This window comes from Castor canadensis, chromosome 18, assembly GCF_047511655.1.
Source record: "Castor canadensis chromosome 18, mCasCan1.hap1v2, whole genome shotgun sequence".
NCBI lineage: Eukaryota > Metazoa > Chordata > Mammalia > Rodentia > Castoridae > Castor > Castor canadensis.
The window spans coordinates 1,893,197-1,962,813 of NC_133403.1; the positions used below are offsets into that span (position 1 = coordinate 1,893,197).

General features: G+C 47.4%; 4 protein-coding genes across 22 annotated transcripts in view; 2 read left to right on the forward strand and 2 right to left on the reverse strand.

Moving 5' to 3' along the window:
• Positions 1-3,462, reverse strand: part of Chek2 (checkpoint kinase 2) — a 34,365-nt gene extending 30,903 nt beyond the window's left edge. For all 13 annotated transcript variants that reach the window (XR_012443504.1, XR_012443506.1, XR_012443505.1 and 10 more), the window contains exon 1: positions 3,364-3,462. The gene's annotated coding sequence lies outside the window, so the exon portion shown is untranslated. The remainder of the gene's footprint in view (positions 1-3,363) is intronic.
• A 178-nt stretch (positions 3,463-3,640) lies between these two features.
• On the forward strand, positions 3,641-16,406 carry Hscb (HscB mitochondrial iron-sulfur cluster cochaperone). Of its 6 annotated transcripts, none has more exons than XM_074060916.1 (6): positions 3,642-3,944; positions 5,108-5,204; positions 5,543-5,632; positions 6,595-6,739; positions 9,037-9,084; positions 10,769-11,290. In XM_074060916.1, the coding sequence occupies exons 1-6, from the start codon at positions 3,709-3,711 to the stop codon at positions 10,888-10,890; spliced, it is 738 nt and encodes a 245-aa protein (XP_073917017.1). In that variant the 5' UTR covers positions 3,642-3,708; the 3' UTR covers positions 10,891-11,290. The 6 variants fall into 6 exon arrangements, with proteins under 6 accessions (XP_073917018.1, XP_073917017.1, XP_020025071.1 ...); XM_074060918.1 differs by lacking the exon at positions 10,769-11,290 and adding an exon at positions 16,219-16,406 and having other exon boundaries at positions 3,643-3,944; XM_074060919.1 differs by lacking the exon at positions 10,769-11,290 and adding an exon at positions 14,508-15,559 and having other exon boundaries at positions 3,643-3,944.
• A 4,553-nt stretch (positions 16,407-20,959) lies between these two features.
• Ccdc117 (coiled-coil domain containing 117) lies at positions 20,960-53,330 on the forward strand. 2 transcript variants are annotated; one of them, XM_020169486.2, is made up of 5 exons: positions 20,960-21,279; positions 21,802-21,852; positions 26,168-26,392; positions 26,959-27,096; positions 52,195-53,330. In XM_020169486.2, exons 1-5 carry the CDS (start codon positions 21,101-21,103, stop codon positions 52,292-52,294), a joined length of 693 nt encoding a protein of 230 aa, XP_020025075.1. In that variant the 5' UTR covers positions 20,960-21,100; the 3' UTR covers positions 52,295-53,330. The 2 variants fall into 2 exon arrangements, with proteins under 2 accessions (XP_020025075.1, XP_020025074.1); XM_020169485.2 differs by lacking the exon at positions 52,195-53,330 and adding an exon at positions 28,632-31,386 and having other exon boundaries at positions 20,972-21,279.
• Positions 35,120-39,778, reverse strand: Xbp1 (X-box binding protein 1). Its single transcript, XM_020169484.2, is given in 6 exon segments — positions 35,120-36,224; positions 36,499-36,582; positions 36,585-36,644; positions 38,130-38,264; positions 38,976-39,072; positions 39,498-39,778. Coding segments are annotated over 6 exon segments (1,158 nt in total). The 5' UTR covers positions 39,722-39,778; the 3' UTR covers positions 35,120-35,666.
• Positions 53,331-69,617: the final 16,287 nt, after the last annotated feature.

The following is a 69,617-nucleotide window of genomic DNA, read 5'->3' on the forward strand; positions in this document are numbered from 1 at the left end:
TGGGGGGGGGGGGTGTCGCACGGTGGTAAACCACCTGCCTAGCAGGTCAGAGCCCTTGGGTTAGAACTCCAAAATCACTAATAAAAGGTAGAATGGACATATTGGCCAGGCACCATGACTCATGCCTGTAATCCTAGCTACTTGGTTAGCAGAGGTCAGGAAAATCATGGTTCAAGGCCAGCCTGGACAAATAGCTCGAGAGACTCCATCTCCAAAATAACTAGAGCAAAATGGACTGGAGGAGTGGCTCAAGCAGTAGAACACTTGCTTTGCAAGTGCAAAGCCCGGAGTTCAAACTCCAGTCCTACTAAAAAGAAAAACAAAAGGGGGAGCATATTATGATGGCCAAACAAAAAAAGAAAAATATACAGCAAGCATGCTCTACAAAAATTAAAATCCAGCTGGTGACTCACGCCTGTAATCCCAGTTACTTGGGAGGCACAGATCCGAAGGATCAAGGTTGGATAAACCCTAGGGGAAAATATATAAAATAAATTATTTAAAGCCTACAAATAAGTAAAAAGTAGTGAAAATGAGTTGGAAGAGCTCAGAAGAGCTCCCATGCATTCCATTTTAAAAGTTAGTTAGGAATAAAACAAACTTATTAACATAATAAACACTACATTTAAAGTTCACATATACTGTCAAAAGGGCAAGAAGAAGAGTCAAGTGGATGGGCTAGAGAAGACAGGTCCCTGGTTCTCCTTTTACCCCAGCCAGTCTCCAGAAGGGCTGCAATCACCTTTGTTTGGTTCAGTCTAGGTTCCACAACTGAGGGACAAGCCTCTTTTTTTTTTTTTTTTTTTAATTTTATTATTCATATGTGCATACAAGGCTTGGGTCATTTCTCCCCCCCTGCCCCCACTCCCTCCCTTACCACCCACTCCGCCCCCTCCCTCTCCCCCCCACCCCCTCAATACCCAGCAGAAACCATTTTGCCCTTATCTCTAATTTTGTTGAAGAGAGAGTATAAGCAATAACAGGAAGGAACAAGGGGTTTTGCTGGTTGAGATAAGGATAGCTATACAGGGCATTGACTCACATTGATTTCCTGTGTGTGGGTGTTACCTTCTAGGTTAATTCTTCTTGATCTAACCTTTTCTCTAGTTCCTGGTCCCCTTTTCCTATTGGCCTCAGTTGCTTTTAAGGTATCTGCTTTAGTTTCTCTGCGTTAAGGGCAACAAATGCGAGCTAATTTTTTAGGTGTCTTACCTATCCTCACCCCTCCCATGTGTGCTCTCGCTTTTATTATGTGCTCAAAGTAGGGACAAGCCTCTTAAAGAGGCAGAACACAAACACGGCTCCTTTGTCATGCTGAGTGACTATGGGGCTCAGCCCTGCAGCATCCTAACTGGCCTTGCAGCTTTGACGAAATCTGAAATCTGAAGGAAGCCAATCTTTAGATTACAGGGGACCACAACAGAGGCTCCCACCCTTGAATGACACCAGAATGGCCAGTAGAGTCAAACTTTCAATGTTGACCTAAACAGATAGTTTTCTTTTCTTTTTGGTAGTACTGGGGTTTGAACTCAGGGTGCACTTGTTAGGCAGATGCTCTACCACTTGAGACACACCTCCCGTGCATTTTGCTCTGGTTATTTGGGAGATCGGGTCTGGAGAACTATTTGCCAGGGCTGCCTTTGAACTTCTATCCTCCTGATCTCAATCTCCCAAGTAGCTAGGATTACAGACGTGAGCCACTGGTGCTCAGCTATGCTTTAGGTCTCAGGTTTTACCCAGGACAGGCCTCAGCCCCTCCCTTCCACCCAAGCGCTCCTACCTCCACCGCCTGTTGACTGGGATCACAGGCAGAACACCACGCTGGCTTATTTACTGAAACGAAGCCTCCGATAACTTTTTGCCCAGGCAAACCTCAATCCTCCTATCTCAGCCTCCTCAGAGGAGCTGGGATTACAGGCAGCCCCCAGCACAAATTTATTTTTTGTGAAAAAGCCTGTTTCCCCTGCCTCACACTCCAGGCTGGTAAACATTATTCAAACTGACTTCATTCACATAGCTTTCAAAATATACAGGTCCTGATAAGTTTTCCTTAAAACACACCCGGAAAATGAAGCCACAGCTGGGTCTGCTACTTCAGGACATGTTAGTATTATTACCTCGCCAGGCTGGGTCCTCCTGCAGTTTGTTTTGTTTTCCTTTTCTCTTCTCTGGAGCCAGAGACCAAATTCAGGGCCTCACACCACTGGGCTACATCCCTTACCCTTCTTTGTTTTTTTTTTTTTTTTTTTTTTTTGGTGGCACTGGAGTTTGAACTCAGGTCTTCATACTTCATAGACAGGTGCTCTACCACTTGAGCCACTCCACCAGCCCTTTTTTGTGATGGGTTTTTTTGGGATAGGGTCTCATGAACTATTTGCCTGGGCTGCCTTAGAATTTCCATCCTCCTGATCTCTCTGCCTCCCAATAGCTGGGATTACAGGCTTGAGCGCTCAACTCTCTGTAACTTTTTGAGCAAAACTTCACCCTGACAAGCAGAGAAGTAGCAGTAAGAGGTTACAAGCAAACAGATCCAGATTCAGATACTGGCATGAAACCTCATCACAACTTCTCTGAGCTTGATCACTCAACCAAAAGACAAAAAAAAAAAAAAAGAGTAGATAAATGGACAGAACAAAATGAATTGCTTTTCCTCTGGTATGGCTTGGTAATTAGAAGCCATTGCTATTGCCAGGCAGAGTGGAAAAAAAATCAAAAAGACCACAGGAGAAGTCCAGAACGGAGAACAGAATTCCAGTCCCAAAGACTCCAAGTGACCTTTCCTTCAAATAGAGAAAATGAGGCCCAAAGACTGGGGCCGCTCCTTGCCATTCACTCAACACACACTTTACTACGGACAGGCTCGGGGCCAGAGGTGTGGCTGAAGCGGTGGTACATGGCCTGCCTAGCAAGTGTGAAGCCCTGGGTTCAAACCCCAGGCCTGCCAAAAAAAAGGGAGAAAGAAGAAAGAAATGGACACTCTCAGGACATCCCCCTAAGGGTCAGTGCGCTTCCAGTTCCTGCAGCTACGAGCTGCTAAAATGGTTTCTCAGTAAGTACTTTAGGAACGGAATCTAGAGAGGGGCAATGAACCCTTATAAGCTTCTGGTATTGAAGAGTGCAACTCCGCTCCTTCTCCGGTATGCCCAGGCCTGTTTCAGCTTGCAAATAACAGGAAAGTGAATTACACTTTTGATGATTGGCGATAGAGGAAGAGTCGCCCACGCACTAACCCCCCCCCTCCCCGCGCCCCCAAGCTCAAAAATCCAGACAAAGCGGAAGCTCGGGAAGTCCCACTTGCCTACGACTCTGAGTACGGGATTCGAACCTTGAAACCCCCAAGAGAAGCTTCGCACTATGACTCACCACGGGAGCCCACCTGGAGCCGCAAGTTTTCCGCAGCCACAGCGTGCGGAGTGGCGCTAAATCTGCAGATACAAACTCCACCCTCAGCCAATCAAAACGCCCTCCACCCCCCTGGCCAATGAAAAGCAGCGGATATGACCGTCTCCGCGTAGCCTCCATGCTTGCTGGGAGTTGTAGTTTACAACGCAGAGCAGGACTCAGCGTCCTGGTTTCCCCCAGCTGATCCCGCCCCCTCAGCCTTCCAGCCAATCAGCAACATGAGTTTGGTCCACCACCCTTTCTCCGCTTCTTCCCCCCTGCACACAAACACGGGTGACCGCAGCTAGATAGGCCGCGGCGGGACGGATGTGGGGCGGTAGGGTCGGGGCCTTGCTGCGGGTACGGAGGTTGCAGCCAGCAGGGGTATCCGGAAGGACACTGCTAAGCTGTAATGCTGTCTCGCAGGCAGGAAGCAGTTCGCCGCGGTGTTGGAACTGCGGGGGGTCAGGGGGTGCTGGGCGGGAGGACGGGTTCTTCTGCCCGCGGTGCCGCGCGCTGCAGCCCCCCGACCCTACTCGAGACTACTTCAGCCTTATGGATTGGTACGGGCTGCGGTGGGTGCGGGGGACGGCTGGGGTTGGCGGGGGGGAGGTCAGAGGCTGGCCAGCGTGAGGGGAGGGCAAGACCGGTGGGCATAGCCTTAGAGGGCGGAGCTAGGGGATCGGTCCCCAAAGAGGAAATTGAGAGCGGGGACGGAGGGAAGGGGCCACGCGAAAGGGAGCAGGGAGGGGAGAGGCGGGGAATTAAGGAGCTAGAGGGAGGGGGCGGGGCCTGTTGCTAAGGGAACCTGGCGAGGAGCGGAGCTTGGGAAAGGACTGAAAAATTGAACTTCGTCTGGTGGCTCCAGTCTGTAATCCTAACTATTTGGGAGATTGAGATTGGGAGGATCATGGTTCAATGGCCAGCCCGGGAAAATAGTTCATTAGGCCCCCACCCCCATCTCCAAAATAACCAGAACAAAATGGACTGGAGGAGTGGCTCAAGTGTAGAGCGACTGATTGGCAAGAGCAAAGCCCTGAGTTCCATCCCCAGTCCCCCTAGTAGTAAAAAAGTACTGAAGTAGACAAGATTAGGGAGTAAGGGCTTTCTCCAGGCCCTGGATTTGATCCCTAGCAATACAAAAGTAAATAAAAATCCAAACATGTAGGCCATCTAAAGGAGAGTGGGAATTTTCCTTTCAAAGTTGATTTTGGAGAGGTGAGGAAGTAGGAGCAGAGTTGAACTAGTGAGGAAATGGAGCGAGCTCTGGAAATAGAACAGAAAAAGAAGTTGGGAAGGGGGGCAGGGACCTGCTGGTTGGAAAGACAAGGGAGATACAAAAATACCTCTTCCCCTTAATCCTGGAATATTCTTCCACCAGTCCCCTGAGCACTTACAGTGGGCGGCAATAACTTTTAAGTTGTCAAGCTTGCAGTCTTGCTCATACCTCAGGGCCTTTGTACCTGCTAATCCTTCTGCCTCCATGACTCTTTCACTGATGTCTGATTACTTACATCATCACTCAGGTCTCACCTCAAATGTCATCTGTGTAGCATCTTCCACCTTCTCTAACCCTAATCTGTTTTCCTGTGTGCCACCTACCACTTTTTGAAATGATCTTTGTTTATATGTTTATTACATTTTCCCTAAGAGCAGGAAACAGGCTATAGTAAAGAAATCTCTACATCAATTTATTGATGAATTTCATCTCCCGATTTGCTTCCAGCAACCGATCCTTCAGGGTTGACACCACGAAGCTCCAGCACAGGTTCCAGCAGCTACAGCGTCTTGTCCACCCAGATTTCTTCAGCCAGCGGTCTAAGGTAGTTTATTGGCCCACCCCAGTACCCCCCAAACATTGGCAGGCGGGTGGGTGCCAGTAGCCTGTGGTTTCATGATTAACCACAACACAGTTGGACAACCATCTTCATCCTGTGATGTCCTGACCCCAGCCAGCCAGGCCCCAGAGATGTCATTTCCTCACAGCTTTTAGCTGACCTCCTAGAAAACTAAGAATCCACCATCTGAAAATAAAGACACCTCATGCAGCACTAGTTCCACTTTGGCCATGTGTCCTTCTGGACCTGCTCATCAGTATGTTATAAAAGTCTATGAGTGTAAGGAAGCTCTTTTATGAGACTCTCTTCTTCTCTGCTAACAGACCGAAAAGGACTTCTCAGAGGAGCATTCAACCCTAGTGAATGATGCCTATAAGACTCTTCTGGCCCCCCTGAACAGAGGACTATACCTTGTAAGGTGATTTCCCAACCCGCCTTTCTTCCCCCGCCTTTTTTTTAATCCTGGGGTTTGTACTCAGGGTGGCATGCACTCTACCACTTGTGCCACACCCTCAACCCTTTTCTACTTCATTTATTTTTCAAGTAGAGTCTCACTTTTTGTCCCGGGCCAGCCTCAGACCTTGAGCCTCCTGGGTAGTTAGGTGCATGCTGGGCCCAGCTTAGTGGCTGAGATGGGGTCTCATCTCACTAAGCTTTTCCCCAGTCTGACCTCAATACATTATCCTCCCAATCTCTGCCTCTGGTAGCTGGCATTACAGGCATAAGCCACCAACTCCCAACCCTTCTATGTGTGATTTACCCTGTATTCACACATTGGCTTTGAGATCTGAGCTAGGACCCTATCTCAGAAACCACCACAAAAAAGGGCTGGTGCCAGGCACTGATGGCTCACGCCTATAATCCTAGCTACTCCAGAGGATCTCAGTTCAAAGCCAGCCCAAGGAAGTAGTTCCATGAGACCCTATTTCGAAAAAATCCATCACAGAAAAGGGCTCACAGAGTGGCTCAAGGTGTAGGCCCTGAGTTCAAACCCCAGTACTACCAAAATCAAATAAATACATATGTAAATAAATAATCTCTCTCAACTTCCAAGTGAAAGGAATGACTACCCCAGAGCCACGAGTTCCAGGTGGCACAAAGTAGGATCTTGTACCAACACTCTTGTCCCAGTCCAAACTTTTGGCACACTACCCTCATCACACTTTGAATACTAGGACAGCTCGAGTTTTCTAGGCTGGACGTGTAGCTCAGTGGTAGAGGTCTTGCCTAACTCGCTCAAACCCCTGGGTTCCATGCCAGCACTACAGAATTTATGCGGTGCTGGGGGCATGGCTCAAATGGTGCAACACCTGCTTAGCATCTACATGGCACAGGCCCTATTTTCTTGACCCAAACTTATTTTCTGCCCCAATAGCTAAAGCTCCACGGGATAGAGATTCCTGAAGGAACAGATCATGAAATAGACCGTCAGTTCCTCACCGAAATCATGGAATTCAATGAGAGACTCGCAGAGGCTCAAAGCAAAGATGCTGTGGAAGAGATTGAATCCACTGTCAGAGGTAAAAGATAAAATACCACCGAATGCCTTTTGTTGCCAGGGTTAAATGAGAAATGAACCTAAAGAGGACATACCAGTCATCATGATGATTCAGGAACTATTTTTTTTCCTGACCATACCAAAATCAGTTTTGTATGGAAGTTAACTTTACGATTTATGTAACCTTATAGAAGGCAGCCTTAAGCCAAGAATGTAATCATCACCAGGCACTGTGGCTCTCTCCTGTAATCCCAGTGACTTGGGAGGCAGAGATCAGGAAGATCGAGGTTCAAAACCAGCCTGGACAAATAGTTTGCAAGACCCTATACAAAAAAAAAAAAATCACAAGAGGGCTGGTGGGGTGGCTCAAGGTGGAGGCGCTGAGTTCAAACCTTACTACCACAAAACACAGAATGTAATCCTATGTTACAGACTTCAGTGATCTTTTCTACTCAGGATATTGTTCAGGTATTACTATTTTCTCTAGCAAGGAAATGGAGCTCAGAAGTTAGCACATGTGCTCCAGGTCACACAGCATGTCTGTGACTCCCTGACCTCTGATTCCATATTGCTTTCTTTCCCACTTCGTTCCATAGTGAATCAATCAGGGTTCTCCAGGAAACCAATAGGATGTAGATAGACTTATCTGAAAGAATTGGTTCACACGACTCGGGACTGGCACAGCTTTATAGGGCAGGCCTGCAGGCCTGATAATTGTGCTAATTCCATATTTGTATACAGGGTACCTTGAGCAAGTTCATCTCCTCCATTGTATTCCCATTCCTCTCTTCCTTATTCCCTTCTTTCAAACGGTGTTCGGTGGGTTTCATTATTCTGTCTTTATCAGGTCAGATTTCCACATCACAGTCTTTTATGAGGATTTTTGTTGTTGTTTTGTGGTGCTGAGGATCAAACCCAAGGCATTACACATATGAGGCAAGTGCTCTAAACCTATGTTACAGTCTGTTTTGTTTCTTTTATTTGGTGGGTCTGAACTCAAGGCTTCACACTTGCTCTGATTATTTTCAAGATAAGTCTTGGGAACTATTTGCCCATGCTGGCCTCGAACTGGCTCTTCCCCGTCTTAGCCACCCAAGTAGCTAGGATTACAGGTGTCAGCCACTGCCCACAGCTGTGTTACAGCCTTGAAACAGAATTCCTTCCCCCCTGTTTTTACATTTAATGTCTTGATTGAATGAGGGCATCCTATATTATTTATTAAAGTCAACTGATTGTAAATGTTAATCCCATCTACAAAATACCTTCATGGCATCATCTAGAACTGTGTTTGATCAACAACTGGGTGCTCTAGCCTGGCCAACTTGATCTGTAAATTCACCATTTCATGTAGAAAAAGCACCAGGTTCTCAGAAAGGCTGTAGGTACTTGTGTACTTTGACAAACATTTATGTTGTGCCCACTGTGTACCAGGTACTGTGCACAACACTGAAGATGCATCAGGGAACAGAAAGACTTGAGCCATACTTCCATGGAGTTTACATATTCTAACCTAGTGGGATTCATGAGAGATTCCCTCTCTGCTCCGCCCCCAGAGGACCTGTCTCGCCCCATATCCTTGTCAAGAGTATGTCCCCAATAATCTAACTTCCTTTCGCTAAGCTCCACCTCCTAAAGGTTCCACCAGCTCCTAATAGCATCACAGGCTGGCCACCAAGCTTTTACTCTATGGGCCTTTGGAACACGTATCCAAACTGTAGCACCCCACTTTTTTTTCTTATAAATGATTCTGTAGCCATCCTATAATCCTTGATGATTGCCCCTCAGATCTTTCATGAGTGAAAAACAGAGTTTGGCTAGGGTCTGTGAGTACTGCATTCAATTGATACTGCTAGCTGGGTGTGGTAGATCACATGTATAATCCCAGCCCTTGGGAGACAGAGGCAGAAAGACTACAAGCTCCAGTCCAGCCTGAGCTATGCAGTGAGATACTGTTTTAAAAAACCAAGGACTGAGGGCTAGCCAAGTGTCTCAAGTTGTAAAGTGCTGCCTAGCATGGGTAAGGCCTTGAGTTCAAATCCCAGTACTGCCAAAAAAAAAACCCAAGGGCTGACACTGTAGCTTGGTGATAGAGTACTTGAGTACTTGGATAGCATTTGCTTGGCTCTGGGTTTGATCCCCAGCACTGTCAAAAAAAAAAATCTGTTGTCATGGTATACATAGAGACAAAGGTTATGAACCCTGAAGTTGAATCCAAGCTCCCTGCCTTGTTGTATTTAAAGAAGCATGATCGCAAAACATTGTCTACTTTTCTGAGTCTGTTTAAATAGAAAAATTCAGATCACGGTTTTTCTCTTTCAGCCAGACAGAAAGAATTGATTGACAGTGCAAGCCAAGCTTTTGAACAAGGTACTTCATTTCTTGACTTTGTGCATATGAAAAGAAATTGAAAACACTGGCGTACTCCACTCACCCGATAAGTAGCATTATGTACTTCTCCTGTGGTGGGAACGTGGGGAGACACAAAACCTACGTCAGGATGTATTTCTGCCTTCATGGCGTCTTATCACTGCAGGATGAACACAACTGTGCGACAAAAACTGGTCTGCCAGTTCACCATTAGATAGCAGAAAATGCTGCCCTTCTCCCTTAGCAAGAAGATATAGTCAAGTATAGAGTGAGACATTCAGTGTTGAGAAAAAAAGCCTGCGAAGCTAGAATTCCATACCCTGAAAAATCATCCAAAACAGAAGGAGAAATAAAGACTTCCTCTAACAAAAATTGAAAAAAATATATTGCCAGCAGACCTTCCTTGTAAGAAGTACTGTAAAAAATTCTTTAGAAGTCTGTGAGACCCCATCCCAACCAACAGTGCTGGGTGCAGTGGCACACAACTGTCATCCCAGCCAGGAATAGGAGGACTGTGACCCAGGCTGGCCAAGGGATAAGAGCAAGATCATTTGAAAAATAACCGAAGAACAAAGGGGCTGGGGGCGTGGGTCCAGTGGTACAGCACCTGCCTAGCAAGTGCAAGGCTTGAATTCAACCCCAGAACAAAAAAGTTCTTTAGGGAGAATGAAACTGGTATGGATCAGAAACTCAACACAGAGAAATGAGGCGCATTGGAGAAGGATGAATGTTCTCTGGAGCTATGACAACAGGTTGTTCAAAAGAGTGATGGCAACAATGTATCCGGTTTTCAGGTATAGCCCAGTGATAGGACAGCTGAGCAGAATGCAATCCCCAGCACTCCAGCAAACAGACCTAATTATATATTGTCTACAAGAAAACCACTTTGAATACAAAGAAATAAAAGGAGAACCAGGGATGTATCTCAGTGGTAGAGTAACTTGCTGGCATGCCTGAGACCCTGGGTTCAACCCCAGCACTCCCAAAAAGAGGTTAACCTGATCAATTTTATGTTATGCATATTATTTTAAAATAAAAACCAAATTAAAGACATGAAACCAAGGGCTGGGGGTACAGCTTAAGTGGTAGACCACTCAGCTAGCACCACCAGAAAAAGAAAAGGAAGGAAACAGGACCATGACTTTCCAAACTCCCAGTTAGCCTTTTGCCAATACATCTCCCTTGCACGGTAACCATCCTCCTGAATTCCGTGTCAATCTTTGTGTAAATAATTTCATACCTTATGTGTTCTTCTCTGACTTACTTTTTTTGATTAATATTTTGCTTTTGATTTGGGTGGATATAACATTTTCATTTTAGCATGCATTATTACCTTGTGCTGCTTGGGCATGGTACTGCACTCCTGTAACCCCAGCACTTGGGAGGCTAAACGAAGAAGTGCCTGAATTGGAGGCCAGCTTGGGTTACATAGGAAGACCCTGTCTCAAAAAGCACACTGGAGGAGTCAGTCAGTAAGTAGTAGGGAGCTTACCTAGGCCTGGATTGGATCCCCAGCAGGACAAAATCAAATTAAATTAAATTGAAAATAAAACTGTTAGGGCTGGTGGAGTGGCTTAAGTGGTAGAGCCCTGAGTTCAAAACTTAGTACCACCGAAAAAGTAAATAAAACTAGCGAACTTAGCTAAAATCAAAGTTTGCAACTTAAGTATTACTGATATTCAAGTCAGGTCCTTCTTTGCTGTGGCGACAGCAGCACCGTGCCCACCTCCCTGGCGACAACCACGTCTCCACACATTGCCAGACATCCCGTGGGACAAAATCACCTCAGCTGACAGTCACGTCTAAGGGCAGCGTTCCCAGAGACGAGTTCCCCCAAGGGCAGCTGTGCCTTGGCACTGGCAGCGAGGACGCACACAGCACTTCTGCGTCCTTGGCAGGGCCGTGCCACCACATGTGGTCGGGGGAAGCTTTCCAAGCAGAGCCCGGTGATCCCTGGGGACTGTCCTGAAGAGAATCAGCACCTCCGGCTTGTCTGAACCCTGTGAACAGGCATGTCCTCGCCGCCATTTGGTTCGTTTCTTTGTCTGCTACACAATCCAGGTGTCCTCTATCCACTCTGACCAACTTACTGAGTGGTTGACAGGCCCTCCGTAGCCAGGGCTCAGCTTTAAGCTGACTGCCTTGGTCGCCAGCGTTGGATTTATTCTTGCTTGAAAGGAAGCCTGACATCACTGTCTCTTGTTTATTTCAGATGACTTTGAAAAAGCCAAGGAAATTTTAACAAAAATGAGATACTTTTCAAATGTAGAAGCAAAGATCAAGCTAAAGAAAACGCCCCTCTAGTTGCTAACTTAACGTTTACAAATAAATTTCCTATCTCTCTTCTGACTTCTGATTAAGAATAGATAAACTATAGCCATTGATATTTCACTTCCGCCTGTGGCCTTTCAGGACACTGAGCCACACAGTTCCTGTGCTCAGTTCTGCACGTGACATTTGACACAACATGCCACCGCCGAGGCCACTGGACGGGGAGTGGGAATGGAGGGGGCTGAAAACTGTCCGCAATGGTCTCACGGAATATTTTAGGCTTGTGAGCTTGAGGCCATATGTGGCCTCTGTTGTAGCTACTATGGGGACTCTGTCATTGTAGCACAGAGGCAGCCATGGACACTGTTGAACAAAGGGATAATCTGATCTCATTTACAAAAAAAGGGGAGGATACGGTCCAGTGGTACAGCCTTGCCTAGCATGTGCAAGGCCCTCAGTTCGATCTCCATCACCACCCAAAAAGAAAAGAGCAGGACAGAAACAAAGCTGTATTTACAAAACAGACAGTAGGCCGGATGTAGTCAGGTTTGCCTTCCTGCTAATGACCTTCACTAAAATAGTTTGTTACCGTGGCCTTGGGGCAGTTGTTAGGAATGTCTTCCCGCCTGTAGATAACAGTATCAAGAGTTAGGCTGGAATTAAAGACTGATCCTATTTCCCCTCCCTGATGGGGTGGAGCAGTTTTAATGACTCCCTGGACAGTTGACACGCTCTGGTCACTGTTTCACACTTTAATTCAGATCCACCTCCCCTTCTGCATCTTTGGAAGTTCAGCTTAAGTTCTTCATCCATTTCCAGGAAAAGAAAAGGGTTTTGTTTTTTGTTTTTTTTTAAGTCTCTGCATCTGGAAAGATTAAAATATTAAACACAAAATTCTGGTTAAGCAATTCCATGAAACAGCATTCCAGTTCCTCTGGAGAGAATCACTTGGGGTTTTTTTCATGGTTTTGATTTTTTTGAGAGGGTCTCACTCTGTAGCCCAGACTGGCCTCAAACTCAAAATGCTCCTGCCTTGGTCTCCCAAGTGCTGGGATTACGGGTGTGCTCTATAACGCCTAGCAGAGAATCACTTGCTAATTGAAAAAGTCAGAGCCTAGCTACTTGGGAGGCTGAGATCAGAAGGATCTCAATTCAAGGCCACCATGGCAAATAGTTCTCGAGACCCCATCTCCAAATGGTAGGCGCTCAAATGGTAGAGCGCCTGCTTTGAAAATGCAAAGCCCTGAGTTCAAACTCCAGTCCTACCTACACACACACACAAGAAAAAAGGAAAAAAAAAAATCTACAGCTCTTTCGCAGCTCCCTTGTCCTTGTCTCCAAATTTATATTTTGCAAATCCTGATCCAGTTTCACCGTGTTAACATTTTAGGATTTACTAATCTTCAGAAGACAAATTAATTACAGCAGCTGTCTGGCCTAATGATACTTGAGAATATCAGTGCTATCTCCCCCCCCCCAAAAAAAAATTAAAAGGGAATGAATTACTTCTCTGAAAACACACCAGGGATCCTTTAAGTAAATAATTGCAAAGCACACAAAATTGCCCATTAAATTGAGTGCTTCTGCAAAGAAGGAGATCAAAGGAGGGTTGAAAGACACTTTCATTCCTTCTTGGAAACAGTGAGCAAGACCAAAACACTCTGACCACAAAAAGATAACAAGTTGACATTGTTTCAGACACATCTTGAAAGAAACTTCCCCCTTACCTGGTGCCATCAGCTGCCTAAGACTGCTGGGCCTCCCAGCAAAGTATTTTTCTAATTGAAAGATCGATTTTTTTTAAAATGACATTGTTTTTGAATCAAGGCTTCTGAGGTCAGTAGGATTACTTCTTTCTTTTTAATTCCAAACTCCCTTTTGTCTAACCTCCAAGTTAAACAGGACTTCTAAACCCAGGACCTTTTCACCTAATAAGGCCCCGTGCCAGGTATGTTTCTAGATGACTGAGAACCAGGCAGCCCCATTTAGATTTCAGTTTCTGACTAAGTGAAGCCAGCCAAGCATACACACCCTATTCCCACCTCTGTCCTCATACAGTGTCAGAACAAGTTAGAGTTTTTAGTACTTTGTGACTATGTCTTCCCAGGCTCTGGTGTCAGACAGTACTGGTATTAATAGATTGAATCTTTGTGCCCCCAAAAACAAAATTCACTTTTGGCCAGGCACCAGTGGCTCACACCTGTAATCCTAGCTACTCAGGAGGCAGAGATCAGGAGGATTGAGGTTCAAAGCCAGCTCAGGTAAATTGTTCACGAGATCCTATCTTGAAAATACCCAACACAAAACAGGATTAGTGGAGTGGCTCAAGGTGTAGGCCCTGAGTTCAAGCCCCAGTTCAGCCAAAAAAAACTCAGGGCCTCACACTTGCTAGGCAGGTGCTCTACCACTTGAGCCACTTTACCAGTCCCAAGATCCAGTGAGTGTATGTGGATATGGAGCCTCCTGTGGGGAGCAGATTACGAGAAGCCTATGAGAACTTGACATAAGCAGAGCTGTGCTTAATGATCTACAGGCTGAGTTTGGCATGGCCCCAGCTGCAGAAGGGGGGGAAGGCAAAATGCAGCACAGCTGCTTTTCCTAAGTTGTTTACATTCAGAGATGTAAGATGGCAGGTTTCTCTTGTTACAATGTTACACCCTTCCCAGAGAACTGTTGCTCCACCTCCTTGTTTACCACTGTATATAAAAGACTAACTGAAGGATTGATGGAGGATTGTTGATTGATTGGCAGGCTGGTTGTGAGAATGGCACTGCTGCTGCTGGCTGTTATGTGTCTCTGCCAGTGCAGCTTTCTGGACCAAGAACTTTATACATAGGCTTCAGAAAAGATAAGCTAAAAGAGAACGTAGGACAGTGCAAGTCTGAGGGCTGAGATTTTAAGAGAGATTAAAGAAAACATGGGACAGAGTAAGTCTAAGGAAAGAGACTTTAAAGAATAGAAAAGAAGCAAGGTTTTAAAGAAAGACCTTAGAAGTAAGGTCTTAAAGAATAGAGAGAAAAGAAGCAAAGCAAAGAGTAATAGAGAAAAAGAAGCAATGAGGCTGTTGTGCGTCTCCATCCGAAAACCAAGGAGACCTGGCCCCAACTTTCTGCATGTCTATCTTCTTTCGTTTGTCCTTTCTGCGTCTCCAGTCGCCCCCAGTTAGGTCAGGAGAACCAAGAGCTCGAGAAAGCTTGCAACAGCCTCCAAAAAATAAGACTGGAGACCAGCAAAAGAAACTGGAACTGGCTGTGTTGGCACCTTGACCTTGGAGTTTCAGCCTTGGAGACTGTGAGAAAATAAATTTCTGTTTTTTAAACCATTAGGATATGGGTTTTTGTGTGTGCGTTGTTTGTCTATTGTGGGATTTGTTTCCATTCGTTTTGGAGGTGCTGGGGATCAAATCAAGGCTCCTACGTGTGCTAGACAAGCACTCTCACTGAGCAAATCCCCAGGCCAACAGTATTTTATGTAGCAGGCCAGACAAATAGGCCTGGGTTTATTCCATCTCCCCCACTTAATTCCTCGTCTTTAAAAGGGTCATAGGTGGTACTGGAGGTTCAAGCAGTAGAGCACCTGTCTCACAAGTCCTGAGTTCAAACCCCAGTACTGCCAAAAACTAAAAAGGTAAGAGTAGTCAAACCCAGTGGTACATGGTTATAGTCCCAGCTACTTGGGAGGCTTAGATGGAAAGACCACTTGAGCTGAGTTTGAGGCCAACCTGGGCAACAAAGTGAGACCCTGTCTCTAAATAAATAAAGAGTGACAAGGGGTGGGGGTGGAGCAACATGGCAAAGCACACGGTAGCCTGCGTCCCACCCTGGGTTCCATCCCCAGTACAAAAAATAATTCTCCAGGCCTAAGCATCAAGCTTCCATAGGCCAAGGGAGGGATCACTCCCAGGTGTGGTGACCAGAGAAGCCTTTAGAGAAGACAGGGACTAGAATCTAGACAAGCAGAGAGAAGGTGTATCAGGGGTCCCAAAGACCACCCCCCAGGTTTGATGATCTCTTAGGAGGATTCATGGCTATGAGTCATTACACCAAAAGGATGGAAAGGGAAAAGGCTCACAGGCCACCAGGCATTGTGACTCACACCTATAATCCCAGCTACTTGGGAAGCAGAGATCAGGAGGATCAACGCCAGCCCGGGCAAATAGTTCACAAGTCCCTATCTCAAAAAAAAAAAACTCCCAAGTTTGATACGGTGAGGGGTAAGCTTCCATGTTCTCCAGGTGAAGTCACACACCCAAGTCCCCAACTATAGGGTGTGACAGCATGTGTGAGACTGTCTCCAAAGAGGCTCATCAGAGACTCAGGACCCGAGCTCTGAGACCTGGTCACATAAGCACCCTGTCTCTGCCCAGAACGGACCCAAATTCTAGACTCTGGGAGGAAAGCATGTATTCACCACATGCTACGTTGCTTGTACGAAACACTCAGGCCCAGTGAGCCACTCTTACCAGCTCTAGGAATTAAACCCAAAGGCCAAGTTCTCAGATGCCAGCCAAGGGCCAGTCTTGAAAGTCTGAGATGCCATCATCTCAGACCTGCCATGTTAATGTTTTCTGCACGGTCCCATTATATGGAAGGAACTACACAGTAATTCCTGACCAAAGAAGAAAATGCCTCCATTGCTGAGGAGCCTTCTCTTTCCGTCAAAAAGGAAAATGCTGCTTTCTGAGTCACCGGAGAAGTCGTGCTACCTAGTGGGTTCAGTGGCAAGTGACAAATTACCGTGGCAGACTTGGACCTAACCTTGGCTTTGACAGAGGATTCCTTTGGTTCTTCTTGGGGGACGTGGTGTTGGCTGTATCAGATGTGACCAGATGAACAAATAAAGACATCATCTTTTCCTTTCCAGGACTTGCTCTTGGGAGGTGAAGGAGACTCAGAAAGGAACCTTCAGCATACAGAGGGGCACGGGAACCAAGCAGAAGATTGGTGGTGACTGACAGTGCTGGAGGTGGGCGCTAAGGCAGAGGGGCAGAGTCTATAAATAAGTGGAGAGCAAGGACGCCCTCTCCAAACTGGGGATGATGGTGGGAGCTGCCATTCAGCTCTGCTCATTGCTCTGATAGAGAGGTTCGGACATTGTTGACAATCTCTTGATTATTTCAAGAGAAGCTGGAATTGGGATTCTCGCAGGAAATTCCCCCCAGGACTGCCACATGAACCCAACCAACAAACAGCCAGCTTGGCTGAAGTAAAGGAAGGGACAAGAAAGGTTTTGCACCTGAGGTGACAAGTGACTGATGAACTAACAAATGTGAACAGAGTACTTAAGGTGCCCTAAGCAAGAGAAGTGGTTTCAAACTGTATTTACTTAATTCCAGGTTCCATGGAATCAGATATTACTGTTTGGCATAACTGGAGGTCAATAATGTCTTGTATGCACCCAGCCCTCTCCCCAAGGAGGGCTTGTCACCCTCCCAGCACTTCAGTGTGCTGGCTGTTAGGAAGTACCACTGAGCCTCCACGTTTCAAGTTTTTATTGGGACTTTTAACATAAATATTATGAATTCAACCTCCAGGCTCCCTCTCTGACAATAGGGCTAGCTCTCAGCTCCAAGTTGTAACTACATGATTGGTTTTTTTGGTGACCAACTGTGTTAGCTTTCCGCCTTTGTGACAAAAGACCTGAGAAAATCAACTTAAAAGGAGGAAACTTGGACCAGGCACCAGTGGCTCATGCCTGTAATCCAAGCTACTCAGGAGGCAAAGATCAAGGAGGATTGCAGTTCAAACCCAGCCTGGGCAAATAATTCAAGAGACTATCTCAAAAAAAAAACCCATCACAAAAATAGGGCTGGTAGAGTGGCTCAAGGTGTAGGTCCTGAGTTCAAACCCCAGTACTGCAAAAACAAAAAAGGGGGGGAGGGGGAGTTTGGGGTTTTTTTTAGAGACACTGGGGTTTGAACTCAGGGCCTCACTTTGCTAGGCAGGCGCTCTACCACTTGAGTCATGCCTCTAGTCCTGTTTTGTGATGGGTATTTTCAAGATAGGGTCTCATGAACTGTTTACTAATGTCTGGCTCTTGAGTAGCTGGAATTAGAGGCGTGAGCCACTGGCGTCCAGCTGAGGAAAGGATTTATTTTGGGTCACAGTTTTGGAGGTTCTGGTCCACTAGGTCCCATTCCTTTGGGCCTGTAGTGAGAGAGATCATCATTGAGGGGGTGTGGGGTGGAGAAAAGCTATTGACATCATGGTAACTAAAAAGCAAAGTGAGAGAGGAGGTGGCCTGGAAACCAATATCCCTTTCAAAGGTACACCTCTAATAACCCAATTTCCTCCCACTAAACCCACCTTCTATAGGTTCCACTATGTCCCGGAAACGCTAAGCTAAAGACACAGCTGTTAGCATATGGGCCTTTGGAGACATTCAAGAGGAAAACTATGACACCAGCCTCTGCCTGAGTCACCTCTCATTAGCATTAGTGATCATTAGTGATCCAAGGCTGTCATGAGTAAGGGAGACATACCTATTACTGGAGAAAGTATAGGAATTCTTTTTTTATGGTGCTGGGGATCAAACTTAGGGCCTCACACATACGCTCTACCATTGAGCTACATTCCCACCCCGGAATAAGGACTTAGAATCTCCCTCCAAACCAGTGACAAAAACAAGACGAATCAGCTGGGCACTTGTGGCTCACACTTATTTATAAGCCTAGCTATTCAGAAGGCAGAGATCAGAAGGATTACATTTTGAGGCCAGCCCTGGCAAAATGAAAGTGAAACCCTGCCTCAAAAATACCCAAGACAAAAAAGGGCTGGGAAGTGGCTCAAGTGGTAGAGCACCTGCTTAGCAAGCATGAGGGCCTTGAGTTCAAACCCTGGTGCTGCCACACACAAAAAAGTCAGACAAATTCTCTTCTAAATTTTTTTTTAATTTTTATTTTATTTTTATGTAGTACTGGGGATTGAAGGCACTCTACCACTTGAACCACTCTGCCAGTCGTGTGTGTGTGTGTGTGTGTGTGTGTGTGTTGGCATACTGAAATAGAGTCTCAAGAACTATTTGTCCGGGCTGGCTTCAAACCGTGATCCTCCTGGTTGCTTCCTCTTGAGTTGCTGGGACTACAGGCATGAGCCACTGGTGCCTGACTATTCCTTTTTCTTCTCTTTCTCCCTCTCTCATGCATACTAGGTAAGGCTTCTACCACTTAGCTATGTCCCCAGTTCCTCTTTCTAGTTTCGTCTTCTTTTTGGCAGGACTGGAGTTTGAATTCAAGTCTTTCAGGATGATTTTGATCCTTCTGATCTCAGTCTCACAAGTAGCTAGGATTACAAGTGTGAGCTACCAACCCCCAGCTCTAAACAGGTTTTAATGAATGCAAATCTCATGGATTCTGCCTCCTGTAAGGACATTTAACAAATTGATTTGATTAAATCCAAGGCGGCCTTTGACCTACTCCCTTAACCCCAGGAATGGGCAGTGCGGCTAGAGGTTCACACCTGCCGTGTGGACCAGTGCCAGCACAAACTGAAATCTTGTGAGGAAACCTTAGGCCACAGTACAGTGCCTTCAGAGAAAATGTCTCTGTGAAAAACTTCATAACTAAATCTAGATTTTTTTATTATTGTTGGACTGGGGTTTGAACTCAGGCTTAGAGGGCTCCAATAGTGATCCCAGTAATCTCTTCCTCCCAAGTAGCTAGGATTACAGACATGAGCTACTGGCACTCAGCAAACCAACTCTCTCTCTCTCTCTCTCTCTTTTTTTTTTTTTGGTAGTACTGGGGTTTGAACTCAGAGCCTCATGCTTGCTAGGCAGGCGCTGTACCACTTGAGCCACTCCACCAGCCCTAGCAAAGCTACTCTTAATACTTCACCAAGTACTCCAAGAGTTTAAAGTCGGGCAGCCCACTGTTGTCTGAAATCCACAGTTCCTTTTTCTCAGACCCTGGCCGTTGTTAAGTAGAAAGAAGGACACATGCATGAAAAGGTTTGGAGGCGAGAGACAGGAACTGAGAGCATGTCAGTAGAAAGTGGGAGAAAATTCCAGCAGGTGATGTAGGAGTGGGTGGAGTGGGAGGAGGTGAGACCGGGGAGGGAGTCTGAAGCCTACTAAGGAGACTGGACCTTTGGGGACAGGTGGAAGATGGGCAGGAACATCAGAGAGCATGGTGGAACACCTCCCTGGCTGAGTATGGTTGATGGGCTGGATGGACAGGAGTGGAGTCAGGGAGACTGATTAGGAGGCTCCAGCAGGGAAGAGATATCAGGGCTCAGGGGGTCATGGTAAAACCAACTCCTCACTTGGGCCCACGAATTAACTAAAAGCAGGAGAAAAGCTTGGCACCTCCATCTGCATTTTGTACTTCTTGTCCTTTGCTCTGAGCCATTCTCTCCTGCAGCCACCCTGGAATCCAGGAAGGACAGGAATGATCGATGGATCACATCTTATGACAAGGGACTAAAACTCCCCTTAAGGAACAGTGGAGCCTTGCAGGACAGACCACCCCCCCAAAGTGAGGACAATGACCTGCAATGACAAGGCTGCACCCTGGAGCAGGAGCAGTCATCTCAGGGGAGCCAAATTGCTCACTTGGATGGAAGAAGGGCGATTGGGAGGATGAGTCCTGGCCAGTCACGTCCTCAGGGTGGTCGTGGGGTGAGTTGGAATCGGGGTCCCACCAGGATTAGTGAGGAAACCCGCCCTGAGTCATGGCACCAAACATAAGGAAATATAGGCCCCAAAAGTGACCATGTGGAGAGGAGTGATCTGGCCAAGAGATTCTTTATTGCGGAGAGGGAGAGAGCAGAGAGCCAAGAGAGAGAGAGGCAGGAGGGGCAAGGGCTTAAATACCCCTCAGTGGGACTCAGCATGATCTGGTTGGTTAGGATCTTATGGTTCATGCTGATTGGAGGTTGGGGGCAGGAGGAGGATTCAAGCTACACTTGAGACAGGACTGTGACCCTGGGAGGCAGGACCTGACCCTGGAAAACAGAAGCTTAAGGGTGCAGTAAGCACTGAAACCTATTGGCGCCATTATTGCCAACACCTTTCAGATGCAGACTGGCGTTCCTGGGGCGGAGAAGTGTCTGCTTGACCTCCTGTGGTCTGTCCTTCAGTATTTTTGAGATAGGGGCTTGCAAATTATTTGCCCAGGCTGGCTTTGAACCACGATCCTTCTGATCTCTGCCTCCTGAGTAGTTGGGATTACAGTCGTTAGTCATGGCACTCAGCCTGTAAGCACTTTTGTAAATGTTACAATGTACCCCCAGTACAACAATATTATGATAATAAAAATTTAAAATTTTTGTATTAATAAAGAATTAATTTAAATAGACATTCAAGAAATAGAGCAGGAAGGTGGTTTGAGGGGCTCCTAGTGGCTGAGTCCTCCAAACGTTGAAGTCCCCTGTAAAAAAAGAAAAAGAAAAAAATATATATACAATTAGGACTGGACGTGTCGCTCAGTGGTCAGCCCATAGGTTCCATGCTTAGCAGACGCGGAAAGTACACGAATTGAGCGATGGGGATTCCGAGCTAGTGGGGCTGCGGCCATCTTGTTTGTAGTGCGGAAGGACTACAACTCCCGGGATGCCCGCGGCCGCTCCACACACAACAAATCCCGGCGTCCCCTGGGCGGCCCGGGGTGGAGGGTTCTAGAAAGGCGTGACGTGGGGTCGGCGCGGGCTGAGGCGAGCGCCTGTTGGCAGTCGCTGTGGCGGCCGCTGCCGGGCCTGGGAACGCGGGCGGCCGCGGTCGCGGTCACAGCTTTCTCGTCTCGCCAGCGATGGCCGCGCTCGGCCGGCCCTACAGCGGCCTGTCCCTGGGCAGCAGCTCGGACTTCCTGCAGCCGCCGGCGTTCCCGGGCCGGGCCTTCCCGCCGGGAGCCGACGGCACGGAACGGGCCCCGCGGCCGGGACCCCGCGCCGCCCCGAGCAGCCCCGGCGGGAGCGCGGCGCGCGGACGGTGAGGACCGGGCCGGCGGCGGGCGGTTGGGCGGGCGGACGGGCTCCCCAAGCCCTCGACGGCCCCGCCTCCCGGCGCGGAACCGATCCCCGGAGACGTTATTAACTGCAGCGCGCACAGCGCGGGAGCTGGGTTCGAACCCGCGGCGCCCGGAAGGGAGACTGTGCAGTCGGAGTCCGAGCGCTGGTGTCCGGTCCGCTGCGCCGTCGCTGGCGGGGAACTTTGTGTTGTCGCTTGCTTTTGTCCCCGGGTTTTGGGGACACATGCGGGTCCCTTGTGCGGCCGTGGGACGAGTGCGGGGTGCGTGTCGAGTCTGTAGTTCTCGTGGCCGTCTGTCCGCCCTAACCCGGCTCCCGTCACCTTGACCGTGACCACTGTGACACTCCCCCTGGCCGCCTGGGGACCCGTGTCCTCCGCTTCCCGGCGGGTGAGCGGACGATGGCAGCCAGGGACCCAGGGTGCTGGAAGCTCAAGTTCAAGTGCATTGTGCGTTGACTGACTTGCGTTTGCTTCTTCCAACAGTGCTTCGGTTCCCTGCAAGAAGAAACACAAGCGGGAGGCCGAGGACGATGAGTAAGTCCCGGGACCGGGGCCGCCTGGGCCCCGCCCATTTCACACGTGTGCCCTAAGCTGTCCGTGCTACGGGACCAGGTGAAGCACAGCGGGCGAGCAGCTGGCACGAAAACCTAGTCACGTTGACTGACCTTTGGGGACAGTAACTGGCTGGCTGGCAGGGACAGGGAGACTCCTCACCCTGTAACCGGCTGCACCGTGTGTGTTATCGATGGTGTTGTGCGGTCATTACAGACACAAAGTAGAAAAAAATCAAAAGATACAAATTAAGAAATGTACTCTACCTCCCAGTGTTTTTTTTTCCTTGAGATAGGGTTGTATAACCCAGATTGTCTGCTTTGGACTATAATGGAAAAATGTACAAGTTTATAATTGTTTATACCTCTGGTTTATTGGTTTTTTGTTGAGCGTTTTGGTGGGACTGAAGTTTGAACTCAGAGCAGGCGCTCTGCTGCTTGAGCCACACCCCCAGTCCATTTGCTCTGGTTATTTTGGAGCTGGGGGGGGGGGGGTGGTCTCATAAACTATTTGCTTGGGCAGACCTCGAACCTCTATCCTGATCTCAGCCTCCTAAATAGCTAGGATTACAGGTGTGACCACTGCTTATATTTCGAAACTTTTTGGTAACTGCTTAACTGATAGGTGAAATTCTGCATCTCACAGATAGGTAGTCCAATAGAAAAAGGAGTAAAAAATATGGAGTCGTGGTTTAAGTGGTAGGAGTCCCTGCCTAGCAAGTGCAAGGCCATGAATTCAATCACCAGTACTGCCCAAGAAGAAAAAGGAGTAAAAAAAGTTTTCCAAAGAAGCCTGGCTCTGGTGGCTCATGCCTGCAATACTAGCTCCTCAGGAGGCAGAAATCAGGAGGTTCAAGGGGTGAAGCCTGCCTGGAAATACTTCTGGAAAATACCCAACACAAAAACGGGCTGGCAGAGTGGCTCAAGTGGTAGAGCACCTGCCTCGCAAGTGTGAGGCCCTGAGTTCAAACCCCAGTACTGCCCAAAAAAGAGTTTGCCTTCTTCGTTCTGTAGGGAAATTTGTATGAGAACGCAGACCTCTTACCAGGTATTAGAGCAGATGTGGAACACTGGGAGCTCTCTAGTGGTAGTGCACACGCTTTGGAAAACCATCTGCTGTTATCCTTGGCATTATGTGGTAAAGTTGGAAACACACTTCCCCTTTTACTCATCAGGTCCCCTCCTAAGTAGAGCTTCAGGAAATCCATACGCCTGCACGCCAGCAGACAGAAGGAACAAGAAAGTTCACAGTGTCCTTGTCAGTGACAATGCAGAACTGGAAATAGCCCAAATAAGTTACAAATTCATACAGTGGCCTTCTTTGCAGAAAAAAACAAAAGCTGCCCTTACCAACCTCATGTGTCTTTCTTTTCTTTTTTCTTTTTAAAGACACAGTCTCAGTTTGTGGCCCAGGTTGCCTTGAGTTTGCTGCCATTCTCCTGTTCAGCCTTGCAAGGGCTGGGACTGGGCTTGGGAACCACCAGGCCCAACATCATGTGTTTTATGAACGTATCAGAGCCAAAAAAAAAAAAGCTACAAGAATGTATACAGTGTACTTTTCTAAATACAAAGTTCAAAAGTGGACAAAAGTAAACATTGTTGAGGAATACATATATGTGCATGATGTGGAATTTTTAATATATTTTTTTAAATAATTATAAAAGATGGAAGGGAGAGGGTTTACCTCTAGCAAGGAGGGAATAGATTACCATTTTGGGATGCCTGCAGTGTTCTGTAACATTTTCATAGATGTTTAGTTCATAGTAGAATGATAGTAACGTTTATTAGGAAAGGAGACAAAGGGCCATCTCAGTGACACAGTTCATTCATGGTTGATGGACTTTTAGAAGCGCAGGATTTTATAGTTAAATGGTAAATGAGATTGGATCATTGCTTTAACTTGTATTGTTCATTATAATTTGAACATTTTTCCACTTGAGCCATTTGTGCTTAATTTTGTGTGAATTGATCATGTTTCTCTCTTTTTTTTGGTTGGCACTGGGTTTTAAACTCAGGGCCTCACACTTGCTAGGCAAATGTTCTACTACTTGAGCCACTCCACTAGCTTTTTGTGTTGGATTTTTTCGAATAGGGTCTTGTGAACTGCTTTGGAGCCTCTGTACCTTCCTGATCTCTGTATCCTGAAATATGCTGGGATTACAGGCATGAGCCACTGGCACCCAGCTTCTTTTACATCCCCCACCCTCACCCCCAGCAGTATTGGGGTTTGAACTCAGAGCTTTGAACTTTTTAGGCAGGTGCTGTACTACTTGAACCATACCTCCAGCCCTTATTGCTCTGTGTGTTTTGGAGATAGGGTTTTGCTCTTTGCCCATGCCAACCAGGACCTCGATCCTCACTGACCACCCTTCCCACTGTAGCAGAGATGACTGCTGCATGCCATGCTCAGCCTTTGTTCTTTGAGATGGGGTCTGTTAGGTCAAACAGTAACTGTGATTTTCTGGTCTCAGCCTCCCAACTAGCTGGGATTACAGGCGAAAGCCACTGATACTGGGCTTTTTTTTTTTTTAAGACGGTCTTGGTTTGTACCCCAGGCTGGCCTTGAGTTTTTGATCCTTCTGCCTCTGCCTCCCTGGTTCTGGGATAAAGGACCAGTGCCATCACACTTGGCTTATAAGAAGTCTTTATTAAGGAAATTAGCAGTTTAGTATGTGTGTTGGAAAAGTTTACCTCAAACTCATCTTTTTATTTTGGTGTACTGTTTGAATTCAGGCTCTTGCTTGCTAAGCGGATGCTCTGCCACTTTAAACCATACCCCCAATTCTTTTTGCTTAGTGGTTTTTTTTGGATAGGATCGTGTGCTTATGCCCAGGTCAACCTGGACCTCAATCTTCCTATTTATGCTTCTGACATAGCTGGGATGACAGGCTTGGCCACCACATGCAGCTTTGTTTGTGAGATGGAGTCTGTCTTGCTAACTGTTTGCTAGGATTGGTCTCAAACTTTGAACCTCCTGATCTCATCTCCCAAGTATTTAGGATTATGGGCATGAACCTATGCTCTGCTTTTTTTTTTTTTTTTATTTTCAGGTGCCAGGGATCAAACCTAGGCACAGCGTTGCTCTACGGTTGAGGCTACGTCACCAGCCCTGTCCTTTGTTTTTTAACTTGTGTATTAATTTTTTTCCCCTCAGAAACTTTGAAACTTCTCAAATTATTGATACATAAATTCATAAAGCAGTAGAGTTAGTTTACAAATTCATGATTTTTTATCTCTAGATTGCTATGCATAATACAGAAGCCTTTTTGCTTTTATCTTTTGGGGTTCCCTATAATATGTTACTGAATATAGGATGGTGTTAGAAGAAGTTTAAAATGTGGGAACTGTTGTCTTAAAAAGTTAGCCAGCTTTGGTTTATGAATGGAGGTGTTGGGAGGAGGTGGAACTAGACATTTGGATGTCTGATCTCAGATTCATGCCACACATCTGCTACCTCCAGTAGCTCTTCTCCATACCTAGACCTAGAAGTTTCATATCATTTTCTTTTTCATTTTTTTGTCCATACTGGGGTTTGAACTCAGGACCTCCTGCTTGCTAGGTAGGTTCTCTTACCACTTGAGCTACTCTGCAAGATCTTTTTTTGTGGTGAGTACTTTTGAGACGGGGTCTAGCAAACTATTTGCCCAGACTGGCCTCGAGCCAGGATTCTTCTGATCTCTGCCTTCTGAGTAGTTAGGATTACATGCATGAGCCACCAGCACCCAACTCCACTTGATGTTTAGAGCCAAATAAATAGGAATGACTTTAAGTTCCCATGTGGAACGCTTGTAATGTGAAAAGGTAAAATCTTGCATACGCTGCCTGGGTCCGTGAAGCATAGGGAGACTGTGAGACTGACACGCAAAAAACCATGTAATTTTCTATCTTATACTCACACATTGTCAAAACTAAAGTTTTTTCATTTAAGATTTGGTTAGCCAGGAAAGTCAAACAAGTCCTGTCTGGGAGTTGATACCAGTGGGATTCGGGAGGGCATAAAGAAAGGGTGAAGAAGGGCGAGTGTGGTGGAAGTATTGTATTCGTGTATGAAAATGGAGCACAGAGACCTGTTGAAATTGTTCTAACAAGGAGGAGAGAAGAGATAAAGGAGAAAGGTGAAGGGGGTGAATCTAACGTATATTGTAAGCACTTTTGTAAATGTCACAGTGCACCTCTGGTACAACTATAAAATGCCAATAAATCAATAAAAGAAAAAAAAAGAATTTGATTAGAGGGAGAGATGACCTCTTGTCTATGCTAATTGAGGGTTTTAATGAATTTCCTTCTTTTTCTTCCAGTTGTCCAGCAAGAAAGAAACGACTGACTGAAGCAGAACTCTGTGCTGGTCCTAACGCCTGGATCCTCGGTACACATCAGGATGCAGAGGGTCCTGGAGCTGACCCGTGCGCTAGTGGCCTTTCTGAACCTGGCATGCTAGATGCTGTTTGTGAAGAAATGGATCAGACAACGGGGGAGCCACAGTGCGAAGTTGCCCGAAGGAAGCTTCAGGAGATTGAGGACAGGTGAGGGAGCAGTGCATGGAGCTGGCTTGCTGCTGTTCCTCTGTAACAGCTCACCTTTCTTTTTTCTGGGGGAGGGAGGGACACTGTGGTTTGAGCTCAAGGCTTCACGCTTGCTAGGAAAGTGCTCTGCCACAGTCAAGCCTCCAGCCCACATATCCCCTCCTTTAAGCTAGTCTGCTTCATCATTTGGTGACACCTTGATCCTCAGCCTCTCAGAAGGACTAAAAAATCAGGAAATGCAAAGCGTGTACTTCAAGCATTAAAGTGAGTTCTTACAGTACTGTAGGTAGCATTCTCACTTACAGTCTACGAATAGTTTTGGTTTATGATATAGCTCTCTGAGAGACATTGTGCAAATTTGAGTCCATTGTTTGTAAAAGTCTTTTGTAAAGTGACATGTTGAGGCCATCTCCTGCATGTGCTTCTTCACCAAGGCATGGTCTCATTTGGTCTTGCACTATAGCACCTGTTGATTTTATCCTTTTTTATTTTTAAATTTTGTCCATTTACTAGAATAATATATAATAGCTTGACTAAATATTTCTTCTGTACCTTCATTTATTTAGGATAATTGACGAAGACGAAGAAGTTGAAACTGACAGAAATGTTAACCATCTCCCCAGTCTTGTCCTTTCTGATACTATGAAAACAGGTTTGAAGAGGGAATTTGATGAAGTCTTCACAAAGAAGATGATTGAGTCTATGTAAGTTTTGGTACCTGATTTCCACTTAATTATGATCTTGGTAGGAAAGCACAGAAACTGTCCATCCTATTGTCAGCTTATCTTGATCAACAGGTAACTGAGATCACAGTAGATGCTGTATTTAGCTCAGGTTGGAGACAGGCTCTTGCCTAGCTCACTGGGAGTGAGAGGAGTTTGAAGTATGCAGGAGTGGCTGCCTCATCTACTCACCCCTTGGTTGTTTTGAGATCCTGAAGTGTACTCCAGTCTAATACTTAGGAAAGGGAGAACTGGCAAGAGAGAGCTCTTTTAATTTTTTGTGATAGGCCAGGTGCAAGTGGCTTATTCCTGTAATCCTAGCTACTTTGGAGGCTGAGATCAGGAGGATCGAGGTTCGAGGCCAGCCCAGGTAACTAGTTCTTGTTACCCAGTCCCCAAAATAACCAGAGCAAAATGGACTGGAGGTGTGGCTCAAGCGGTAGAGCTCCTGCTTTGCAAGTGCAAAGTCCTGAGTTCAAACCCCAGTCCCATCAAAAAAGCAAAACAGAATACCAAGCAGAAGTGTGTGCTCTTGGTTTTCCAGAAACTAGCCTTTGGAGTGTTTTTATTCTTTTTGTTTTTGTTTTTGCCTTACTTGCTTTTCTGTGCCAAAAAGCTTGACTACCACAGGACTGGGATGAATAAGTGATTGTGTGTGTTGGGAATAATTGTTTTGGTTTAACTGCAAAGCATTCTACTTCATACTTATCCTAAGCAAAAGGCATTTGAGATGCTATAATGTGGTGATCCAGTGCTTCCATTTACAATAATGTAGTGTAAGACAGTCCCCACAGGGCTAGGAGTACAGGTCAGTGGTAGAATGCTTAACCAACATTCACGAAGCCCTGCGTTCAGTTCCCAGCACCACAAAACCACAACAAAAAGAAACCTGTAGTCATGTATATCTGCTAATAAAAAACTTACTACATTAATCAAGTGCTCTCTTTTCACATTGTGCATTTCTTTTTTTTTTTTTTTTTTTTTTTTCCCAGTACTGGGGTTTGAACTCAGGGCCTACACCTTGAGCTACTCCACCGGTCCATTTTTTTGATGTTTTTTTTGAGATAGGGTCTCAAACTATTTGCCTGGGCTGACTTCAAACCATGATCCTCCTGCTCTCTGCTTTCTGAGTGGCTAGGATTATAGGAGTGAGCCACTGGCGCCCAGCCATTTCTATTCTTTACAATCATGGCATCAGTACAACCAGTTGGTTTGATTAAAAATGCATGTAGGGCTGGAAGTACAGCTCAGTGGAGGATCACTTACATGTGGGAGGCCCTGGATTTAATCCTATCACTGCAGAGAAAAGAATCATGCAGAACTGTGAAACTTTTTTGTACTTGAGTGGCCTTCCTAAAGATCGATTTGAACTGCCTCCTAAATCTCCTGTAAAGACCATTATTTCTAACTGTAAGGTATTAGGTATTAAACATTAGCTTTTCAACACACAGCTTTTATTTTCACATCCTGTTTTTTTTTTTTTATTAAAAAAAAAAAATCTGTATTTTGTGTCTTAGGAGCCGTCCTTCCATGGAGCTTGTGCTCTGGAAGCCTCTCCCTGAACTCCTTTCTGATAAGCCAAAGCCACCATCTAGTGCTAAGAACTACACGGGAGAGAGCCAGACTAAGCATGCAGCTCCTGCCACTGCCTTCCCGCAGAGAGCTGAACTGCTGTTGGAACCTCCGCAAACAGGGATGCCTCTTTACGATAGTTTGCAGACAGCTGCTAGCACAGAAGAAGAGATGGAACTCTAGAGACCAGTTCTACACTAAATTTGTCGAGTTTTAGAAGGCTCTTCGTTCATTAATGAGCCTACTTGCATAGTATAGGGTCTTGAAAGTTTTATGAAACGGGTGTAATATCTCCACCTGTGATGTGGGGTGGGACTCTCATTTTGGGTAGCCATTTATTGAATTCAACTTTTTGCCAAGGAAGCTTGTCTCAAAGGAGAAAGTTTTCTAGTGGGCTTATTCAAAGTATGTTAGATTTTATTCTCTTTAAAGGCAAGTGTAGAAGCTGGATGTATAAAGATGACTCAAGTCATTTGTCACATTGTCTAAGCCACTACACTTGGGGAACCCTGTTGAGTTGGAAAAGATGTCTAAGAAAGAAGGGTGCTCCTAATAAATACCACTGTCCTCTGACAGTTGGGTCACAGCCTCGTCTATAGAATTGACCTGTTGATAGTGGTGATTACATGTGACTGAGGAAGCAGAAGGAATGAAAGCAGTAGCTTAAGTCTTGCTAAGAAGTTGAGCAAGCTATGAAACCTCTACTAGTTGTCATTCAGCACAGCTGTATTGATCTGAATGCCCAATGGCACTGTGGCTCTCCTCTTGGGCTTGGAAAATGCCATGAGAATCCAAAGAAAAGGTTTTCCTTTAAGGCCTTGCCTTATGCTACTGTTGCTCCTTGGTCTCCCTTGCATAATTGATAAGCCTGGTTGTTCAGTGATGTTTACAACTTACCTTTGAGTGGTAGTTTAAAATGTGAGGTAAGCCATCTGCAAACTGCATATGGGAGAAGTATCCTTTAAGACTAAGAAAGTGCTGTGTCAGCTAAACCCAGCACTGGTAGTATCTGTAGTTGAAAAAGGGAAAGGTTGCACTGGTATTAGCAAGTTGAATTTTTAAATGTTAGTCTTGAATGCATTGAGTGAGTGAGAATATATGGGCAAGCGATGTCAAAGTTTACTGAAATCGCCAATTTGGTGCTTAAACTGTGCAGCAAGCCGAAGAGTGAACAGCTTCTTGCCAGCAGGAAATCTATGTTCTTGAGTACCTAAACCAGGCTCCAGGTTCTTTTGGGAATAATCAGGATTAAGGTAATACTTTCATCACACAGCAGGGAGACTACCCCAGTTCTGTTTTGTTTTTTGGATTTCTTCCCCTTTTGTAGGGAAAAAATGGTTTATGCCAAGTAAAGGTGAATGTTTAGAAAGCAGCTTCCAGGCAGTTTTGAACCCATGCTGAAATCCCTCCCCTTGTTACAGATGGTGTAGAAGTCACAAGTCTGTTAATTGGGCTGTTTCTTCTCTTGCCTGTTGTTCCTGCTCCCTCTATTTCTGTCTGAATAGTCAGGAAGAGATTTATTGTTTAATATTTAAACAAAATATTTAATGTCTACACAGTAAAATTATTCAGACTTCAAACCAGTATTGAAACCAGTTGGAAACCAGCTAATAGTTTCTTAATCTCAGACTTAGAGATGAATGTAAACTGTATTCTGTTGAAATGTGCAAGTGTTTGATTTACGCATTTGAAAACTCCTGCCTTGAGGTTATTGTTTAATGGGACCAACTCGTGAAGTTTGTAGCCTTAAATCTCCGTGCTAAAAAGTTTTAGTACAGTTCAAAAACATGAAGGGAATGTGTGGAGTTCTAGCATAAAGGTAGAAAGAGAGATGGTGGCTTTCCAAAGAAAGAAACACCAAGACTGTCTTTTGTAGGAATTGTTGGATAGGCCTCTGATCAAAGGTGTATACCATAGGAAGGAGAGCCCCACAACATAGCTTTGATAGAACTGATGAACAGAGGAGAGAGTCTGGATTCTGCTAATCAAAATCCAAGCAGAATTTTTTCAGGAGTCATTATCTGACATCATTTCTGCAGGAAAGTGGGTGTTTAATGAATGTCCTTTTGGGCTTTATTTTCTTGCACACATTTGTACAAAATTGTCTTCATCCTTGTGGTGCTTATTCATCTGAGCCGTCTACAGCCCCAAGGCCTCTGCATTTTGTTTTTCTTTTGTAGCATAAGTTTTTTGCTTTCGCCTTAAGGTTTCCCTAGGAAATTAGCAGGTCTTTTCATTTTGTACAGTTTTTGCAGCATGTATCAAACATTGGCTTAGTATGCTAATGTGCGAAGAGAAAAAATTACCTAAAACAGGTGAGCTTTAATGAACAAATGAATATTTTCTCTGAGTTTGAGTAGGATATGTGTGGGGGTTTTTTTTGTTAATTAGTATGAAGAAACTGGGCTTATATCCAGTTCTCACAGATGTTAATCAGCTAAAAAACTGCTATACATTCTTGGAAAGGTATAAATGTGAAATTTAGAAAAATAATTAGGGTAGGTCTTAGAACCATGGGAAAAATGTTTACCAGCAAGTTCATTTGTTATTTTGGATCTGAAACTTGGCTTTGTTTAATAGTGACAAGGATGGTGCAGTACCAGGAAAGTTCTGGAAGAAACTGTCAATTTTACTTTAAAATGAAAAATATGGTGTTTATGTATTTTACCATTTTCAATTAAACTTCTTAAATGTTTTGAACTTTTTGAGGTATTTGTATTACTGCACTTCAGTAAATGAAATGTTTCCTTTAAATTGCAATTAAAGCAGCATTCATAAAATGAAGAGCTTACTTTAAATTTATCCTGGAAGGATAATTATGTTGTATTAAAGGTAAGTTTTAATTGTCACTTTCTTTTTGATGGGACTGGGGTTTGAACTCCAGGCATCAAGCTTGCAAAGCAGGAGCTTTGCTTGAGTCACACCTCCAGTCCATTTTGCTCTGATTGTTTTGGAGATGGGGTCTTGCAAACTGTTCCTCCCCTGCACCCCTCCCAGCTGGCCTCAAACCTTTATCCTCCCAATCTTAGCCTCCCAAGTAGCTAGGATTACAAGTATGAACCACCGGTGCCTGACTAGGTTTCAGTTTTCTATTTCTGAAAAAGGCAGACTATGCTTTGCCACTCTAAAACCCACAGCATGCTTTCCACTTAGCAGATCATTGCTGTGGACTCAGTAGTGAGATGTTGTCATGACTGAGTCCTTACAAATGTTCAAATGCACAACTGGAAATGGTTTAGGGCGGGCGTGGTGATGCATGCTTGAAATTCCAGCTACGCAGGAGGTGGAGACTGGAAGATCCTGAGCTCCAGTAAAGTTAGCAAGGCCATATCTCAGAAACAAAACAAAACAAAACAAAAAAAGGCAGAGGTGTGGGGCCCTGGGTTAAAACTCCAGTACAGAAAAAAAGAAAAAAAAAAAATTCTGCATGTTCAGTTATGTGGCTGTTCCTTTCTTACGAGTTGACCTGGGGGCTCATGTGTGGCTCAGGTGGTAAAGCACCTGCCTAGCAAGTATGAGGCCCTGAGTTCAAACCCCAGTACTGCCAAAAAAATGTTGACTGGTTACCAGGTGGCATAGTCATTCTGATAACTGTGATCCCTGAGTTGCAAGGCCGGAGTTACCTTAGGCTTGCAGTTGTAAAAGCAAAGGATTTTGTTTTGTTTTGAACCAAAACTTGAAAATCACATCTAAAAGTTATCTAATACACTGGTTTGGAAACGAAAGCATTAGTAGATGGTGATGCTAACATGTATTGTAATCCAGGTGACCCAGGTCCAGCATTCTTTGACTTGGCCGGTTGGTTTTACAGAATCTCTGTAGCAGTACCTAAGATGTTGCCATTTAGGTTTCATTGAAGTAACAGTGTGGTTCAGAGAGTGTAACATTAAACTCTTAAAGAACTACTCTTGGGTGTATCAGTTTGGTTGGAATATTATAGCTCTGCTTATCTAGGTCCATTAGAGGGCTTTGAAGCATGGCTCAGGTGGTAGGGCGGTTGCCTAGTAAGTACATGGTCCTGAGTTCAAACCCCAGTACCATCAAAAAAAAAAGGAAAGAAAAGAACATCTAGTCCCTCAGACTACAGCTGGCAATTGGAGATGAAGTAGATGCTGTTAGAATACAGTGTTAAATTCCATCTCCAGGAGGACAGTGATGTGGACTTTCGACATCTATCTGGTGGGTAAGCGGTTCTTCTTGTCTGCTCGTGAAGTTTAGAAGTCACAGGGAAAGATTAAGTTCTTAGGAGACTAGAATTCAGTTGACAATTTAAAATACTCGTGGGATGGAGTCTTTACTCCCATTTTTGGTGGGGAGCAGCTTCAAAACTTCAAGAACTAAAATGCTCCTGGAGTAAGCAGCATGACCTTCTGATCATCCTGGTTCCATTCTACCGTCTCTGCACCAATAGCACAACCAAGAGGAAGGCCAGAGGCAGATGCCCAGATGGTGTGAGGCAGGCAGCTTGTCATTGCATCTTTGATCTCAGTCACAGGACAGCCCTGTGCATTTAATGGAGGCCTTTTGGTTTTGTTGGGATCTTTAGTTCTAGCCATTCAATTTGGTGTTTAAATATGAAAAATGTCCTTCTATACCAGAAGTTTTCTTAATGCTGAGCACAGCGTTTAGTAAGTTACGTGTGTCCTGCCCTGTTAGGACAGCTGCTTCCTTCGTGGGATGTTACTGACGACTCACCTCAACCTCCAGGTGCTTTTGCTGTCATAACCAAGGCAAAAATGTTTCTGTAGCTACATCTGCCCTTATAAATCCTAAATAGTCTTGGCCCTAAAGTTTTCAGAGTGAAGCAGGCAAGATCATTTTCAGTCCTGGGCACAACTGGAGGTGGTCCTTAACATCTATAACACAAGGGCCTGGAATTTCAAATCCCAGTACTTGGAGGAGAAAGAAACCTCAGAAACCTCAAGTTCAGCCTAAGTAAGCTGTATTGCTAAACCCTAGGACTGGACTTTGCTTTTAGCCACTGGCTCAGCCTGCCTTACTTCTAAGTGCACATGTGCACACCTCTAGTCAGCAGAACCAGCGCACCTCGTACATGTCTGCGATTACAGCCTGCTGGGGATTCTCTGAATCCTTCTGCGTGCATGTGCTTTGGTGGTAACTGGAGTTTTTGCTCAGGGTCTCACACTTGCTAGGCAGGTGCTCTGCCACTTGAGCCACTCCACCAGTCCTGGAGACAGGGTCTTGCTATGTAGCCCAGGCTAGCCTTCAAACTTGAGATCCTTCTGCCTCAGCCTTTCCAGTGGAGATTACGGGCATGTACCACCATTACTGGTTTAGGAGAAATTTTGTTTTGGTGGTATTGGGGTTTTGAATTCAGGGCCTTGCACTTAATAAGCAAGCACTTTGCCACTTGACCCACATGGTTCAGCCCTTTATGGTTTATTTTCCAGATAGTATCTCAGGCTTTTTGCTAGGGGTCCAGCAATCCTCCTACCTATGCTACCAACATAGCTGGGATTACAGTGCAAACCACCATGCTTGCCTTGTTTGTTGAGATGAGGTCTTACTACCTCTTATGCCCAGGCTGGCCTCAAACTATGCTCCTCCCAGTTTCTACTTCCTCAGTAGGTGAGAGCAGTTACACCCAGTCTCAATAAATAAGGAACATAGCCAAATGGGTATAGAAGGATTTTATCTGCTAGTATAGCAGATAATTTATAAATGAGCAAAGTAATTTATAAATGAGCACAGTCCCTTTCTATTTTGTAAAAATCCTAAGTAAAAACACACCACGAAAGATGATATCAAGTATATGTAGTTTGGGAGTTGTATTGTCTTTAGAAATTTTTCCTAAACAAATGTATTTATTATTGTTTGGGTGCTAGGATCAAATCCAGGGCCTGTGCACTCCAGGCAAGCAACTCTACCACTGAGCTCAACCCCAGCCTTGATTCTGTTATGAAGTAAGCTTGTGCAAATAAAAACTTTTCCAACGTGGCTTAGGAGCTTAGGGCTAACTTTCAAATGCTTAGGATGGTGCCTGGCAAACATGAAGTGCTTATAACATCTCTTAGAGTCCTCTCTACAACCTCCAGAGAGCCTGTTCTCCCTCTGCAGATGAGGAAGCAAGTGACACTACATCCGCCCAGGGCTACCCAGCTCACCAGTGGAGACACTGAGACAGGGAATTTGAGTATAGAAAACGGTCTTATCTTGACATTCAGTGGCTTTTATGAGATGACAGAGCCAAACGCTGGTTACAGTTCCAGCTGTGCTAGTGGCCAGTTAAGCTGAAGCACCTGTGTCAGAAAGAGGGCAGCCAGGAGTTGAAGCAGCAGTAATCAAGGTGGAAAAGCGTTCAGTCACTGCATGGTAGCTTGCTCTAGTTAGGTACATTACTACCCTAGTGAGCAGTGGAACATCAGTCACAAAGTAAGACTGACGGCCTAAAAGAAGTCACAGAACAAGGACGCTGCATTGCACTTTTTAATTGCGTGGGTGGTTTAAATAAATGGAGAAAGCACCTTCCAGAAGCTACACAAGCAGGGGAAGATTCCATCAAGCGCTTACACAGTAAATTTCTGTAATTTTACAGAAGATTCTTGATCCATCCCTGAACTGCACGAGGGAAAAGGAGCCCCCTCAGGTGTTTCTCTGCTTGCACAAGCAAATTAAAGGACCTAAAACTGGAGGCAAGTCTAGGAGGCCAAGAAGTGGGGAGAGATGGGAAAGGGCCACCCACAAATTGTGTCTACTTCAAGACACAAGTCAAGTGACTCTTACATCAGTATTGCAGGGTAAACTACCACCTTTTTAGTCTGAAAAACTGAAGTTCTGAGTTACAGTCGTATCCTGGGTTGCTGGATGTGGAAACACAACACTTGAGTCTAATACTTGGGAGGTGTTCTCTAGGACTGTACACCTCTACCTTGCTTTCTGAATGAAGCACAGACAGGCTTTGCTGCTGTCCTCCGGGCAGTGTGACAGTCAAGGAAAGGCCAGCAGTACAGGATCGCTCCTTAGACACTAATCAGCTGGGGAAAGAGTTCATTGGCAAAAGTGTCCTCCCAAAAATGGTTTGCACCAAGTGGGGAGGACATGTCGCTGAAGGGGGAAGGGGAACCCTCATATCCACAGTCACTATAAGCATCCAGCAGGCAGGAAGATGGCTTCAGGCAGTGGCTGGATGAAAGCAGATTCGAGATACCCAGCTCTGGAATGAAGTCATCTTCCACAGGTTCTTCCTTCACTGAGACAATGAATTCAGGGTGATCGCCCTCTGAGGGGCTGAGAGGTGCTTCCTCGATCTTCACTACCACATTAGTTTGGTTCTCTGTCTCAGAGGGGATTTCTAAGACAAGAGGCTTTGTATAGATGTGATCAAAACGAATGAGTTCATTAATGGCTTCCAGCTTGGCTGATGACGTCCCCATGGACAGAGAAAGGGAGGCTGGTAAGGAACTAGGTCCTTCTGGGCAGACCTCTGGGAGGTCTTCCAGACTGGCAGACTCTGGAGAAGGGCATTTGAGGAACATGACTGGGTCCAACTTGTCCAGAATGCCCAACAGGATATCAGACTGCAGGAGGCAAAAATGAAACAGCAGAACTGTTAGAATGCACGTGACCTTCTGTGGAGAACACTGGTACTGGGTTCCATGATGTAAATTAGTTGTGATGCTTAAGATGCCCCCACTCCATGTCCTGAGTTACAGGGGATCTAGGAAGGTAGGTAGTGTTCGCCCCTAGCCCCACCAAAACTACTTCCCCGGCTTGTCTGATTAGGGACGTCAGCCATTACACAGGTGGAACAAAGCAGTCAAAGTGTTCAATAAGTGAGAACGATGTGTCTACCTCAGTGTCTGAAGAGTCAATGCCGTCAGAATCCATAGGGAGATGTTCTGGGGAGGTGACAACTGGGCCTGCACCTGCTGCAGAGGTGCACGTAGTCTGAGTGCTGCGGACTCAGCAGACCCGGCCACCAGCCTTGCTCCATTCCCCTGGGGAAAGAACAAAGTGAATTCCCACAGAAATGCTGGCCAGGCAGCTGTGATTCTCAGCTCTCAAGAAAGCTGGAAAGCTCAGTTGGGCTTGGTGGCGCCCCAATCCCTGCACTCAGGCGGCTGAGGCAGGAGGATCATGAGGTAGAGGCCAGGCTGGAGTACATAGTGAGATGTTTCAAAAATTAATTTAAAAAAAAAAAAAAAAAAAAAAAAAAGCTAGAAAAGCCTTTTTTAAAGCTGTAATCTTCCCCTTCCATCGTTACTTTCATTCACTGATCACAAGATGAGAGAAAGAAGAGAGTAAACCTCCACTGTGATCTACTGTGCACTGGGACACTTTCCTCCCTAAGCAAAGCCTCAGGCAGGGACCGGGCGTGTGTGCCAGTGGTCAGTGCTTGCCTGCCGTGTGCAAAGCACTGGATTCTATCCTCAGCACCACACACATATAAAAAAAAGTCTCAGGCTGGACTGAAATAACATGTTGATAATAAGCTCGATAGTTTTTTAAGCAATAAAATCTTAGTGATTTAATCCTAGAATTTTTTTGAACAGTTATTCCTTTTTTGGGGGGGAGAGGGCTGCCATACTGGAGTTTAAACTTAAGGCTTTGTAGGTAGGCACTCCACCACTTGAGCCACACCCCAGTTCTTTTTTTACTTTAGTTATTTTTTCAGACAGAATCTTGCTTTTTACCTGGCTAGCCTGGGACCCACATCTTCCTATCTATGCTTCCCCAGTAGCTGGGACCACAGGCATGCTTCACTATACCCAGCTTGTTTGCTGAGATGGGGGTCTTGCTAACTTTTTGCATCAAACTGATCCTCCCAATCTCCGCCTCCTAAATACCTGGCTCTGAACAGTAATTTTAAAAGTTCTTCCTGAATGATAAGCTTCAAAGAGAATTGTCTACTGCCAATCTTAGACCACTTAAGCACTGAATTTGCTGTTATTCCTAGACAAGACCATGTACTCATCCTTCTCTTGTCAGTCACTATCACAGCGCATCCCTCTACTCATTCAGGTCCATGAGAACAACTTCTAATTGGAGTAGCATCCAAAGTCTGATGTAAGCTCGGCATGGTGGCACATGGTGATGCTAGTCCCAGCACCTGAGTGGCTGAAGCAGGAGTATCTCCAGTTGAAGGCCAGCCTTGGCTACATACAAGTCTCCAGCTCAAAAAAAATTCCAGAAAACCTACCCCCACACAAAGTCTGACTCGACTGGCTCTTCTTCACCATAGCATGGTACAAACTTGTTCTGAGAGAGGTGTGTAACTTATTTTAATGAGTAGGACTTAGTACTGTTGCTACACAGTTGAGACATAAACAGGACTGTTTTTCTTTAATTTCCTGGATGGAAATGTGAAACCAAAGGAAAACCTTAAGAATGCTTTTGATCAGGTGTGGAATGCAAACATCTGGGTCGTGTCACTGTCACTTGGAACCAGTTCTCACAAATGGCACCAGATGAACATGACTTACCTTGGCCTCTGCCTCTGTCTCCTCTTCAGTAACCAGGGCATCCATTCCTAAGCGGTGTCTTAACTCCTGGTTCTCAACCACAAGGCCATGAGTTTTCTCTCGTAAAAGTTGATTCTCTAGCAAGAGTTTCTGGTTCTGGAAGAAAGTTCATAAGAGGCTATTAAAATAGCCAGCTCTTTCACACAGAATCCACCCGGGAAGGTTTCTCTACAGTTGGTTTCCTTCTTGAACTTCTGGGAGATGCTCTGTCGACAGTTGTTCACAGTAGGCATCAGTAGCCCAGGTCATAATTAGGAAAATATAGCTAAGCAGCAGAGTGACTGGTAGCTTTAATCTAGAGAGGATTTTTTTTTTAATGTGTTTTAAAAAAAGGCATGGCGGTACATGTCTGTAATCCCAGCATTCAGAAGGCTGCAGCAGGAGGGGCTCAAGTCGCAGGCCAGCTTCAGCTATTGCAGTGAGATCCTGTCTCGGAAAACAAAACCACAAGTATCTGCCTTGATAGTGAAAAGGGCAGTGGTCGGCCAGCACACCGAAAACTGTTTCTAGTAAGAACCATTAATGATTCATACGCGAAAAAGAACCATCCCATATTAATAATCCCCGTGCAGTCAAAATGCTAACTAGCCGCCGTTCAAGATTAGATAACAGGTGAACTGTAGGAGGGAGAGGGCAACTTTGGTGAACTTTCGGCAGATTCTGAAGTTTAAGCAGATTTCCTATCTCCTTACTAATTTGTTTTCTCTGCGGGGGGGCGGGCGGGCAGGCGCTCCGCCCCCAGCACTGCGTGAGTTGGCACCGATCCCCGCTCCCCGCGGGGCCATCAGCCTGGGCTTGCAGCGTTACCTCCTCCTCCAGGTCCACCACCTGCTGCTCCAGCTCGCTCATCCGAGCCTTCTTTCGGTCTCGGGCGGTCTGTGCTGCCACTCTGTTTTTCAGCTTCCTGAGGAGGGAAGGCACCGGGCTCCCTGAGTCACCCCGACCCCAGAGCTCTGCACAGGCCCAGCAATGGGAAGCACTCCAGGCTCCCCCTCCGCCGGTCCAGCTTTCTGGCGTCGTTCTCTACGTCCCTCCCTCCCGTCCTCCCCCGCTGCACCCGGGTCCCCATCTCGGCAGACCTGCGGAGGCTGCGATGGCGCCGCGCCCTGAGCCCTGAGCCCTGAGCCCGTCCCCTCTCCCCCGGTCGGCGCCGAGACGCCGCTAAAGCGAGCACCCGCGGGAACGCAGCGCGCGGAACCTTAGCTGCGCGCCCCGGCTCCCCCACGACCCCAGGAAGAGGCGCACGCGGCGGATCTGGTCCGTCCAGCCTTGCCGCGCCGGCACACCGCAGTCGAGGGCGCCCGACCCCGGATCCCAGCCCTCGCCCACCTCCTCAGCGCCTTCTCCTCGGGGCTCAGGTGCGTGAGGCGCTGTCGCTTGCGCGCCGGGGGCGTCCCCCCGCTCGCCACCTCGGGACCGGCCCCTCTTTGGCCCGGCACCATGAGCGGCACGGTTCGGCCGGCCGGGGCTCCGGCGGCGGCGGGCTGGCCGGACAGAAGTAGGACTTTTGGAGCCCCGGAGGCCGAACTCGGCGCCGCTGCCACCACCACCATGGCCACAGTGTACGCTAGTGCGTCCCGCCGCCGCCCAGCCGGCGGCCCCGCAGCGCCCAGCCTTTCTAGGGTCGTGGCCGTCCGCGATTGGCCAGCGCCTCGTGACGCAAGGCCGAGATCGGCGCCCATTGGTCCGGTGGACCCAGCGGGGGCGGGGCCAGAGCGCCCTCTTGGCCAGGGCTGTGGTGTCCAGCGTGGCAGGCGCTGCCGGGGCCGTGGGAGTTGCCGGTTTTTCCACTGGGGGCATTTCCGGGGGGAGTGGCCGGCAGGAGCCCGCCTGGGGCCGGTGGGGGACCCAGGGGACTTCCAAGGGGTCCTCCACAAATGGTGACCCCCTCGCCACCGCTGACGCATTTTTGTACCCGAGTGCCAGACTTCAACTGCAAACCGCTCGGTTTGCAGACTCGGGAGTCGCCAAGGACGATCGCTCAGCCTGGCCGGGGCGGCGGAAAACCCGGTGATCCCACATCCGGCCTGGGGAGGAATTGTGAGAAACGTCTTCGGGACGGATCGCGTATTTCAGAAGGAGGCTAGCACACAGCGACGGCACAGCGGTGCCCTTGCATTTCTAAACTTTCTGTTAGGAGCGCTCATCGCTATTGTTTTTGTCCTCTGCGGTACCTTCTAGACGAGCGCTCCTTATGGTTCATTTTACTTAGCTTTTGTTCTTTGTGGCACTGGGGTTTGAACTCAGGGCCTCACCCTGGCTAGGCAGGCGCTCTACCACCTGAGTCACTCGACCAGCCATGTTTTGTGCTGGACATTTTCGAGACAGGCTCTTGCGATCTCTTTGCCCAGGGCCGGCTTTGAACCTTGATCCTCCCGCTCTCTGCCTTCTGAGTAACTGGGATTACAGATGTGATCCAGCAGCGCCCGGCTGCCCTGGTTATTTTGGAGATGGGGGCTCAAACTGTTTCCCCGGGCTGGTCTTGAACTGCAGCCGTCTCAAGGAGCGCCGTGCATCATTATTTTTTAATGAGGAGAAAATAAAATGTTACATGTGAAAACAGAGACCCAAGCCGGCGCCGGTGGCTCAGGCCTGTAATCCTAGCTATTCAGGAGGAAGAGATCAGGAGGATCACAGTTGGAAGCCAGCCTGGGCAAATAGTTTATGAGACCCTATCTCGAACAGAACATCACAAAAAAGGGCTGGTGGAGTGGCTTAAAGTGAAGGCCCTGCGTTCAAACTCCAGTACTGCAAAAAAAAAAAAAAACTCTAAGAGACCCCTGGGTTTACCCTGACCTCCCTGCCTGTGGAGGTCCAGTCAGGCGGAGTGGGCTTGAGGTGCTTATAGAACACGGCCTCAGGCAGCAGAAAGGAGCAGTTTAGACTCAGGAATATTAAAATGGAGAACCACACACAACTCTCTTGTGCAGGTGCACTCTTTGGAAGCAAACTACAAAATGTTAAGTTCCCTAGAATTTCAAAGCAAAACTTTCTTTGGCAAGTAGGTGCTTCATCCTCTATGTTGGGCACTAGTCCAGGTTCTAGGGATGCCAAGATTAGTGAAACTGGGAGCTGGAAATCACGAAAAAAGTGAAAGCTAAGACAGCAGGGTTCCAAGTAATTGTCCGTGCTATTAAGTCAGATTAGCTCAATGACTGTATTTTGCTTGAGAAGAAACAGAAATCCGAGAAGGAACTTAAAAGCAAGGGCGTCTGTTGATATCCAGGCCCTTTAAAGGCAGTTTTGTTCTTCCTGGGACAGGATGATGAGCCTCCTCTAATGTATTCTGTTCCTCTTTGTAGACAAAGGGAAGTCAGGGACTGTTTCTTTAAACTGGGTACAGCCTCTGAGTTAGTAAAGAGGCGAGAGTGACCAGAGTTTATGCAGGACAAGAGGCAAGGGTGATCAGGCTTTATGCAGGACAAAGAAACCTGCCTCCTCCTTCAGCTGTAGTGTCCCAATGTTCCTCCAGACGACCAGAGACTCACTCCTGGCCTCCGAGGTTTTTTGGGACAAGTCTTTGGATCTATCATCTGCTTGAGACCTGTGTAGACCTGGGACGGCTGTAAGAGGCTATGGGGAAAGACAGGCAACTAACTATGCTGTGCACCCTGTTATTTATGAAGTTAAGATGTATGAGATTTGGGGCTGGGAATGTAGCTCGGGGATCGAGTGTTTGCCTAGCATGCACGAGGCCCTGGGTTCAATCCCCATCTACACACTCATGATGTATAGAATTCATAGACTGACTGGCACTGTCAGTGAAAAGAAATCTTAGGGAAACTTAAATTTAAATCATTTAGGCATAATAATATTTTTTTAGAAAGCCTGAGGTCCCTATTAATCCAGCAAGGTTAAAATGACTAACCCTGTGGGTGAGCAAGGCACAAGACAGAGGCGAGGAGAGAACTTCGACAGGTTGCATTTGGTCATGGTTAATGGGATATAAATGGAATGTTGAATTTCACTCCTCCCAGATTTTTTTCTTTTTCATCTTTTTGACAAACCTTTAAAATAATTTTGAAAACAGTAATTTGACCCACTGCAGATTGCTGTCCATGAAATCCGAAAAAAGTCAAGTGCAAAGCCTTTGACAGTTTCACATCCTCTCTGTAAAATTAATCTGACCATTCTTGCACCAGATGCCAGTCATGTTTTAAAACGTTCACTGAGTGCTTGGGTTAAGAGCTATAAAAGATACAAGATCCAAAGTTCTCAGTCTCTGTGACAGCTGAGACGCAGTGAGGAACAAATGAGCCAATGAAATACAAATAAGTCTAAACACATGTCAAAGGAAACAAAAAAACAAAACAATGAGCTGAAGCCACGATCAGGAACTGCTGCCCACCAGCCACTGAGCACTTGAAATATTGCAGCTTGGCTGTGCAACATCGAGTGGACGAATACCACTCGGATTAGCACTCAGGCATGCTTAAGATGTTTGGGCTCAGTGGTAAAGCGCTTGCCTAGCATGCCCAGGGTTCAGTCCTCAACCCTGAGAACAAAAGATGGTAAATTTTATGTTCATTTATGTTATGTCTACCCTACTACTATAAAACCAATACCATGCCAGGCGCTGGTGGCTAACGCCTGTAATCCCAGCTACTCAGGAGGCAGAGATCAGGAGGATTAAAGTTCAAAGTACCACCCCAGTACCACCAAAACAAAAACAAAATACCAAATGAAATGCTGCGATGAGTCAGGTGTGGTGGACATGCTTGTAATTCCAGCAATTGGGAGGCTGAGGCAGGACAAATGTGAATTAGAGGTCAGCCTGGACTACATAGCAAGAGCCCATCTTCAAAAAAAAAAAAAAAGTGTCCTAAGAGTCCTGCCTTGTTCAGGGAAAGGTTAATCCCAGACATTATTAGCAGAAATAGTTGTGTTGATGGTTTTATTTCTCTCTCTCTTTTTTTTTTTTATTCTTCTTCATGATTCAGCCCCACTGCTTAAAGTAGTGATTTCAGAATCAGAATAGGGGTGCAGCCAGGCACTGTGGCACCCACTTACAGTCTCAGCTACTATGGGCACTGAGGCGGAAGGATCGTCTGAGCTCAGGAGTTCCAGACCAGCCCAGCAGCATAGAAAACACTGTTGGGAGAGGGGGTGGGGAGGTGGAGAAGAGGGAAGGAGAAGGGGTGTTTTGTACCCAGTACGTAGACACTCCAAGCCACATGTGACTGAGGATAAACTCTTCCCAAAACCCATGAGCCTGAAAAGGCACTACCCCTAAAGTGACTCACTTCCGTTCCTCTTTTGCGCAATGGCCATTCTAGCACCAGGGGGAAGGAGACCTTTTTTTGTTTTGTTTTTCCAGTACTGGGGTTTGAACTCAGGGCCTCATGCTTGCTAGGCAGGTGCTGTGCCACCTCATCAGCCCAGAGGGAAAGCTTGTTGCCTAGGTTTCGTCTACCTGAGAAAAAGACCTGCAGACAAAGAGGAGATCTAGTCACTGGGATCCAATCCCTTTCCTCCTACAGTGCTGTAATTCTTTGTTCTCAATAAAGTTAATGGAAGACAAACATGAGTTGTTTGCGGATAGTTCAGTAAAAATAAGTTTTGCTGATAAATCACCATACGACTTGACTTCTAACTCACAGGGTGTTTGAAGAGTTGAAGGACATTGTTATAACAAAAATCTTCAAAGCCTTCCTTCATGGTGCACAGCTGTAGTCTCAGCTACTCGGGAGGCTGAGGCAGGAGGATCCTTTGAATGCAGGACTTCAAGGTCAGCCTAGGCAATATCAGAAGATCTCTATCTTTAAAAGGGGGGAGGAGGACTGGTGGAATGGCTCAAGTGATAGAGCGCCTTCCTAGCAAAGCCTAGCAAGCATGAGGTCCTGAGTTCAAGCCCCAGTGTTGCCAAAAAAGAAAAAAAGCAAAAAGTGGGTAGGAAAGCTGGAGGCCCGACTCAGGTTGTTGAGCACCTGCCTAACAAGTGCCAGGCCCTGAGTTCAAATCCCAGTAATGCCAAAAAATAGGTCCCCCCCCAAAAAAAAGGAAGAAAAGGAAAACAAAACAAACAACCAGGGCAGAGGGTGTAGCTCAGTGGTAGAGCACCTGTCTAGCATGTACCAGGCCCTGGGTTCAATCCCCAGTATGGCAAAAGACTAGAACAAAAATAAATCCATTCCATCCTCCACTTTTTTAATGAAAAGGAATTTTTAGGGGAGTGAGACTATTTTATATGCTAACACAATGGTAATATATACATCATTACCCATTCATGAAAACTCACAGAATGGACACCACCAAGAGCCAACACTTGGTGTGAGCATGACCATGAATTTGAGGCCAGCCTGGGATACACAGGAGACCCTGACCCTGTATCCAAAAAAAAAAAGCCAGTCTGAGTGCAGTAGCTCACTCCTGTAATCCCAACATTTAGGAGGCAGAGGCAGGAGGATCAAGAGTTTGAGGCCAGCCTGAGCTACATAGCAAGTTCCAGGCAAAGTCTGGTCTATGAGACTCTTCTCAAAAAACCAAAATCCAGCCGGCGCTGGTGGCTCATCTATATAATCCTAGCTACTCAGGAGGCAGGGATCAGGAGGATCACAGTTTGAGGCCAGCCAGGGCAAATAGTTCTCAAGATTGTATCTTGAAAATGCCTAACATAAAAAGGGCTGGCAGGGTGGCTCAAGTGGCAGGGCACCTGCCTAGCAAAACCAAGGCAAGGTCTCCTTATAGCTGCAGTGCAATCACCCAGATCAGGAAATCAGCACCTGTGTAAATACAGTATCTCTATCTAAACCACAAATTCCATCCAAAGTTCTCTGACTGTTCCAGTAATGTCCTTTATAGTTCAAGATTCCATCCAAAACCAACAAAACCAAGGGTTGAATTTGGTGACTGTCACATCTCTTTAGGTCCTTGAATTGAAAACAGCTCCTTAGTCCATTTGTTGATTGACTGATTGATTGCAGTGCTGTGGATGGAACCCAGGGCCTTGTGCACACTAAGCAGGTGCTCTGCTTAGTTCTTTCGTGTGTGCGTATGTGTGTGTGTGTTTGTGTGTTTGCTGTCTCTTCTGACCTTATTTTTTTATTTTGTAAAGTACAGGTCAGTTATTTTGTATACTGCCTCAGTTTGCAGGCTTTATGAGTTTTGGGTGAGAACACCACAGAAGTTGTAACAGGTTCTTAGAAACTGTTCTTGGTGACCAGCATTGCACCCCACTCGGGCCCATGGGGTCACTAAGAGCAGGACAAAAGCCTTGCTGTCCAGGCCGTCTTCTTTGTCTTGTAACTTTGGCCAGACTCTTGCTTCACTCTGCACGTAGGCGTGTCACTCCTCAGGAATGGCTGCCTAAAATCCAGTGACACCCACCTTTGTCCCTTGGAGGCTGGAGTCACAGAGATAAGTGTGACTGCAGTATCTTCCCATTGGCTTTTACAGTGTCTGCTTCCAGACCCCCCAAAAGGTGCCCCAAAGTCTGCAGACATCATCCTAAACCTGCAGCCACCTTGGGCTCCAGGAACAGCAGAGCCTGGCAGACAGGTCACCCCCTGATACGGTCACCCCCAAGCAGGGCCAGTCATCTCCTGGGAACCGATTGTCCCCTGCAGCAATAAATAGGACTTCAGGTCACCTTGCAGAACCAGAAGTATTGGAACGAGTGACTGAGCCCTGTCTGTCTACTGGGACTCCTGGATCAGGCTTTTGCCCTAAAACTCCAGTTTTAGGCAGAGTGGCTCAAGTGGTAGAACCTGGCAAGCATGAGGCCCTGAGTTCAAACCCCAGTACCACCAAAAAAAAAAAAAAAAAAAAAGGCGATGACTCTTGCCTAAATGAGTCACTGCTATAATGATTTCCAGATAGCACCTTTCTATTTCCATCGTTTCTTCTGCATTTATTACTTGGAATTTCTGCCATAAGATAGAACTCTACTTTCTTACTCATTCATTTCTTTATTCATTTCTTTCTGTCGGCATCAACTCCATGGGTTCAAGTGTATTACTGTATTATTTATTGTGACTTCCAACTGTTTCTGACTTGGCCAATGGGACCCCCCCCCTTTTATTGTGATAACATAAAACTGATCACTTTAATCATTTTTATGGATACAAGTCTGCAGCAGATATCCTATTCACGTTGTTGTACAACCATCCCCACCATCCATCTCAAGAACTTTCTGATGGTTTCACACAGAAATTCTGTACCCACTAAATGGTAACTCCCCTTCCCGCCCTCCGCCCAGCCCCAGCAACGCATTCCAAGTGCTGTGTCTTTGGAGGTCACCCGACGCACCTCACTTAAGTGGAATCATGCCATATTTGTTCTTTGGTGTCTGGTTTATTTCACATAACATAGTGTCTTCAAGGTTATCAGGTAGCAAGTATGGGAGCCCCTGTTTGATACTCGTTCTTTTTATGTTTTGTTTGTTTTATGTTTTTGTTTGAAACCTGCAGCCTAAGCTGGCCTTGAATTCATGATGTAGCCAGACTATCTTCAAACTCAAGATCCTCCTCTCAGCTTCTTGATTGCTGGGATTACAGGTGTGAACAACCATGCCCAGTTCAACATGTGCCCTTTTTGACATCTCCCCATAACCCCCCCAACTCCTGTGCTGGGTATGGAACCCAGGACCTTTTCCCACACTTGCCAATTGCTCTACGCTGAGCTCCACTGCCTGCTTCTTCATCATCCTCTGAACAGTTCCTTACTTTCTGGTACAACACAGTATTCCGGGGTCATCTTATCTGTCTTTCCCAGGTCTAGACCTGGAATTGGCCATTTGTGCAACAACCTCTGGGGCTGGAACCCCAGGGCCTCGCACTCTACCGTAGAGCCTCTGAGCTCCACCCCAGCCCACAGGGTACCAAGGTACTTTTCTTTCCTTTCCTTTTTTTTTTTTTGGCAGTGCTGGGGATTAAACCTGGGGCCTTTCATGGAGAATGAGACATTTCATGCTCCCATGCCTTAGGCACATAATAAAATTTGTATGTTCTTTTTCGTGTTCAAAAAGAAAAAATGGAGGATGATATTTGATGATGATTTGGGCACCAGGTGTGGTTTCAGCTACTGGAGAGTCATTGCTCCTTTTTATTTTATAGAGGGGAGGGAAGGGGAGAGGAAGAAGGGCTGGGCGTGAGGCATGTGGAAAGCCCCGGGTTCAATTCCCAACACTAAAACAAAACAACAAAGATGACATCCTTTGTAAATATCTTATGATGAGAAATTTTAGAAACCAAATAAAGCGTGAGGTGTGTAATAAACCAAATACTTAATGACACTTGTTCAAGACAGCCAGCAGACTTTATTCAGCAGGGGTCACCGCTGCAGGAGCAGGAACCACAGCGCTGGGGGCAGAGGTGGGTCTCAACTCCATGCCTAGCTATGTGTCCTGAGGCGGACACATGGACAATCAAGGAGGAAGAGGACACAGGGGAGGCGAGAGGGGCGTCTGGCCAAACCAACCCAACAGGATTTTTTGCTGAAGCTAGGTGATCCAACATCGCCTGGGGGTGGCGGTGGAGGGTGAAGAGCCATGTTTGGTCGTTGAGGGTGAACATGGGCGGTATCCCAGGGGACGTGCCAGAGTTCTTGCTAAAACCAGACTTCAGAAGGAAGTGTGCCCATAACCCGTGAGAAGGGTCAAAAGCCGGGCGGAATGTTTGCAGAGGCACACAGCTGTGGTTAATTATTTTAGGGACTACGTGAGCAGAGATGTTTTAAGACCACTCTAGAATAGAACCCAAAGCCTTAGGAAAGAGAGCAAAACTGAGAGAGTGACCGAGGACAGCAAAAATGAGTGCAGAAACCCAAGAAAAGGGGAAACAGAGTAAGTGGAAAGCAGGAAAAATGTGTCTGGAGTAAGTCTAAACATTCAGATGCTGAAATGAACATGAATGGATTATTCTCCCTGTTTGTACTGGGGTTGAACTGGAACTCAGGACCTCGCACTTGTGACACAGGCGCTCTTCCACGAGCCCTGCCTCCAACCCTTTTGTTTTAGTTATTATTTATTTAGTTATTATTCAAATAGGGCCTCACTTTTTTGCCCTACCAGCCTGGACCACAATCCTGTCCATCTCCACCTCCCTCATAGCCGGGATGGCAGGCGTGCACCTTCACCCAGCTGAATAATGTATAGTTTTTTTATTTTTTGATGTGGGGTCTCACTATGTTGTTCTCGGTGGTCTTGAACTACTGGCTCAGTCACTCCTGCCTCAGTCTCCCAAGTAGCTGGGACTACGGACATGGAACCCCACAACTAACTTAGGAAAAATATTTCTTTTTCTTTTTTTTTTTTTTTTTTTTTGTGGTACTGGGGCTTGAACTCAGGGCCTTCACCTTGAGCCACTCCATCAGACCAATTTTTTTTGATAGGGTTTTTCCAGATAGGGTCTCAAGAACTAATTGCCCAGGCTGGCTTCAAACTGCAATCCTCCTACTCTGCCTCCTGAGTAGCTGGGATTACAGGCGTGAGCCACCTGTGCCTGGCATAAATATTTCTTTTATTTTTTGGTGATACTGGAGTTTGAACTCAGGGCCTCATGCTCGCTAGGCAGGTGTTCTACCACTTGAACCACTCTGCCAGCCCTGTTTTGTGCTGGGTAGTTGAGTGTGTGTGTGTGTGTGTGTGTTTGGGTATGTTGGTATTTTTGAGATAGGATCTCTCAAACTGTTTGCCTGGGCTGCCAGGCATCCACCTGATTGCTGCCTCCCAAATGAGCTAGAATTACAGGCATGAGCCTCAGCACCTGGCTAAGCAAATCTGTTTTGCTCAAGGTGCCCACTTGAAAACTCAGCTTCTGGGTTCCCTTGAAGCTCTGAGTGCCAAGTTCCTTGTAACGCAGTTCCCTGTCCAGTCTAAGTGGAGTTCTAGGCAGAGGATTTTAGGAAAGCTTGCTGGACGGGGACAATGGGGGCCTTTCATGATTTGCCTCCTTGTTCTGCCATCTTTCCTTTTCTTTTTACCTGGAATGCATATGTACATTCCAAAAAGTGAGAAGGTGCAGCAGCTATTTTGCAAGCATGAGGAAGGAAGTCACATACTCAGGACATGGGAAGAGAGTGAAGGAATTTGGATCCCCAGTGGCATCCTTGGGTGGCCATCTAGCCCTGGACTACCCGCTTCAGATCTCAGTTGTGTAAGAAGTATAGCTGGCCTTCTGATATATGTCACAACACGCAGTCCTGGCTTGCTTTTGCTTGTTTGTTTGTCTGTTTTCCGGCAGTACTGGGGTTTGAACTCAGGGCCTGGAGCTGGCTAGGCAGATGCTCTACCACTTGAGCCACATCCCAAGCACTTTTTGCTTTAGTTATTTTTCAGATAAAGTCCCCCATTTTTCCCTGGGGCTGGCCTCAGACTGGGACCCTCCTACCTATGCCTCCCTTGGAGCTGGGACATGGTGTGCACCTCCACGCCCGGCCCCGTGAGCAGTAGGGTCCCGGATGCATCGTTTTAATCTGCAGCACTTTCTTTTTTTTCTGATGCCATGAAAAGAGCGTCACTGTTTTGCAGTCAGGAAGTTGAGGTCAAAGAAAGAAATAATAAAGAAGACCCTGTATTGCTCTGTAAGTTTAACTCTCTCCCCCACTGCAGTCCTGCCACTTTCCCAAAACGTCTCCGGGAGATTCCGTTTCATCTGTGTATCCCAACCTGAGCACTACTGATCTTTGCGCTGGTCACGTCTTCTTGGTGTGTTGCTGGATCCCTGGGACCTCTACCCACCAAATGCCAGTAGCACTCCCTCCCCACTCAGTTCAGAGACTGCCAAGGTGTCCCGGGGTTAGACTCAGTTCTCTAACATCAGGTCAAGCATCCCTCCCCTCTGCTGCCCTGCACGTCCCCCAGACCCCTGACACAAGAGCTATGCACCTGGCAGTGCAAGTTCACCCTGTCTGTGTCTCCATGGTCCACAGTAAGGGCCTTGAAGGCAGAGACTGCGTCTGACTCTTGTATCTCCCTACACCTAGTGATGTAGAAATGGTTCAGGACAAGAATGGGAATTCAATTCGGAAATTCTGGCTTCCTGGCACGATTTTCACACTTGTTAAACACTTACGTGTTCTGTATTTTGGCTTTGTGCTATAATTTATTCCTATCCTGTAGCCAAAAGTCCAATTCTAAACTGGGTGTGGTGGTGCTTGCCTGTAATCCCAGCACTCTGGAGGCTAAGGCAGGAGGATCGTGAGTTCAAGGTGACCCTGGGCTACATAGGGAGACCCTGTCTCAAAAAACAAACAAAACCAGGCACCAGTGACTCATGCCTGTAATCCCAACTACTCAGGAGGCAGCGATCAGGAGGATTACAGTTCGAAGCCAGCCTGGGCAAATAGTTTACAAGACCCTTTCTCAGCAATACGGACACACAAACACACAAAAAAAAGGGCTGGCAGAGTGGTGCAAGCAGTAGAGTGCCTGTCTAGCAAGTTTGAGGCCCTGAGTTCAAACCCCAGTGCCGGAAAGAACCAAACAAAAAGGCACATCCTACAAGGAAGCAACACACTGTATTTTTCTGAACATGCTCATGAAAATGGAAAAAGATGCAGAAGGTCTAGGGTAACTTTTTATATTCTCACCAAGCAAAAGAAACAATTCTTAAATGATCCAAGCATGAGTGAAGAACGGTTTCCCTGTAAAATATTTTTGTTTCCCTCACAGAATCACGCCTGGACGTCAATCCTGCAGTAAGCGGGTGCTTCTCGGTTCCAATCTCCCTTAATGTTGACATCTTTTAAATGGCTGTGGTCCGCTTGTCACAACTCAGAAACACGCAGGCCACACAGGTCTTCCTTCCCTTCTAGAAGCAGATGGCGTGGTTCTGACTCACTGGGACTATTAATCCTAGTGTGTCTGCTTAACTGTGTCAGCATGTTTTCTTTTTCTTTAATAGTTTTGTCTTTGCAGTGCTGGGGCCTTGCACAGGTCAGGCAAGCGCTGTGGCCCTGACTTGTATTCTCAAGGAAGGCCGTTTGTGAACCGTTTCTGTGCCGTTGAGTGTGGGCAGGATGTCATCTGGGTCATGGTGACAGTGTTTCCTTTGGCCCTGTGGCTGCCCACCTCTTTCTGGAAAAGCCTTGCAATACTTCCTGAAGCTCCCCAGGGTGTCTTGAGGTTCTAAGAAATTCAATTCTGCCTTTGGAACTTGCAAAAAGCAATGGTTCACTTGCCCAGTCAGTCAAACAGGAACCAAACGGGCACAGCAACAAAAAGATTGATTTGCAAAGTGCAAAGATATCACTTTTCTCATCCACTTGGCTTTGACCTGGAGCAGGAAATGGCTCTGCCTTTGGTTTTGTCTTTAAAGAAAGCACACACTCTCCATTGTTGGTAACTTCTTTATGCCCAGGTCCAAAAGCAGCAAGGGAGGAAAGTTTTCTTTTTTTTGGTACTGGGATTTGAACTCATGGCCTTGCACTTGTTAGGCATGTGCTGTGCCACTTGAATCATGGGTCCAGCCCCGAGAAGCAAGCTTTACATTGTTTGAAAGCGGTTTCAGCACAGGCTCCCTTCATCATTTCTAGGAGAAATAAAATTATGTCACTGGTAGTAAAATTTTTTTTAAATAAGGCCTCTGTTTTGGCATAACTTTAAGTGTACAAAAAAAAAAAATTTGCAAATCTAGGATTGAGAGAGACCAGGATTGTGGTGGACAGGAGGAATCACGTTTGTTTTGAAATGGGAGCTCACTGTGTTGCTCAGGCTGGTCTTGAATTTGTGCACTTAGGTGACCCTCCTGCCTCGGCGAGGACTACAGGTGTGCACCACCACGCCTGGCTCAAGAGGAATAACTTTTTTTTTCCCCCAGTGCTGAGGATTGAACCCAGGGCCTCACTCATCCTAGGCAAGTGCCCAGCACGACAGGACAACCGTGCTTGGTATAATGAATTGAATTCAAAATCTAGCAGAGAGGGTTTTGACTGTTCCCAACAGAAAGAAACGCTAACGTATGTGCGCGTATGTCAGTTAACCTGAGCAGCACACATTCCACGGACACATGAAAATGACACATCACACCCCGTAAATATGCACAGTTGTTACGTGTTAACTACAAATCTAACAATTATTTTTTTTCAGTTGTGAATCTTCTACAGAGAATTACCACAGCCCTTCACTCAGCTCCAGTCCCCTTTCTGTGATCAGCTGGCATCATTCTGGTCCATCAGCCAAAAGATAAGAAACTGGACTGAAGGCGTGGTTCCACTGTGCAGCACTTGCCTAACAAGTGCAAGGTCCTGAGTTCAAATCCCACTACCGCCAAAAAAAGCAACGATGACACCTTACTATTAACCAAACGAGTCTTTACGTGAACTTTGCCAGTTTTGCTCTTTCTGTTCCTTTCTCTGTTCTGCGATCCTGTGTGTCTGATTATTTGGCTTCTGAATGGTGCATCTATCTTGTAGGATGTTTCATCATATTAATTTCAGGACATGACATTTATCAGCAGAGCTGAATGAGTCAGTCTCACCTTCCCAGACAAAGGTGGCATGACGCCTGGAGTTTTTGCATGGCCTGGTTCATTGGAAGCCAGATGTCCTAAGAATGGTCTAGACACTCAGCTTTATTGATCAGTTGATCGATTGATTGCAGTACTGGGGATTGAACTCAGGACTTTTTATGTCCCCAGGCCTTTTGCTTTTGCAGATAGAGACTCAGGTGGGGCCCAGGCTGTCCTCTGTGATCCTCCTACCTCTACCTCCCGAGCAACTGGGATCACAAGCGTGTACCACACCCTAGCAGCAATAAGCACTAAAAACCAAAACATAAGCCAGGTGCCTGTGGCTCACTCCTAGCTACTTGGGAGGCTGAGATCAGGAGGATCATGGTTCAAGGCCAGCCTGGGCAAAATAGTTCAGGAGCCCCTATCTTGAAATTACTGACACAAAAAGGACTGGCAGAGTGGCTCAAGTGGTTGAGTTCCCGCTTAGCAAGCATGAGGCCCTAAATTCAAACCCCAGTACTGCCAAAAAGAAATTAAAAAACCTCCTTTTATTTACAACTGACTGCACATCTGATATTCCTGGGGAAAAGACAGCAAACTGTACATTTTCAGTTGTGTCGTAAATTTCTTTTTCATGAAAACACCTGGGGTTTATTTGGTGCAGCAGTCAACAGGATAAAATCTCGGGCAGACTCTGGTTTGGTGAATTGAGGAGCTAACGGAAGAGAAAGGCTGCAGGCCTGGGAAGGAGGTGGAATTAAAACTAGCTTTGGAGGACTTGGGAGGGAGGGAGGGAGGGAGGGAGGGAGGCTGTCCACCTTCCAGTCGCATCTGTGGTTCCCAGGAGCGCTGCAGGGGCGGGGGGCTGGATAGAGAGATGCAGGGACATGGCAGGGGCTTTCCAGCTCTCCCACACACCAGTTGGGTAACCTTGGACAAGGGCTTCTTATCTCTGAGCCTCAGTTTCCTCGTTTCCACAATGAGAGTTGCATTAGGTGACGTATGCAGCTTGGTAAGTGACACCAAAGCACAAAATACATGGTAATTACTACCTAAAGCTGCTTCACCCATTGCCGGCAGGCATTCCCCGCCTCTTCTGAGACGACTGTCATTAGTCCCAGCCTCTTTCCATCTGAAGATATTTAGTAGCTAAGAAGTTTGACACTTTCAAAACGTTGAAGTGGAACCACCACTTCAACTTTAAATCGCGGTCTAGAAGCCGGACACAGTGGTGCACTCCTGTAGTCCCAGCCACTCAGAAGGCTGAGGCAGGAGGACCACGTGAACACAGTTCAGGGCCAGCCTGGGCAACTCAGAGAAACCCCATTTCTTTCAAAAACAAGGATAAGTTTGATCACCGACCCTGAGCAGGGATGAGGTCCAGGAAGCAGGCTGAACACTGGGTGACTCCCTCTGGTCGTTCACACCCCCAGCCCAAGAACAGAAGCCATGCCTGTCCTCTGGGTAGGCCACACCTGGTCACAGTCTGCCAGTGATCTACCCTGTGAGCGTGACTGGGAATTAAATTCCCAGAAAAGGACTGTAAACATTTGCTGAACACACAGACCCGTGACCTGCAGGCGAGATTCCAGGGGTGGGGTTAGATTGCACCACGACCAGGGGTGGGTGGCTTGTGGCAGCTGCTCAGCATGGAACAAGGTGACAGAGGCAGTCGGGTCCGGGAAAGAAGAAGGTGGAAACTGCAGTTTTAAAAATGGGACCTGTAAGGCTCAAATGTAGAGTGCCTGCCTGGCAAGTGTAAGGCCCTGAGTTCAAATCCCAGCCCCACCAGTTAATTTATTAATTCATTAAACAAATAAATGAATAAGTAAAAATGTGACTCTAAGATAGGTGTAATGGTGTATGAGTATAATCCCAGCACAGGGGAGACTGAGGCAGAAGGAGCTTGGGTTCAAGGCCAGCCTGGGCTACATAGGAGACCCTGTGTCAAAAAAAGCAAAAGCTGATCTGGGCACCAGTGAGATGCCAGTGACTCATGCCTGTAATCCCAGCCACTCAGGAGGAAGAGATCAGGAGGATCGCAGTTCAAAGCCAGCCCAGGTACATAGTTCTCAAGACCCTATCTCGAAAAAACCCATCACAAAAAAAGGGCTGGTGGAGTGGCTCAAGGTGTAGGCCCTGAGTTCAAGCCCCAGTACTGCAAAAAAAAAAAAGTCAAACATAGGACCTGAGTGTGGTGGTGCACTGCTGTAATCCCAGCCACTCAAGAGGTGGAGACCAAGAGGATCGAAGTTCAAAGCCAGCCCAGGCAAATAGTTCTCGAGACCCTATGTAGAAAAAAACATCACAAAAAAAGGGCTGGTGGGGTGGCTCAAGGCCCCGAGTTCAAACCCCAGGACTGCAAAAAAAAAAAAAAAAAAAGGCTGGGGATGCATCCTGTCTCAAAAAAAGGAAAAAAAAAAAGTGACTATCTGCTTAGCATGCTGGAGGCATGGGTTCGATCCCCAGCACCACACAATAAATAAATAAAAATAAATACATTTTTCAAATAACATGACTCTTGTTTTGTACAAAGTAGAATCATTTTTCATTTGAAAACAAGTTCTGTTTTCTAGCGTGCAAATCAGAACTATAGAACAGACGATGATCCTCAGGATCCAGGGTGTGGCACTTGTCAATGTCTGTAGGTTGGAGGTTAAATTTGAACCTTGAGCTGTAAGATGTGTCAGCCGGGCACAGTGGCTCACGTCTGTAATCCCAGCTACTTGGGAGGCTGAGATGGGGAGGACTGAGGTTCAAAGCCAGCCTGGGCAGAGAGCTCCCGAGACCCCCATCTCAAACATAAGCAGAGCAAAATGGACTGGAGGTGTGGCTAAAGAGGCGGAGTGCCTGCTTTGCAACCACGAAGCCCTGAGTTCAAATCCCAGCCCCACACACCCACCCACAGAAGATCTGGGCCAGCCTTTGGTTCTGCTGGACAACCTGCCTCAAGAGCTCTTTGGGTGTGGTTGTTGCTTGTTTTTTTGGAAAAGGCGGGAATGTCTGTAAAGGCAGGCCAGCCGGATGCCTGGGACACACAATGGAGCTGACTCAGTTTACCGTTCAGGACCTCAGAACAAGAGAGACCCAGCTCCGCTTGAGTTTTGCCTTCATTTTTGTCGTTTTTGGGGCAGTCCTGGGGTTCAAATTCAGGGTTGAGTCTCACCCCAGCCCTCTGTGTTGGGAGCACAGTGAGCAAGACACTGAGTCAAGAGCAGCTCTGTCCAGAGGTGCAGCTGGTGGAGGGAGGAGTGATGAAAATTCCCTGGTGACAGGCAAGGGAGGCCAGGGGCTTCACTGCCACCTGCCAACTTGACCCATCTGTGAATGTGATTTTTTTTTTTGAACCTCCTGAAACAGAACGGGGTGTAGCTGCCCTGGGCGCAGGTTTGGGTAGGAGTAAATAGTTCTCAAATCGAAGTATTTCTGTGGCGTCTTTGTGAGGGAGTGACAGAGCGCCTGCCTTGCAAGTGCAAGGTACTGAGTTCAAACCCCAGTAGTGCCAAAAATTGGGGGGGAGGAGCTAAAGGGGTGGCCTAGTGATCGAGCATTTTTCTGACACACTGGTGGCCTTGGTTCCATTTCCAGAAAAGAAAGTGGGGAGGGGAGGAATTATTTATTTATTATAATTAAAAAAAAAAAAAACTAAAAAAAAAAATTTATTATTGTTGTGCTTGGGTACATTGTGACAGGTTACAAAGTGCTTACAATATATCAGAGTTGGATTTGTCCCCTCAGTCATTCTTCTTATTTCCCCCCCCCCACTCCTGGAACAGTGTCAGCAGGTCTCAGTTTTCCATTGTCATTCATGAGTGCATAATATTAGAGAATATTAGGCCTGTCAGAGTGGCTCCAGTGGTCCTGAGTTCAAATCCCATGCCAGCAAAAAAAAAAAAGAAAGAGAAAGCGAGAAATATTACTGTTAGAAAAGCTTTTTTTTACTCAATGATTGTTTTTTCAGGGGTGAGGAAGGAACCAGGAACTCATGCCTGGTAGGTAAGTGCTACACGGCAACCCGACCACCGTCACTTATTTATTTATTTATTTATTTATTTGTGGTGCTGGGGTTTGAACTTGGGGCTTCAAGCTTGCAAGATGGGAGCCCTGCATTTTGAGCCACACCTCCAGCCCTTTTTGCTCTGGTTATTTTGGAGATGGAGTCTTGCTTTTTGCACAGGTCAGCCTGGACCATGGTCCTTCTCTTTTTGGGTGACAGGTGGGCGCCATCACAGCCAGTTTGGTTTTGTTTTTTGTTTTTTATTTTAGATGGGGTCTTGCAAACTTTTTGGCCTGGGCTGGCCTGGAACCTCGATCCTCTGGATCTCAACCTCCAAAGTTGATGGGATTACAGAAGTGAGGCACCTTACTGGTTCTGATTGCCATGGTCTTGGGCCCAGTGTTCCACACTCCCTGAAGAACTGATGGGAGAGGGAGGAGAACGGTCGGTCCATGTGCAAACTCGAGGTTCTCAGTCACGCACATCTGCGTCCAAGGGGTGGGGTAAACTCCGCCATGATCCTCACGATAGGCAATATTCCAGCACTGCGGGGAAACGGTAATCAGCCTAGGAAAGATGCCTAAATGCCCAGGACACCGAGGAAAGGCTTTATAAGGCAAGGCATGTGTTTAAATGGGCTTTGAAGGATGAATAGGAGTTTGCTCAGGATTTCTCCCTGCTACAGAAGCTAGATGTCACCTGCCACCTGAGATAAAATTCTCAAGAAGGAGATAATGGTTCATTCTGTGCTAAAAATGACCTAAAACTGACAAATAGACAAATATATATATAGAGAGAGAGAGAGAAAGAGGGAGATCTTCCACCACCTCTTCCTTAAATTCTGTACCCTCCCCACTTCCCCACAATGAGCGGCCCCCTAAAGCCGAGGGAATGACTTGGGGTCTTGGGCAGAACTGTCACTCTCCCTCGACTCCCAGGAGGTCACCTCTGGGGGTCAGGCAGGGGATGGGGACCTGGCACCCTGTATCCGCCTCCGCCTGCTCTCTGCTCAGTGCGACAGCTGACCTCTAGTGCCTTGGTTCCTGTTTGTACTGCACTCAGCCTGGCAGCCACCCTCACAGCCACCCTGTCCCCTCCTGGGCTGGGCTGTAAATATCCACCTCTCTGGTTACAGACTCCGAGGGAAGTGGCTTAGGCGTTGAAATGTGCGGCCCGTCTTCTGGCCTTGGCCGCTGGCTTGACACGTGTCTCTGGCTGTCCTGGGAGACTGAGCAGCTGACAAAATCCCAGAGGCCCTGAAAGCTCACTTCCAGTAAGGGACCTTGTTTGCTGATCCGGGTTGGGACCAGGAAGCACAGGGTAGAGACTGATCTGGGAGGTGACATAACAGACTGCAGGGCTTCACCCCCAGTGGCCTGAGCGGGAGGCCATCCGTCTCTCTCTGCAGATTAAAGTCTGCCTTGTTTGTTCCATCTCTGTTTCTAAAAGTTCCTGGAACCTTCTTCCAGGAAGAGGGGCACTAATGGGAAATCAGAGCAGCAAAGGACACGGCATTTCTGTCGCTTCACTTCAGCGTCGTTATTTACAGAAACCCCGAGGGTGTGGGAGGTAAGTCAGGATGAAGAACGGTGGGGTCACTCGAGTTCTTGATCCTTAGGAGTCGCTCTGTTTCTCAGAGGAGGAGGAGGAGGCTCTGAGAGGTCAAGTTCAAAGTCAGCCACCAGTCCAGGGTGGCCCCTGGACTCCGTGACTTTAGATCTTTTGAAAGTCTTGGAGGTCACCCAGGCATGGAAAGGACCCAGTGCCTTTAGGGTGTGACACTTCTCAGGTGACCTCCAATCTCAGGAATTGGCACCCCCTCCCCCCAGGCTAGGGGTGACACAGGGCCTGGCTCCTGTCAGGCAAAGCGGCCAAGGTCACTGAGCTCCAGATTTGCATTTTGTTAGACAGAAACTGAGAACCTAAGTTGGGGTGTCTGAAACCAGCTCCAGAACAGGCCTTTCGGTCTCTGTTCCCATTCCGTGCTTGGGGGTGGAGGTTGCTGGGACCCGGTGACATTTGCTGTGCAAACAGTCCAGATGTCAAGTAACAGCCCAGAAGCCAGGCCGAGGCCACACCTGGCTGAGAAAAGAGCAGCTGGAGGTGCCGGGGTTCCCCAGCCATGTCTCTTTTTTGAGAATGGGCCAAAGATGGGGAGCCCAGGCCCCAGGCCCTGTCCCAGGGCTGCTGTCATCAACCCTGACACCTGTGTGCTCCTCACTGCCAGTCTGTGGCCCCAGGCTGCGGACGTCAGGGAGTCTTGGGCAATGAGCAGGAAGCTAGCCAGCCACACAGACAGGGGACCCGGGCCTGGGGGCCAAGCACAAGCTTCCCCCCTTTACGACTGTGCTCCTAGATGTGTCCTCAAGTTCTTTCTTTCTTTCTTTCTTTCTTTTTAAGTGCTACTGGGATTTGAACTCAGGGCTTCCCATTTGCCAAGCAGTGGCTACTGCTTGAGCCACACTTTCACAATCTGCCAGCCGTTTTTTCCTCTGGTTATTTTGGAGATAGGGTCTCACTTTTTTGCTCCAGACCCCAATCCTCCTATTTTAGGCTTCCCTCCATGACTAGGCTGATAGGCAGGTGCTATCATGCCCAGCTTTTGGTTGAGATGGGGTCCTACAAACTTTGTGCCCAGGCTGACCTTGAACTGTGATCCTCTGGATTTTAGTCTCCCAAGTAGCTGGGATTATAGGTGTAAGCTACAGGCTCCTGGCTGCATCTTCATCTTTTCAAAGCCTCTGTTTGCTTATCAGATACCAGATTAATAGAGGACTCACCTTCCAGGATTGTCGAGGACTCACAAAATTCTAGAATCTACTGTCGTCATCATGGGGTCCTTTCTCTTGAGTCTCTTTTTTGGCGGGTATATTGAAATTCAATTAAAGCAAGTTGACAAAGTAAAAAAAGAAAAATAAGTTAGAATGAGCATCTTGAAGTTAAATCTGAGTGGTAGAGCACCTGCCCAGCAAGCACGAGGCCCTGAGTTCAAGCCCCAGTGCCGCCAAAAAACAAGAAGAAAAACGAGAAGAAGGAGAAAAGAAAAATAAATAAAAATTAAAGCTTAGTTCAGCACTCAATGCGTCTTTAAGAATTATTGCTGGCCGGGCACCAGTCCTCACACCTGTAATCCTGGTGAATCAGGAAGCAGAGATCAGGAGAATCCTGGTTTGAAGCCTGCCTGGGAAAATAGTTTGAGAGATCCTATCTTTTTTGAGCCCTTCACAAAAAAGGGCTGGTGGAGTGGCTCAAGGTGTAGGCCCTGAGTTCAAGCCCCAGTACCGCAAAAAAAAAAAAAAAGAAGAAGAATTATTAGTGATTTGAGCATGGTGGCCACACCTGTAATCACAGGTACTTGGGAGGCTAGAGGATTGAAGTTCAAGACCAGCCCCAGCAGAAAGTTGGTGAGAATCCACCTCAAAAACAAAAGACAAACAAAAGGGTAGGGGAGTGTCTCAAGCGGTAAAGCATGTTCCTAGCAAGCCTGAGGCCCTGGGTTCAAATCCCAGTGCCACCACAACAAAAAAGTAACCGTGATTCTCTAATTCCAGAAGAATTTTCTGAACGTCTGGCACATGGGGGGCTCTGTGGTAACTCTGTGAGACCCCATCTCAACAGAAAAAAAGCTGGGCGTGGTGGCGTGTGGCACGTGCTGTCATTCAGATCGAAGTCTAAAACGGGAATTTCATTCCAGGCCAGCCAGGGCAAAAATAGAGACCCTATCTCCCAGATAACCGGAGCAAAAAGGGCTGGACGTGTGGCTCAAGCAGTAGAGCACCTGCCTTGCACGCGCCAAGCCCTGAGTTCAAATCCCAGTGCTGTCAAAAAAAAAAAAAAGCTGAGGACATTTGTCTCAAAGAGTCCAGCCACATGTGACAGCAGTTCCGAGACCCATCACAGCAGGACACATGGGAGGAGTCAGACTTCATGATTGCCCAAAGTACGTTTTCAGAGTAATCTTGGACAATTTCTGTATCTTCTCTGCGAGATTTTCCCCTCCTGTGACGGTTTGTGAGTCAGCCGAGAACCGACACCAGTTATGATGCAGTTGTCACTAATCTGGGCGTTACTGTGAAGCACCCTTTTTGGAGGGACCGGGGTTTGAACTCAGGGCTTCGTGCTTACAAAGCAGGCGCTCTACCACATGAACCACACCTACAGTCTATTTTGCTCTGGTGATTTTGGAGATGGGGTCTCAAGAACTATTTGCCCAGGCTGGCCTCAAACTTCACTCCTGATCTCAGCCTCCCAAGTAAGCGGGATTACAGGTGGGAACCACCTCTCCCAGCTACCGTAAAGTATTGCACGGTTTTGGCTAATGTCTGCCATCAGTCAATTTAGGAAAAGGAGGTGTTCCCTTGTGACTTCCCTCGCTCCCGTTCCCGTCCCCACTGTCCCAAGCCTGATTGGTCCCAAGCCTTTGGGAAATACAGAGAACCTAGACACAGAGGGGACCCTCGAGGCTATGTGGTCCTCCCTTCACGATACACGGAGAAGGGTGTTAAGACAGAGACGCCAATCCTTGGCCTTAAAGACGTATCAGAGACAGATGCGGTGGGACACGCTTGTAATCCCAGCTACTCAGGCAGCAGAGGTGGGAGGATCACAAGTTCAAAGCCAGCTGTGGTAAAAAGGTCACAAGACCCTGTCTCAAAAAAATAAAGAAAGAAAAACAAAAGACCCAGACCGTTCAAGAGGCCCTGGTTCCATCCCCAGGCCAGGGGGGAACTGACTGTCACAGAGGCATTGGGGCAGCACTTATGGCTGCCCTGAAAGGAGCTGCAGGGTGAGACAAGTGAGAAACACAGGTGCATAACTGAAGGGGAACCATGAAACTCAGTCATTACCCAGCCTAGCGAGTCTGAGGCCCTGGGTTCAAAACCCAGTACCACCAAAAAAAAAAAAAAAAAAAAAAGAGAAATACTATTGCAACACAGTGTTTCTAAATTAATGTAAAAAAAAAAAATCCATGTGTTAAAACTTTAAAGGAGTCAGGCACCAGTGGCTCCCGCCTGTAATCCTAGCTCCTTGGGAGGCTGAGATCAGGGGGATCACAGTTGGAGGCTAGCCCAGGCAGGGAGTTTGAGAGACCCCATCTTAATCCACAGCTGTGGGCAAGGGGCACACCTGTCAGCCCAGCTGCAGCAGGAAGTCGAAGATAGAATTGGTTCAGCCTGGCCTGGGCAAAAAAAAAAAGTGAGACCCTATCTCCAAAATAACCAGAGCAAAAAGGGCTGGTTGTGTGGTTCAAGTGAATGCAAAGTTGTAAGTTCAAACCCCGGTGTTGCCAAAGATAAATAAATAAGAGGAAGAAGGATCAGCTTTCCTGCTTTTCCCCTTTTTGGGGTGCTGAGGATCCACCGCAGGCTTGTGTGAGTTGCCAAGCTCTCTGCCCTGGTTTTCCTTCTCTTTTCCCAGGACTGGGAAGGAGCAGGGGCTCCACGGCTTGAGCCACGGCCCCGGCCCTTTTGCTTTTGGGTTTTGTTTCTGAGATAGGGCCTCGCGCGGTTTCACTTTGAGCCTCCAACTTGAGATCCTCCTGCCTCTGCCTCCTGAGTAGCTGGGATTACAGGTGTACACCACCACCCCTGGCTCTGGCTTTCCCTTTTGCCGCAGGCTCCGATGTGGTTGGTATAGCCCTGGTCCTGGGTCTCACTGTTCACTGTTACGGCATTTGGTCTTCTTCCCAAGGCCCACAGAGGTGACCAGCCATTCAAGTGTCCCCAGAACTGAGGGGTTTGCAGCGGTGGGGAACACTTAGCACTCAAACAGGAACAGCCCTAGTAAACCAAGGTGGTTGCCTGGTTACCTGATGAATGCAGGAAGCATATTGATTTTTTTTTTTGGTGGCACTGGGATTTGAACTCAGGGCCTCATGTTTGCTACGCAGGCGCTCTACCACTTGAACAACTCCTCCAGGCCTTTCTTGTGAAGGGTTTTTTTCAAGGTAGGGTCTCAAGAACTGCTTGCCTGAGGCTGCCTTCCAATAATGATCCTCCTGATCGCTATCTTCTGAGTAGCTGGGATTACAGGCGTGAGCCACTGGCCTGGTGGGCGGTTCCTTTTGACAGAGCCCCTGGCTAATCAATTGCTTATCTGAGACACAAGAAAAGCTGAAAGTGGCCCAGCTGGGCCCACAGGCAAATCCCTGTGTGCTCCAATACCAGGCCAGCTGGGCTCCTCCTGAGTGTCCAGCATGTGAATAACTGGCAGAGCTGACTCACCTAAAACCGACCCAGAGGCCCCACATTCTTTTCCCTTGTGCACTTTGTACCTTTGGGAACTCTTTGTACATTTGGCTTCCAGGATCATCCAGCTAGAAAGTGAGCGGAGAACATTCCAGGCAGGCCGTGACTGGGCCCCTGGCGCCTCAGCAACCACAGGACAGAGGCTTGGACCCGGTGGCAGGGCACCTCTGCGACCGTCCATTTCCTGGCCGGTAAAGCTGACGTCACGAGACTTTTTAAATGAAAAGGATAAAAGGAGGCCACGGAGAGAGCACAGCCTGTGGTGGCTCAGTTTCTTAGTTCTTTTTTCCCTTCTCTTTCTCTCCTAAGTGTAAAGCGCAGTTACTTCATTTTATTACTGTACGTTATTTCACAGTGTGTCTTTCTGTGTAGCCCAGGCTGGCTTCGAACTTACAAGCCTCCTGCCTCAACCTCCCAAGTGCTGGGATTATAGGTGTGCATCACCACACTCAGCCATTCTGTGATTTTTTGTGACCCCACTTTTAGAGTCAGTATGACAGGTTGTTCATTCATTCATTCCAGTTCTTTCCTTTTGACATGTTACCCAGGCTGGTCTCAAACTCTTCTCTCAGCCTCCTGAGTAGCTGGGACTACAGGTGTATCCCACTGTGCCCAGCCACTCCGAATTTTTAACTGTTTGTCGATGATACGTCAAACATCACAGTAGTAGGAGATACCAAGGGTAATGGCGGTGGTAAGAACCTGGTTAAAAACCTCAGAAGCCCTCTGGAGCTCCCCAGCAATGCAAAGAAAGGAGGACTGGCCAAGGGGTAGAGCACCTGCCTAGCAAGTGTAAGGCCCTGAGTTCAAACCTCAGTACCGCCAAAACAAAACAAAAGGTTAAAGGGGAAAAAAAGAAAGGCCCATGGTCAGGTGTCCCCAGAGGTCACCTCTCTCCCGATGGCTCGTGTGAACTCTGAGCAGGTGCTGCCTGGCACGGCTCTCGGCTTCCCGGGTGAGAAACACCTGTCGCCTCCAGGATGTTAACATTTGCTTTGGTCTTGTGTCAACGTCACCTGGAGAGAAATGCCAGCTGCAGGCCGGATAAGGACGTAAACAAAGCCAGCTCCCGGGGACCACGGGGGGCAGGGGGGACACTGAGCCGAGCCTGTGTCCTGTGACCTGGGCACTGTTTCCTTCCAGGCTGATCGCATGGCTGGGTGGCACCTCGCCTTGTTTGCTTTTTGGCCTCCGCCCTTTCCTTCCCTCCATGCTGTGCGATTTCACCGGAACTGAGGAGCGGGTGGACCGTGAAAAGAAAAGGTCAGGCCGAAGGGACCTGAGGTGACAGGGCCAGGCGGGAGGATGGAGAGGGGCTGTGAGACGGGGTGTTGACAGGAAAGCTCAATTTAGGAGAGATGACGTGAGCAAAAGGAAAGGAGAGGAGGGGAGGGAGGAAGGAGAGGAAAGGTGGCTCACACCTGTAATCCCAGCCACTCAGGAGGCAGAGATCAGGAGGATCGTGGTTCGAAGCCAGCCTGGGCAAATAGTTCTCAAGACCTTATCTCAAAAAAACCTATGACATGGTCTGGGGGAGTGGTGTGAGCCACTGGCACCCGGCAAAAATTTCACCATGACAGCCATTTTTTTTTTTTTTGGATAGGGCTGGGATTTGAACTCAGGGCCTTGCACATGTTAGACAAGTGCTCTACCACTGATCTTCCTGTCTCAGTGCTGGGATTACAGGTGTGCACCACCACACCCAGTTAAAAATGATTACTTTTATGTTATGTGAAGTTCACCTCAGTTAAAAAAAAACATTACCTAGATTGGAGGCATGGCTGGAGCACAAAGCCCTAAGTTCAAATCCCAGTACCACCAAACAAAGAAAAACCAAAACAACCAACCAACCAGAGCATGCACTGTGATGAAAGGAGCCAGGTAGAAAACAGCAGCGTCTGTGCACGTGGAGCTCGAGAATGGGGGGCTCTAAGGCAGGACCCGTCGGAGTGAGGAGGGGCATTGCTCATGAGGCACAAAGGACTTCCAAGGGTGACAGAAATGTCTCACACCTTGCTTTGGGCAGTAGCTACAGAGATGTGCCAGGGTCAAAAAAGGACTGAGTATGTGTGAAGTGCTCTGCATCCTGTTGTCACTAATTAATTAGACCTCATTAAGTAATAAAAATATTAACTGGATGCAGTGACTCAGCTACTTGAGTCTCTGAGGCAGGAGGAACATTTTGAGGCTTGGAGTCCAAGGCCAAGTCCAAGGTCTGGGCAACAAAGTGAGACCCCATCTCAAAGAAGGAAAGAAAAAAAGAGCCAGGCACTGTGGTTCATGCCTGTAATCCTAGCTACTCAGAAGGCAGAGATCAGGAGGATCAAAGTTCAAAGACAACCCAGGCAAATATTTCCTGAAACCCCCATCTCCAAAATAACCAGAGCAAAATGAACTGGAGGTGCTGCTCAAGGGGTAGAACACCTGCTTTGCAAGTGCAAAGCCCTGAGTTCAAACCCCAGTCCCACCACCAAAAAAAAAAAATTAATTTCAAGCCAGGCACTGGTGGATCACACCTGTAATCCCAGCTACTCCAGAGGCAGAGATCAGGAGGATCACAGGTCAAAGCCAGCTTAGGCAAATAATTTGAGAGACCCTGTCTTGAAAAAAACCCAACACAAAAAAGGATGGGTGAGGTGGCTCAAAGTGTAGACCTTGAGTTCAAACCCCAGTACTACAAAAAAAAAAAATTATTTCAGGGAAACAAATAACTTTTAGTAAAAGTGTGACCTACCTAGTGCATTGTTTATCTGACATTAAAATTTTAACTGGGCATTCTGCATGTTTATTTTTTGAATCTGGCAACCCTATTACTTGAGGCATTAAAAGCCAGAAAGTCTTGTTACGGTTAAGGGATGAAAGGGGGGAGGGAACAGGTTTCAGTCTATTGCCTGGGATGCTTACTTTGGAGCCTAGAAAATTTGAGCCTCAGAGGCTCCTGACTTAGGGACCTGTGCCGGTCAGTTTTCCGTTACTATGACAAATGCCTGAGACGATCAATTTATACAGAGAAAAGGTTTATTTTGCCTCCCAGTCCTGGAGGTTCCATATTGTTTGGGTCCGTGGTGGCATCATGATAGGAGTGTGTGGTGGCCAAGAAGGGAAAGAGAAGGAAGGGTTGGGGTCCCAGTGTCAGGCACTCCCCAGTGACCTAAGTACCTCCCCCCTTGGCTCCATCTCTTAAAGGGCCCAGCACTTCCCAATAGCACCTACAAGGAGACCAAGCCTTGAACACATGGGCCTTTGGGGGACATTCAGGATCCAAATTACAGCAGGACCTAAGCATGGGAGAGTATGGAAATAAAGGGGTTCATGAGAAGTCAGCATAATAGCTGAGATCAGTAGCTCATGCCTGTAATTCCAGCTACTTGGGAGGCGGGAATCAGAAGGCTAGCCTGTGCAGAACATTTCAAGATTCCCATTGCACCAAATGAGCTGGGTATGAGGGGACACGCCTGTAATCCCGGCTTTGCAGGAGGCATATGTAGTAGGGTCATAGTCTGAGGCCAACCCCAGGCAAAAAAATAAACCACAAAAACCCTGCAATAACTAAAGCACTATCTTGAAAAGACCCAACACAAAAATGGGGCTGGCGGGGTGGCTCAAGTGGTAGAGCGCCTGCCTAGCAAGTGTGAGGCCCTGAGTTCAAATCCCCAGTGCCTGGAAAGAAGGAAGAGAGGAAGGAAGAGAAGGAGGGAGGGAGGGAGGGAGGGAGGAAAGGAGGGAGGGAAGGAAGGAAGGAAGGAGACAGGACAGCAAGGCCAAGCCACAGCATCAGGGGCCAGTGGGTGCCTGGACAGAGGCTGTGGTCCTCAGAGACTTGGGCCGCTCGGTGTGACAGGATGTGCTCGTGTGCACGAGGCCCTGGGTCACCCTAGCGTACGCACACACATCTGCAGAGGCATTTGTAAAAATGATAAAAAAGTAAGGAGGCCGGACTGGTGACTCACACCTGTAATCCCAGCTACTCAGGAAGCAGAAATCAGGAGGACTGTGGTTTGAAGCCAGCCTTGGGCAAATAGTTTGTGAGACCCTATCTCAAAAAAAGCAAACACAGGGCTGGGGGAGTGGCTCAAACGGTGAGGTCTTGACTTCAAACCCCAGTACTGCCTAAATAAATAAATAGTAAGGGAATAGGCCTGGCACAGTGACTCACATCTGTAATCCCAGCTGCTTGGGAGGCTGACATCAGGAGGATCGTGGTTCCAGGCCAGCCGGGTGAAACAGTTCACAAGACCCCCATCTCCAAAATAACCAGAATAAAATGGACTGGAGGTGTGGCTCAAGTGGTAGGGTGCCTGCTTTGCAAGCGTGAAGTCCCGAGTTCAAATCCCACTTCTACCACACACACAAAAAAGCATCATGTAAACTTATTATTTAGAAGAATGCATGTCAGTGTGCCATTTTAAGTCATGTGAAGTTATTATTTACTGTGTTTAATTCATATTTTGTGGCAGTACTGGGGTTTGAACTCAGGGCCTTGTGCTTGCCGGGCAGTTCCTCTAGCACTTGAGCCACAGCCTTTAGCTAAATTTATTGTTCAGTGCACACAGTCGAGTCACTGCAGAGAAGGTATTTCCACGGCAGGACTGAGGGGAGCAGAGGAGTAGGCAAGCTGTTTGTTTTGTGAGGTTCTGGGGCTCGAACCCTGGACCTGGCCCATGCTAGGCAAGTGCTGGACGGCTGGGCCCCAGCCCCAGCCCATGTGCTCATGCATACGGCAAAGTCTGGTGTAAAACTGCGAGTGTGGAGTCACGGTGACCACATGGCCGGCCCCTGAGCTCTGTTTTGCACGCCTGCTTCCTGTTCAGGAAAAGCAGGGTTAATTTTAGACCTCAGAGGACGCAGAGGACGACGCAGGAGATAGATGGGGGGCTTGGGGGCCTCTCCCCCTCCTTCCCCACTGTCTCTAACTCCTGGGCCACCCTCTTCCTGCCACCTCTTAGGATCTGTGGCACCTTCTGAAACTCTCTTGTCCTTGGCTGTGTACCTCTGGTCCCTCTGGCCCGTGTCGCTGTGCTCAGCTCCTGCCCTGCCTTCCAGCCTCGCCTTGCTCAGTACCTATTTCCTGAACTGGGCTCTGGTCTACCCTGCACCCCGCACCCCAAAGCTGCAGGCGGTCCACACCCTGCCCAGATCCCGGACCCCTGGCCTGGACTGAACCCTGGAGTCACTTGTGTGGCCAAGCGAGAAAGTGACATCCATGAGAAAAGTATCCCATCTCTCCGGTCACCTTCCGCCTCTTTGGTCACCTCAGAGCAAAGTGTGCACAGCAATGAGAACGCAGAGCAGCACACAGTAGGCCTCAGGAAACTGTAGGTTCAAGAAACACAGAAGAGGGTTGGGGGTGTGGGACTGTGGCATGAGGCCCTGGGTTCTGTCCCCAGCACCACCAAAATAAATGAATGACAAATAAATCCACAAACCCACAGAAGTAGAAGCTCCAGCAAGGTCAGGGAGCAGCAGCAGCAGCTGGGGTGGGGTGGCCGGGCAGCAGGAGTCCCTGGAGTCTTCTGGAAACCAAAGGTTCCAGGTTCCAATGCTTCTGGGCTTGGTTGGAGTTTGTTTGTTTTTGGGGTTTTAGCGATGCTGGGGAACCGAACCCAGGACCTCGCATCTGCTGGGCAGACACTCTCCCGCTGAGCTACGTCCTCAGCCCCAGATTTCAATAGCGCTTAGGGACAGACAAACAAGCAAAAGGGCCATGTGCACTAACTGTGTGCTCCACACCAACCCAGGGCCTCCTCCATCTCCTCCTCCATCTCCATCTCCTCCTCCATCTCCTCCTCCTCCTCCATCTCCTCCTCCTCCTCCATCTCCTCCTCCTCCATCTCCTCCTCCTCCATCTCCTCCTCCTCCATCTCCATCTCCTCCTCCATCTCCTCCATCTCCTCCATCTCCTCCATCTCCTCCTCCTCCTCCTCTTCCATCTCCTCCTCCTCCTCCTCCTCCTCCATCTCCTCCTCCTCCATCTCCTCCATCTCCTCCTCCTCCTCCATCTCCTCCATCTCCTCCTCCTCCTCCTCCATCTCCTCCTCCTCCATCTCCTCCATCTCCTCCTCCTCCTCCTGCTCCATCTCCTCCTCCATCTCCTCCTCCTCCATCTCCTCCTCCTCCTCCTCCATCTCCTCCTCCTCCTCCATCTCCTCCTCCATCTCCTCCTCCTCCTCCTCCATCTCCTCCTCCTCCTCCATCTCCTCCTCCTCCATCTCCTCCATCTCCTCCTCCTCCTCCATCTCCTCCATCTCCTCCTCCTCCTCCTCCATCTCCTCCTCCTCCTCCTCCATCTCCATCTCCTCCTCCATCTCCTCCTCCTCCATCTCCTCCTCCTCCATCTCCTCCTCCTCCTCCATCTCCTCCTCCTCCATCTCCTCCTCCTCCTCCTCCTCCTCCATCTCCTCCTCCTCCTCCTCCATCTCCATCTCCTCCTCCATCTCCTCCTCCATCTCCTCCTCCTCCATCTCCTCCTCCTCCATCTCCTCCTCCTCCATCTCCTCCACCTTCTCCTTCTCTCTCTCTCTCTCTCTCTCCCTCTCTCTCTCTGCAGTGCTGAGGGTCACACCCAGGGCCACATGCTAGGCAAGTGCTCTATGACTCAGCTACATCTCAGTCCCCAATGCTTCTTTGGGGTCCCCCCCACCCCACTTCAGAACATCCAAAGCCCCGAGGGTCTGGGACTTCTCAGCCACGGCTCGGTTGTGCCTCGACCTCCCATGAGCAAGAAGACTTGTTTACTTTCTCTAGAACCAGTGGCTCCCACATTTGTACCTTCTCTTTATTTAAAAAAAATTGTTTTTGAATTATTGTACATCAG

Excerpts from the sequence above, each read along its gene's own strand:
- Hscb (XM_074060916.1), top strand. The coding sequence starts at position 3,709 with ATGTGGGGCGGTAGGGTCGGGGCCTTGCTGCGGGTACGGAGGTTGCAG. Across the intron at positions 5,205-5,542 it reads TCTTCAGCCAGCGGTCTAAG|ACCGAAAAGGACTTCTCAGA; the intron begins GTAGTTTATTGG and ends CTCTGCTAACAG. Across the intron at positions 9,085-10,768 it reads AAGCCAAGCTTTTGAACAAG|TCAGGTCCTTCTTTGCTGTG; the intron begins GTACTTCATTTC and ends CTGATATTCAAG.
- Ccdc117 (XM_020169485.2), top strand. The coding sequence starts at position 21,101 with ATGGCCGCGCTCGGCCGGCCCTACAGCGGCCTGTCCCTGGGCAGCAGC. Across the intron at positions 21,853-26,167 it reads CGGGAGGCCGAGGACGATGA|TTGTCCAGCAAGAAAGAAAC; the intron begins GTAAGTCCCGGG and ends TTTTTCTTCCAG. Across the intron at positions 26,393-26,958 it reads CTTCAGGAGATTGAGGACAG|GATAATTGACGAAGACGAAG; the intron begins GTGAGGGAGCAG and ends TCATTTATTTAG.